Genomic DNA, 72,089 nt, shown 5'->3' with positions numbered 1-72,089 from the left:
GCAACTTGCTAACACACAGGCAGAATGGCTGGTGGACAGATCGCCACGATTTTGACTTGAAGGACAGTTCTACCTCCTAACTATTCCCCGGTATCAGTCAGGGCAGATTTGAAACCATTTATCTCATTTCATAGGAGCTGTATTGGCTCTCGACCTCCTACTTCAACATTACCATCGGAAGCTGCTTAGATGAAGGCATGTGTGGAGACATGTGCGGAGACAAAGGCATAGAGAAAGGCAGAGAGAAAGGCAGGGAGAAAGGCAGGGAGAGGCACAGAGAGAATCACATGGCGAGGCACAAGGAGAAAGGTTGCAAAATGTGGCCAGAGGGAGAAGGCCCAACAGGGCTGACCACAGGAGACCTTACCCTTCCAGGGTCATCATCATCACAGGCAGTCCCTCGGAATCGAGGAAGACTTGCTCCCAATCTAAAAATGAGTCCGTGGTGGCTGAACAGTCCAATACAAGAACCACAGTCTCTGTCACATGTAGTCGTTGAGGGAAGAGGTGGGTGGGACTGGTTTGCTGCACTCTTTTTCCGCTGCCTGCGCTTGATTTCTGCATGTTCTCGGCGATGAGACTCGAGGTGCTCAGCGCCCTCCCAGATGCACTTCCTCCACTTAGGGCGGTCTTTGGCCAAGGACTCCCAGGTGTCAGTGGGAATGTTGCACTTTGTCAGGGATGCTTTGAGGGTGTCCTTGTAACGTTCCCTCTGCCCACCTTTGGCTCGCTTGTTGTGAAGGAGTTCCGAGTAGAGCGCTTGCTTTTGGAGTCTCGTGTCTGTCATGTGAACTATGTGGCCCACCCAACGGAGCTGATTAAGTGTGGTCAGTGCTTCAATGCTGGGGATGTTGGCCTGGTCGAGGACGCTAATGTTGGTGCATCTGTCCTCCCAAGGGATTTGCAGGACCTTGCGGAGACATCGTTGGTAGTATTTCTCCAGTGACTTGAGAGTCTACTGTACATGCTCCCAGGCTATTCCAGTAGCAGATCTCCTACATCAGTTTCACTGAGGATCAGTGTGTTCGAAGGCTGCGCTTCAGCAAGGATGTGGTCACAGAGCTTTGCCATCTGCTGCGACCAGACCTCGAGCCTCAGACCAGGATGAGGACAGCTCTCTCAGTGGCAGTCAAGGTCACCATCGCTTAATTTCTACGCCAATTGGTCTTTCCAGGGTGAAACAGGAGACATCTCCAACATCTCCCAGTTTGCCGTCCATTGCTCCATCCTCTAGCTCACAGATGCTCTGTGCAGAAGAAGGAGGGACTACATCTCCATCCCCATGATCAGAGACAAGCAGCATGAGCGTACATGTGGCTTCGTCAGGGTAGTGGGCTTCCCCATGGTGCAGGGCGCCATTGACTGCTCCCACTTCCCTTTGCGAGCACCTGAGGTATTCTGTAACCGCGAGGGCTACCACTCACTGAATGTGCAGCTGGTCTGCGACCACACACGCAGAATCCTCACCGTCAATGCTCGCTATCCTGGCAGCAGCCACGATATTTCATCCTGCCAGCTCTGTTCCAGCCCCCAAAAGAAGCTCACAGTTGGTTGCTCGGAGACCAAGGGCTATCCGCTATCTACCTGGCTCATGACTCCCCTCCCCAACCCCACCACTCCTGCCCAGCACTCATACAATGAGAGCCATGCCACCACCAGGAACATCATTGAGCAGAACAGTGCTGTGCTGAAACAACTTGTCCTCTGCATTGACCGCTCAGGAGGAGTCCCGCAGTGATCGCCTGAACAGGTGTCCCTATTTGTCATCATCTGCTGCATGCTGCATAACCTGGCCATCATGAGGGCAGAGCCATGGCCACCAGGCATAGCCGAACCACCTAAGGATGAGGAAGGGGACGAAGAGGAGCAGGAGGAGGAGCAGGAGGAGGAGGAAAAGGAGCAGGAGGAGGAAGAGGAGGAGCAGGAGCAGGAGGAGGAGGAGCAGGAGGAGGAGGAGCAGGAGCAGCAACAACAGCGACGGAGGAGGCAGCGAGCCCATCCCGATTCTGCAAGGGCGATCTGCAACCGTCTCATCAGAGTTCAGTTCCAGTGAATTCCATCCCACTTCCTGGTTCCTCTGGATGTCTCCATGACCACATCCTTTTTCCCTTCTATTCCAAAGCCCCAAAACTGAAATGAGAGACAACAGCAAATAATAAACAGTCCAATCCAAAATTATATCACACCAACAAACGCTTACATAATGTATTTACTAATCACCCTTGTGTATTTCCTTATAATCCTCACTTTGCTTCAACTAATTAATGCTCCTCCGCAGTGTGGCCCCTGTAGCTGCAGTACGGCTGGTGGAAGGCTGCTGTGTGTCAGAGCCAGAGACTACACATGGCCTTGCAGGATGCCCTCGACCAGCTCTGGGCCTGGATGGCCCGGCTGTAGGCTGCACCACCTCAGGCTGGGCGGCGGCAGTCTGGGTTTGTTGGATAACAGACAGCAACAAGTGCAATGGCGGAGTGGCTGTTGTGGGCTCAGGAATGCTGTCATCCTGAGAGAGGACAGCAGGTTCCTGCTCCACTGACCCAGTGCTACTCCCCCGGGGCAGCACCTCATCATCCCCACCAATCTGAAGGAGCACAGATTTCTGGGCTGCTGCGATACCGTGAGATCCCCGGTGGACTGTGGTGGACCCAGCTCCGATGGCAGCAGTCAGAGCTTGCGTGGGATCCAACTAAGACTGCGCGAGAGCTGCAATGGAAGCTGCCACATCGCCCATGACACGCGTCATGAGGTGTGGATCCACACGGTCTGTCTGGGATTCCACCATCGTCTGCAGACTGGAAATGACGGGCTCCATGGTGTGCACAGAGCTCTCTGCAATACTGGATGCAGACTCCTCCATGCTCTGTACTACTGCCGAAAGGCTCTCAGGCACCCTTACCATTGCACTTATGTTGTCAGAGTGCTTGACCATCACCCTTTGTGTAAAGGCCTCCCCATTGTGGTCATCATCTGAGTCCTGTGCAGCAGAACTCGTGTGTGAACTCGCCCCCGGGGAGATTCCCTTCCCCCTTGGCCTTGCTGCAGACCACTAGGCCCTGGTGCATCACCCAGTGCAGACCCCCCTGGAATGCAGACCGCTAAGGAATGCACAGTACCAGTGTCTGAGCTGCTGCCTGCGGGTGAGAGAAGCAATGATACAGTGCTCGGCTCCTCCTCCAGGAATAAAGACAATATCAAGAGCGGGAAAGTGATAAAGCCTTCTGGTGAGATGGGGGGCAAGTGTGATGAGTGAAGGAGAGGAGGTACAGATACCCTTATCTCCGCCGGCCACGGTGCCCACCACCTGCGGACCAATGAGCCCCAGCACTCGGTCCTCAAGGTCTGAGAGGGGCCGCCGTTCAGGTTCCCCTCCTCCAGTCCTCTGCTGCTCCCATCTGTTATGTGCCATCTTGGCCTGCAAAAGAAAGGAACTCATGTGAGTAAGAGTCCAGCTATGTATTTTTTTTTATTTGTTCATGGGATGTGGGCATTGCTGGCAAGGTCAGCATCCCTAATTGCCCTTGAGAAGGTGGTGGTGAGCCGCCTTCTTGAACCGCTGCAATCCATGTGTGGAAGGTACTCCCACAGTGCTTTTTACGGGACGGAATTGCAGGATTTTGACCCAGCGACGATGAAGGAACAGCCGATATACTTCCAATGCAGGATGGTGTGTAACTTGGAGGGGAACATGGAGATGGTGGTGTTCCCATGCACCTGCTGTTCTTGTCCTTCTAGTTGGTGGAGATCGCAGGTTTTGGAAGTGCTGCTGAAGAAGCCTTGGCGAGTTGCTGCAGTGCAACTTATAGATGGTACACACTGCAGCCATGGTACGCCATTGATGGAGGGAGTGAATGTTTAAGGTGGTGGATGGGGTGCCAATCAAGTAGGCTGCTTTGTCCTGGATGATGTTGAGCTTCTTGAGTGTTGTTGGAGCTGCAGTCATCCAGGGAAGTGGAGAGAAGTCCATCACACTCCTGATTTGTGCCTTGTGGAAAGGCTCTGGGGAGTCAGGAGGTGAGACACTCGCACAGAATACGCAGCCTCTGATCTGTTCTTGTTGTCACTGTATCTATGTGGCTGGTCCAGTTAAGTTTCTGATCAATGGTAACTCCCAGGATGTTTTTGGTGGGGGATTTGGCGATGGCAATGCCATTAAGAGGAAGTGGTTAGATTTTCATTTGTTCGAGATAGTCATTGCCTGGCACTTGTGTGCCATGAATGTGACTTGCCACTTATCATCCCAGGCCTGAATTTCGTCCAGATCCTGTTGCACGTGGGCATGGACTGCTCCATTATCTGAGGAGTTGCGAATGGCATTGAACACTGCAGTCATCAGCAAACATCCCACAATTCTGAGCTTATGATGGAGGGAACGATATTGATGAAGCAGCTGAAGATGGTTGGGCTTAAGACGCTGCCCTGAGGAACTCCTGCAGCGATGTCCTGGGGCTGTGATGATTGACCTCCAACTACCACAACCATCTTTCATTGTGTTAGGCATGACTCCAATTAGTGGAGAGTTTTGTCCTGATTCCCATTAACTTCAGTTTTACTCGGGCTCCTTGATGTCACACTCGGTCAAATACTGCCTTCATGTCAAGGGCAGTCACTTTTCCCTCACCTCTTTTGTCCATGTTTGGACCAAGGATGTAATGCGGTCCGAAACCAAGTGGTCCTGGCAGAACCCAAATCGGGCATCAGTGAGCAGGTTATAGGTGAGTAAGTGCCGCTTGATAGTACTGCCAACGACATCTTCCATCACTTTGCTAATGATCGAGAGTAGATTGATGAGGGGCAATTGGCCAGATTGGATTTGTACTGCTTTTTGTGGATAGGACATATCTGGGCTGTTTTCCACATTGTAGGATAGATGCTAGTGTTGTAGCTGCACTGGAACAGCTTGGCTAGAGGCGCGGCTAGTTCTGGAGCACAAGTCCTCAGCACGACAGCTGGGATGCTGTCGGGGCCCATAGCCTTTGCTGTATCGAGTGCGCTCAGCCGTTTCTTGATATCAAGTGAATTGAATTGGCTGAACATTGGCTTTTGTGATGGTGGGGACCTCAGGAAGAGGCCGATATGAATCATCCACTCGGCACTTCTGGCTGAAGATGGTTGTAGACGCTTCAGCCTTGTCTTTTGCATTCATGTGCTGGGCTCTGCCATCATTGAGGATGGAGATATTCATGGAGCCTCCTCCTCCCGTTAGTTGTTTAATGGTCCACCACCATTCACGACTGGATGTGGCAGGACTGCGGAGCTTTGATCTGATCCGTGGGATCATTTAGGCCTGTTGATGGCATGCTGCTTACATGCATATAGTCCTGTGTTGCAGCTTCCCCAGGTTAGCACACCATGTGTGTATGTGGAAGATATGCCAGCTGTGGTTGAATAGCTGTGGATGTAGGCAAGGCGTGAGATGAGGATGTGAATGTGAGTATCTACAGATGCTTGGTGGGTGAGTGGTGTGGCAGTGCTGGTTTGCTCAGTGAGTGCAGACAGAGGTTGAGAGGCTGGTATGGAGCAGGTGTGGAAGCTTGTACTCACCTTCACCATCCGACTGAGGTCGTTGAATTTTCTGCGGCACTGGGTGAGGCTTCTCTGCACCACAGTGCTAGCCGACACCTCCTGGGCCACCTCGTGCCACATAGCACGCAAATCTTGCGGTGATGGCCTCCTTCTCAATGCAGGGAACAGGGACTCCCTCCTGGTCTCAAGTTCCTCCATCAGTGCCTCCAGAGCCACATCATTGAATCTTGTAGCCCTCGCCCTTGACGCTCAAACGGGGCGCTACTGAATTTCTCCCCCTTTTAATCTTAACACTGCCCACTCCTTGGCTATAACGAATTTTAAGCCCTTTCCTTTCCAGTTTTGTGTGGAATCAGTTGAGCTGAATGTTTTGGCAGAGATTTGTTTATTGGTGCCTTGAGGGGCCAAGTTCAGTGTGCAGATAAGCACAATATTTCATGCTACTAGTAAGAAGGAAACTTTAGCCGTGGCAGGAAGGTGAATCTGAATTTTACATGTAACACAACACTAGATGGTGCTCAGAGACAAAACATGGCTATAGTCTGCAGCGGGACTGAAAATAGCTCAATATAAATTGAAGTTTCTTTTCAATTTTTACGGGGAAGATTAACGTTTCCAGAAGGTAAGGGAGTGGGATATTTTAAAGATGGGCACAGAGGTTCATCAATAAATTGCTGACTTTCAATCTGGGCTGGTCAACCAAAGGGTTGATTTTCCAGCTGGTGAGACCTGCCACTGCCTCCTGCCCTGAACTCAGTTCTGCCCCTCACCCCGCCCAGCCCCCACCTTGCTGTAATCACGGATATGTGTTCCTCCCCTGCCCACCACATCCAATTTCAGAAGGAGTTGCAAGGCCCAAGTTCCTGACCTATTTCCCACGCGACCACCCAAGTTACTGAGGCTTTCCGGGATCACCATGTGAATGGTGGCGATAGGCCCATGGTAGCGAGAGGGAATGAAGTGACTCACTTATCTCACTTTAGATGGCTTACAACCGGCACCAGCACAGCCTAACTGACTGGGGACAGGCGCGCCTGCATAACCTGTCCCCCTTGGAGGAGATGGTGCCAGCCATTATTTGGAGGGGCATTGCTGAGCCGTGACCAGCGGTGGGACTGAAGGAATACAAGATGCCAATATCCTTATACGTAATCCTCCTTCTCGCTTCCCACTTCCCCTCATCCCACAATCTTTTCTAATTTACAAGCTACACATGGTGTAAGCCTGCACCTCTTGTTTCCCCCTGCCTCCCCTCACCACAACCTTACCCTTGTGCCTTTCTCCTTTCAGGTGGCCAAGAACTGCCACCTGGCCAGGTATGGATAGAGGAGCATGAGGCACTGATGATGAAAATACAGCACAGCTACTCGATTTCACACTCCCAGCCAGCAGCTCACCTCATCATCATAGGCAATCCCTCGGAATTGAGGAAGACTTGTTTCCATTCTTAACATGAGTTCTTAGGTGGCTGTACAGTCCAATATGAGAACCACAGTCTCTGTCACAGATGGGACAGATAGTCATTGAGGGAAGGGGTGGGTAGGACAGATTAGCTGCACGCTCTTTCCACTGCCTGTGCTTGATTTCTGCATCCTCTTGGCGCCGAGACTCGAGGTGCTCAGCGCCCTCCCAGATGCACTTCCTCCACTTCGGGCGGTCTTTGGCCAGAATCTCCCAGGTGTCAGTGGGGATGTTGCACTTTATCAGGGAGACTTTGAGGGTGACCTTGTAACGTTTCCGCTGCCCACCTTTGGCTCGTTTGTTGCGAAGGAGTTCCGAGTAGAGCACTTGGTTTGGGATAGTCATTGAAGGAAGGGGTGGGTGGGACAGGTTTGCTGCACGCTGGCATGTGAACAATGTGGCCTGTCCAGCGGAGCTAATCAAGGGTGGTCAGTGCTTCAATGCTGGGGATGTTGGCCTGGTCAAGGACACTAATGTTGGTGCGTCTGTCCTCCCAGGGGATTTGCAGGATCTTGCGGAGACATTGTTGGTGGTATTTCTCCAGCGACTTCAGGTGTCTACTGTACATGGTCCATATTTCTGAGCCATACAGGAGAGCAGAGGATTTCACACTCCCAGCCAGCAGCTCAATACTGACACTGCATGTAGTTTAGAAATAGGATCTTCATGTGGTAAGGCACCAGGCACGAGTGGCCTGCACTTGGGCAGGAGGAAAGGGTGGCGCAGGTGCCAGCTCACCGGAGGGCGAGGTCATACGTAAGTTCTGCCGCAGAAGACTCAGGTGTGGACTTCGACGGGCCACCTACAGAAGAACGCTGAGTATATGCACAATTAAATGCTTGGTGCATTGGCAGGCCTGCCAGAAAACCTGAGTCCAATATCAAGGAGCAAGGAGGAATCAGGCACCGACCTTGCACAGGGCTTTACGCAGAGCTTGCAGCCCACAATTTCCAGCATGGACGTGATGGGCAACTCCATTAGAGCACTTGTGGACTCAACCATCATGCAGCTTCGGATGGCTGATGCCTCAGCTTCTATTGTAGCACATGCAGAAGCCGCCCAAGGTCTGAGTGCTGCAGTGAAAGCTCAGACTTCTATCATACAAGCTCAGACTGCTCTCATGAAGGAGCAGCTTGCTGCCACACAAGCTCAGACTGCTGCCATCATGGCTGCGTTTATCAGCTTGGAAAGGGGCTTGCAGAGTGCCACAGCAGTCCAGCAATCTGACCTGCAACAGATAACTAGGAACACTAAGGCACCGCCCTGGGTAACCTTTGTGGTTGCGGGACATCTCAGCATTTAGATGCAGCGCTCGCAAAGCCAGGTGCATTTAGTTGTTGGGGCTCTAGACCATGGGGAAGCTGGTGATCCTGGTAAAGCCACGTGCACGCTCCGCCTCCTTATCTCCTTATCTCTGGTCAGAGAGAAGATAATGAACTCCTCCCTCCTGGTATAACGAGCGCCTGTCACCTCTCTTGTGCACGCCGAGCTAGGAGGTGTTACAGATGTCGCCTGCTGCAGCCTGCAAGGATCCCGACGTGAAGAAATTCCAGGCCACAGTCACCTTCACAGCCGCTAGCAGCGCTGTCCTTGTCCTGGTGTGGAGCTGCAGGTCAAGAGGTGGCAGAGTCCTGTGAGCATCTCCTTTGGAAATCGCAGGCACCTCACACACTGCCCCTGGCTCAGGCTGAAGTACGAGAATTTTTCTCTGAAGACCCTAGGTGGGTAAGGCCTCCTGCTGACAGCCCTTCTCCCCCTCCTCCTCCCTCTGCCAGCAGCTTGTCCTCTTCTTTGCTGCCTCTGCTCCATCTCCCTGTCATGCTGCAGACCAAGTGTGATGACTACTACAGCACCCATGACTAGGAGCAAGTGGTCTGATCAGATCCCTTGAAATCAGAAACAAGGCCGTCTCCACTTGCAGCACCACAACAATAGTTACCAAAACAATAAGTATCAAAACAAAGAGAGAGAACCGAAATGGTGACTCGAAGCTTATTCAAAGAGGTGAGTTTTAAGGAGGAGGGGCAGGAGGAGAGGTGGAAGGGTTAGCAAGAGAACTTGAGAATATGGGGCCTGGGTAGCTGAACTCGCCAGTGGTGGGGTGAAGGGAGGGGAGGATGCACAAGTGGCCAGAGGAACAGAGAGTTTGGGAGATTATAGAGCTGGAGGAGTTTATGGTAGGTCAGGGACAAGGCTATAAAGGAATTTGAACACAAGGATGAGAATTTTAAATTTATCGTGTTGTGGGATTGGGAGCCAGGAGTTGGCTGGGACAGGAGTAATGGCTGAAAAGCACTTGGGACAAAATAGGATGTGGGCAGCGGTTTTAGATGATTGAAGTGAACAGAGAGTGGAGGATGAAAGACCGGCCAGGAGAGGATTGGAATAGTTGAGTCTGGAAAAGGCAAAAGCACAGATGAAGGTTTCAGCAGAACAATAGATGCCAAAACAAAGATAGAGAGAACCAAAACGATCTGACACTTTGTGAAAACTGTCCGAAAAACCTTCCCTTCCCAGTGCTGACACTCTTTCACTTAATGATGTAAAATTCATCAAAAATATTAATAAAAAGCGGATCTAATGTAAGGATGACATTTTAGACCAATATTCCTGTATACTTTGGCCGATGTACCTACCTGTAGTGCAGAGCGTGAGCTGGTGCTGGGACCCTGGGTCAGCTCACTCACATTGTATCATGTTAATCCCGTCACACTGCACACGATGCATCAGGAAACACCAGGAAGGACATCAAGGACACCGAGGCAGGCAGGACTCGCTGGAAGGAACACTTCGAAGATCTCATTAATCGAAACTCTGCCGTTAACACGCGTGTCCTCGACTCCATCCTGCAGTATGCTACCCGCCACCATCTCAGCAAAGCCCCAGCCCCGCACAAGGTAGAAAAGGCCATCCATCAGCTCAAGCGCAACAAGACATTGGGAGCGGATGGAATCTCTGCTGAGGCACTAAAGTATGGTGGAGAGGCACTATTGGCATGAATGCATGATCTCATTGCTCTCATCTGGAAGGAGGAGAGCATGTCGGGAGATCTCAGCGATGCAGTAATCATGACCATCTTTAAAAAAGGTAACAAGTCCGACTGCAGCATCTATAGAGGAATCTCCCTGTTGTCAGCCACTGGGAAAGTCATCACTAGAATCCTCCTCAATCTTCTTCTCCCTGTGGCTGAGGAGCGCCTCCCGGGTGGTCCACTACGGGATACAACGGACATGATCGTTACGGCCGACAACTGCAAGAGTAATGCAGGGAGCAGCACCAACCCTTGTACATGGCCTTCTTTGACCTTACAAACGCCTTTGGCACTGTTAACTGTGAGGGACTATGGAGCGTCCTCCTCCATTTCAGCTGTCCCCAAAAGTTTTTCACCATCCTCCTCCTGCTCCATGATGACATGCAAGACATGATCCTGACCGATGGATCCACCACAGGCCCAATCAACGTCCGGACCGGGGTCAAGCAGGGCTGCATCATCACGCTAACCCTCTTCTCGATCTTCCTTGCTGCAATGCACCATCTCACACTCAACAAGCTCCTCACTAGAGTGGAACCAAACTATAAAACCAGTGGAAACCTGTTCAACCTTCGTCGTCTGCAGGCCAGATCCAAGACCGTCCCAACCTCTGTCGTCAAACTACAGTACGCGGATGACGCCTGCATCTGTGCACATTCAGAGACTGAACTCCAAGTCATAGTCAACATCTTCACTGAGGCGTACGAAAGCATGGGCCTTACACTAAACGTCTGTAAGACAAAGGTCCTCCACCAACCTGACCCCACCACACAGCACTGCCCCCCAGTCATCAAGATCCACGGCATGGCCCTGGATAACGTGGACCACTTTCCACACCTCGGAAGCTTATTATCAACAAGGGCAGACATCGACGACGAGGTTGAACAGTGCCTCCAGTGTGCCAGCGCAGCCTTCGGCCGCCTGAGGAAAAGAGTGTCGAAGATCAGGCCCTCAAATCTGCCACCAAGCTCATGGTCTACAGGGCTGTATGGCTCAGAGGCGTGGACCATATACAGTAGAGACCTCAAATCGCAAGAGAAATACTACCAACGATGTCTCCGCAAGATCCTGCAAATCCCCTGGGAGGACAGATGCACCAACGTTAGCGTCCTCGATCTGGCCAACATCCCCAGCATCGAAGCACTGACCACACTCGACCAGCTACGTTGGGCCACATTGTTCGTATGCCTGCCACAAGACTCCCAAAGCAAGCGCTCAACTCGGAACTCCTACACGGCAAGCGAGCCCAAGGAGGGCAGAGGAAACGTTTCAAGGACACCCTCAAAGACTCTCTGATAAAATGCAACATCCCCACTGACACCTGGGAGTCCCTGGCCAAAGACCGCCCTAAGTGGAGGAAGTGCATCCGGGAGGGCGCTGAGCATCACGAGTCTCGTCGCCAACAGCATGCAGAAAACAAACGCAGGCAGCGGAAGGAGCGTGCGGCAAATCAGTCCTACTCTTTACTTCAACGACTATCTGTCCCACCTGTGACAGAGACTGTAATTCTAGTGTTGGTCTGTTCAGTCACCTGAGAACTCACTTTTGGAGTGGAAGCAAGTCTTCCTTGATTTCGAGGGACTGCCTATGATGATGATGCATCAGGAGCACAGCAAGGTCAATAGACAGACTATCTGGCATCAATAGCTCTTAATGGCTCCAGCCACCCTTAACAATGTCCTGGACACCGAGTGCTGATGATAGCAAGTGGAACAAAAAAATTCAGAAAAGAAAAAAATTAATTAAAAAAGGAAGTAATGTGAATATTACATTTCAAAGCACTGTTTCTGTGTATCATTTTAAAAGGAATTTGATTCTGAAGCAACACTCTGAAATACAGAAATCAATTCCATTTAATTTGTTTATTACTTTCTTCCATTTCCCAATCAGTGATGTTGCTATAGGATTGAGGGGTGGATCCCGAAGGCTGTGTGTGTATATAAAGTGGGTGTATACCCGCTGTTTGATGGAGCTGTACTCAGAGGGCAAGATCACTCCAAGGTGAGTTTGCTAATGCAAGGCTTTTGTCTCATTCCCGCTGATATTCATTGATGGATGGATTGGGTGGGATGGATTGAGATGGGATGGGATGGAATCCAAGCACATTTTGTGTGTATGACCAGATGGAACACGTTACAAATTCCTCGGTTTCAGTGTTTTGGGGAAGTGGTTTAACCTGTTTTAAATCTCCAGGTTAATGAACTTCTCCTCTTCTGCTTTTTACTAATATTTGTTCTCAGGATGTGGGCCCCGCTGGCAAGGCCGGCATTTATCGCCCATCTCTAGCTGGTTGAAAAGGTGGTGGAGGACCTTTGATTTGAACTGCTGCTGTCCTTGTGGTAAAGATATACCACCTAATGGTGTTAGGTAGGGCTTTGCAAGATATTGACCCAATGACAGGGGAGCGGCGATATATATCCAGGTCAGGATAGAGTGTGACTTGGAGGGGAACTTGGAGGTGGTGGTGTAACAAGACAGTGCTGCTCTAGTCGTTCTTGGTGGTAGAAGGTGAAAGAATAACCATGGTAATTTTCTACAGCACATCCTGTAGATAGTACATACTACAGCCATAGGGCGGGGAAACTGAGTCTAGTAACAGGGGCACCAATGAAGTGCGGGCCCAGCTTGTGCTGTACCGATTGCTTTTCTCCATGTACGACTCATCATCGCAGCTACCCTTTGTTCCAAGGGTGTCAGTGGATGCAGTATGGGCACGCCTCCTCCTGTCCGAGTAGCCTTCAGTCCAGCTAAGACAGACTGGGGAAAAATTGCAGAAAGGAACAGAGGAGGTCCTGGAGTATGACGAGCGGTTTAGATGCACGTGGCTAGAACATTCGGGTATGAATAATACGGATGAGGAAATGGATGAACAAGCGTTTGGACCCCTGAAAGCAGCTTTCGTGGCAGGTCTAAAGCCAGAACTGTCCAAAATGCTTAAGGTAGTGTTACCGGGCTGGGAAGGTAGAGGAACTACCTTTGCAGCATTGGTGGATCGATGTAACCAATTAGATCGGGATATGGGAGCTAAAGTCCGAGCTATACAGGCTATGGGATGGAAATCCCAGGATTCTGATAAGCAGTCATTAGGAAAATTACCCGGAAAATGTCATTATTGTGGGAAAGAAGATCACTGGGCCAAGACGTGCAGGGCAAAACAGCAAGGTCGTGGCTGGGGAAGAGGATGCAGCCAGGGATACAATTCAGCCAACAAACCAGGCTTGTCACAAGATAATGACCTCATAGAAGCATTTAAGCGACTGACAATACAACAACAGAAGGAGTTACTTGGGATAGCAAAAAATGATTAGAGCCCACCCTGGCCCCCCTCCTCGCACTAATACAACAAAGGGGAGATGGGCTATATATAACTGTGAGGGTGGGCAATAAGGGTGTGGACTGTCTTTTAGACACAGGGGCGGAATTAACATGCTTACCCCTACAATATGAAGACTTTTTGCCGTTGGATGGTAGGGCACGTACAGCCTATGGAGTTGGGGGCCATAAAGTGGAAATTAAAAAGACAACACCGGTACTTATAGGGCTGGGTCCACATGAACTAATCACGCCGGTCTGGATAGGCCCAGTAGATCAACCCCTTTTGGGAATGGACGTTCTAATCCAAATAGATTCATCGTTGCATTTCGAGGATGGTCGGGTGACATGGTCAATTAGAACTTTGAAGAAAGAAGAATTGAAGGAACACCCGATATGGGCTAAAGATAAGAATGATTGTGGCCTACTCCAGATGGAGCCTGCGTCATTTACAGGGACCAAGCCTCCATGCACTAAACAGTATCCCATCAGTCCAACTGCCATCGCGGGAATCTTACCGGTTATTCAGCAATTGGAGAAACAAGGGGTGCTTATTAAAACGCATAGCTCCTCCAATAGCCCCGTGTGGCCGGTACAGAAATCTAATGAGACTTGGCGTTTGACTGTCGATTATGAAAGCTAACCAGTGTATTGATCAAAAAGCTCCTTTGGCCGCAGATCCCTCCACCATTTTTAATGCCCTCAAACCGGAACATAAATATTTCTCGATTATAGATATGGCCAACGGATTTTGGTCGGTGCCTCTGGCACCGGAGGTTCGACAGTGGTTTGCTTTCACTGTCCAAGGACAACAGTATACTTGGACCCGGTTACCGCAGGGTTTCCACAACAGCCCTACGGTATTCCACATGGCTTTACAAAGCCATTTGCGAGAATTACCTCCCCTGTCATCCACAGTCATCCAATATGTAGACGATATCCTGCTAGCTTCAAACACGGAAGAACAGCATGAACAAGATTTACGAGCTTTGCTGGATCACCTTCGGCTGAAAGGACATAAAGCCAGCATCGACAAAGCACAAATATCCCAAGAAGAGGTTGTATACCTGGGACAAAAGATTTCACAAGGAAAGAGAGAACTTACCCAGGATAGAACTGCAGCCATTCGGGCTGCTAAAAAACCCACCACTATTCAGGATTTAAGGTCTTTTTTGGGATTGTGTAACTTTAACAGAAATTGGATTGACTCCTTCACACAGCTTGCTCAGCCACTGAATGATATTTTAAAGGGGAAACGTGCCTCTAAAGAAGCCATCACCCTCACTAAAGAACAGCAAGAGGCCTTCCTGAGTTTGAAAAAGGCTTTGTGTTCGGCACTGGCTCTGGGAATCCCCGACAGTGGTAAGCCATTTACCCTGTTTGTCCATGAGAAAGAAGGATATATGACAGCTATACTGACACAAGAACATGGGGATCGGCAAAGACCTATTGGCTATTATTCGGCAAAACTGGATGCGGTAGCCCTCGGATGGGGAAGTTGCCTAAGGGCCATGGAAGCTACATGTCGAGCAGTAATGATCACTGCGGGTCTAGTCCTCGACCAAAAGCTGATTGTCAAGTGTCCCCACACCATACATGCTTTGCTGTCTATGAATAGAATGTCTCAGGTGACGGCAGCAAGATGGACCTGCTGGACAGCAGTTTTGGAAGCTCCTAATCTCCATATCGTCCGGGCCAGCCCGGTTAATCCCGCAACTATGCTCCCGATGTCAGAATCGAGGGAGCAAGAGGAGGGAGAATGTGAAGAGCATGACTGCGTGGAGATTTTAAAAGAAACAGAAGAAGCAGCCTTAGCAGCAGGGGAGCCTCTGCACAACCCAGACCTCATCCTGTTTACAGATGGTTCCTCCTTTGTTGACAATGGTACCAGAAAAGCAGGATGGGCAGTTACAACCTTATATGAGGTAGTGGCAAAAGGATGTTTACCCTCAGGAACGTCAGCACAACAGGCCGAGTTACGGGCTCTGTCAGAAGCATGTCGAATAGCAGAAGGACAGACAGCTAATGTCTACACAGATTCGCGTTATGCTTTTGGAGTCGCTCACGACTTTGGTATGTTATGGCGGAAAAGAGGATTCCTCACTGCTGCTGGTACACCTATCCGAAATGGAAAAGAAGTCCGAGACTTACTGGAGGCCATACAATTACCTCAGGAAGTGTCTATCCTGAAGTGTAAGGCCCATATCAAGGAAAATACCACAGAAGCACAGGGAAATGCCCTAGCCGACCAGGCAGCTAAAGATGCCGCCTCACAGGGCGTTCCTCCAGAAGAACCAACACAGATGTGCAGATTGAAAGCACTCAGGACTCTGACACGAGACCTTCAAACAATGCAAGGCGAGTGCTCCCGAGAGGAAAAATGGACATGGATTGAGGCAGGAATTAAGCTATGCGAAGATGGTGTCTGGAGACAAAGAGTTACCGACAAGCCAGTCGCGCCACAAGCGCTTATGCCTTTTTTAGCCCAACAGATCCACTCGTGGGGACACTTGGCCTCACAACAGATGACGGCACGGTTCCAGAAAAGCTGGTGGGTTCGGGGATTTAAAAAACATGCCCAGCTGGTAACAGACCGCTGTGTGGTCTGCCAGAAAAATAATTCTGGACCCATTACGGTAATGCCCCAACTGAGGCCCCCTGCCCGTCGGACTATTCCAGCATCTGCAGGTTGATTATATATCTCTTCCTTCATGCCAAGGATACACTAACATTCTTGTCATGGTCAACAGATTCTCTAGATGGGTAGAAGCTGTCCCAACTAAAAGAGCCACAACTAATCACACTGCGAAGGTCTTGTGTAAGGATTACATTCCCCGATGGGGAGTCCCGAGTAGCATTGACTCAGATCAGGGAACACACTTCACAGGTGCTGTCTGCCAAGAAGTCTGCAGGTTACTGAACATTACGTGGGATTTACACTGTCCTTATCACCCACAATCATCAGGACAAGTAGAGCGAATGAATCGAACTCTGAAACAACGGCTTGCCAAATATCACCAAGAAGGAACACCATGGCCCCAGGCACTACCAATAGTGCTATGTAGCATTAGGGCAACCCCGAACAGAACTACAGGTCTAAGCCCATTTGAAATTATAACAGGAAGACCTATGTCGCTGCCAGGAACTATCGATTTACGGAAAGCTGATGTTCACTTAATGAGTGACACTCTGTTATCATACTGTCAGAACCTAACCAATGCTATTAGTTCTGTTTCCCGACAGGTATTGGCAGCTTGGGGTAATCCACTCGAAGGAGGACACGACATCATCCCGGGAGTCTGGGTCTATGTGAAAAAGTTGCATAAAGAACCTTTGGGTGCCAAGTGGGAGGGACCTTATCAAGTGTTATTGACCACCCAGGCAGCAGTTAAAGTCCAAGGAAAGAAAGCCTGGATCCACGCTTCACACGTTAAACGAACACCCGTAACTGAAGCTGAAATCTAATAAGGACAATTACTTTTTGCGAAAATGTATAAATTTACTGTATTATTGATTGTAGGTATTATAGGCATAGGCCTACTTCTTACTAGCCGACCCTCTGCACCAAAGGGAAATAGTAGGGTAGCAAGGGAATTACATGTAAATACCTTTTTATATATGTCATACATTTATGCCAAACAAGGTAACATTTCTCGTTGTTGGGTGTGTGCGCATATTCCTATTCACTCAAAGGGAGGGATTCCCTTGAGGCCAGTTCCCTTGAATATCTCGGAAATGGCTGAGTGGATAATTAATCAAAATAAAACAGGCAATGCGTTTCAGGATACGGAAAACTGGGCACGTAAATGGAAGTCAGCAGGTTACAATCTGACTACCTTTGAAGGGGGAAACCAACCGTGCTACAATAATTCCAAACGGCCCCCATTTTTTGTTATCACTAATACAACGGGAATAGGAAGACCGGGGGAATCGGTCTGTCTGATTAGAAACATCAAAGGAGGCCAAAATATGGGGTATAGTAACTGCTCCCGGAATTATAATATAATCAAGCCATGGAACCGTCCAAACTGGGCCGATGTGGGAATTTTTAACGTAACGGGGATTCTGAATAAAACAGATGGAAAAGCCTGGACAGGCCCCGGAGTGTTGCTGACAAAGAAACAGCTGACATTGATTGCATATAATGGCACCTATTGGGTGTGTGGCCACAAGGCCTACCCTTGGCTGCCCCAGAATTGGATGGGATCCTGCTATTTAGCCTACATTGTGCCTTATATGTATCATATAAAGTCACTGTCAGAACATTTACTCCATCCTAAGAGAGCTATCACAGAAACAGAGAGGTTCTTTGCCATCCTGATCCCTGGGTATGGGACCGCCAAACTGGCAAGAGAATCCATTAACATGGCATCCGTTGTGGAACGGGTAGCCAATGATACCTCAGAGGCCCTAGTTAAAATCAATGCAGAAATGGTAGCAATCTGCACAGTAGCCCTACAGAATAGACTGGCCCTTGATTACATCCTGGCTGAAAAGGGAGGTACTTGCACCCTACTCGGAACTGAGTGTTGCACATATATCCCAGATAGCTCTGAAGAAATTACCCACTTAGCGGAGCATATCCAAAAGGAGGTAAAAAAACTTAAGCAACCCCCATCATTCACTTTGTTGAGTGGAACCACTGAATGGCTTGGTTCAATAGGAACTTCATTGGTGGAAGGTTTAATTCTATTTGTTGTAATTGTTTTACTTTTATATTGTTTGTTTATGTTGATTAAATGTTGTTGCGACCAGGCGGCTGTAGCTGCTGTCCCGCAGGTGAGACACCTTGCAGGTCCCAGCAGACCGTCTGTACGTGGCACAGGAGTATGTTATGCTTAAGAAAAGGTTGTTTACTGGTTGAATTAAGATATTGATTTGGATTAAATTGGAATAAGGTTAATTAACCTACTAAAACCAGACCTCCATTGTGGCCACGATGGAACTCGGGTTGGTGTAAATTTGTGTGGAAGCTACTCGTCCGGACATGTGGCGAAACACATCAACAAATTTTAGAAGGAAACTCTATTAACATGTATGAAATTATTTTGTAGAATGTTTAATCAGTGATACCTGATGTTTTCTGATTCAGTTTGTGAAAGAATCAAAGGGGGGATTGATAGAGTATTCAAACAGGCTCATTTGGACAGACTGTGAAAATTCACAGACCCCCAAGTCAAGGCTGCTACATGCAGTTTGGCATGTTGCATTAACTCATCAATCAACTTGACATTTTCGGACCTTGGGTAGCGAGCCAATTAAAACGTTAAAAGAATATTGATTGAGCCAATAAGGTCAAAGAAGGCGAGTTCTTTTCTGTAATTTGAACCCGGTATAAAATACAGCCATTTTGACCATGTGTCTCAGTAAGACAAAGGAACTGGCAATCAGCCAGCAGTTTGTTGCTCTTTGCCAAGATTAAAAAGTTAAAACTTCAATCGGAGTTCGTATTTCATTGGAAATTAAGAGATCTAACAGTTGTATCAAACTATACTTTTTAATATGACTCTTGCAGATCACTTAAAAACTTTAAGATCACTTATAAACTTGTAAAGTTACAAAAGTTACAAAACACTTTCTATGTGAAAAATTTTACACTCTAAGATCACTTACACTTCAAGATCACTTTTTAGATGCAAAATTAAATAATTTACAGAATGTGAGAGCATTTACACTATAAGATCACTTAAAAACCATAAGATCCCTTATAAGTTGTAAAGTTACAAAACTTACAAAGCAGTTTCATTGTGAAAAATCTTACACTCTGAAGAACACTTAAACTTCAGGATCACTTTTTAGGTGCAAAATTAAATAAGATACAAAAAAATGTGAAAGCATTTACAGTATAAGATCACGTAAAAACCATAAGATCCCTTATAAGTTGTAAAGTTACAAAACAATTTCAATTTGAAAAACGCTACTACAGCTACATCAAGAACAAGAACAAAAGCAGCAAAGAAAGGCTGCAACCATGTCTCATCCATATCTCAGTGAATTTTCACTTCCTCATGGGGGTGTCATTTGATTGGCTGGGCTGTGTGCCCTTATTGCAGCAGCTACCTCAACCAGGCCCATCCTGACGGCCTGTGCCGACACTTGCATGCCCTCCCTGATGGCCTGTGCCGTCATTTGCATGCCCTCCCTGAGGGCCTGTGCCGACACTTGCATGCCCTCCCTGACGGCCTGTGCCGACACTTGCATGCCCTCCCTGATGGCCTGTGCCGACACTTGCATGCCCTCCCTGATGGCCTGTGCCGACACTTGCATGCCCTCCCTGATGGCCTGTGCCGTCATTTGCATGCCCTCCCTGACGGCCTGTGCCGTCGATTGCACTCCCTTGGACATTCCCTCCCTAAGTTCCCGTGTCATTACTGCTATTTCTCCCGTCAGGACCGTCAACTCTTCACCTACTGCATTGACGCCACCGATGAGTGATCGGGTAAGCTCATTGGTCTCCATACCCGATGCCACAACCTGAGTCGCATCTGTTGCACGCTGCATCTCAGGAGAGCGTGTCTCCAATCTCCTTCTCCTCTGTCTGGGTCTGCCTTGTGGCACCACTACACTGGGAGGCGTGGGCACGGATGGTGGGATGCTCGGTGTTGCAAGCGGCACTACTACACAGGGTGGCTCGGGCTGGAATGGTGGGATGCTCTGTGTTGCAGACGGCAGAACTAGAGGGAGAGGCTCGGGCTGGAATGGTGGGATGCTCTGTGTTGCAGACGGCAGAACTAGAGGGAGAGGCTCGGGCTGGAACGGTAGGACGCTCGGTGTTCCAGACAACAGCACTCGAGTGCGAGCCATGGGCTGGGATGTTGGACGAATGGGTGAAAACTGCTCCATGATATCAGCAGCAACACTGGGACCCGAAGCATCGGAATCAAAACCATAGTAGGTGGAACCAGAACCTATGCGAGAGGGAGGCGCAGGCTCGGACGGTAGTGCACTGACTGTAGAATGCTGCATTATACCAGCAGCACCACTGGCACCCGCAACATCGGAAGCAAAACCATGGAAGGTGGAACCAAGACCTATGCTAGGGGTTGAAACTCTGATGCCCCTTGATGGGGGCTCATAAACATTAAATTGGAAGCTCTCCCCTGCAGACATTTCAGTCATCGCTGCCATCATCCAGTCTGGATCGTCCGCAGCTGGTTGTACTGGTTCTTGTTCTGTACCCTCAGGATCCTCAGGGTTGGCAGCAGCAGCATCGTCATCATCATCATCATCATCATGTTCTGCAAAATACATCAGAACAGTCAAATGCTTAACAGCAAGGGAGGGGGCCGGGTGGGTGGCATGAGTACTCTCACACATAGCAGGCCAGGCAGCAGGTTGATTTAAAGGGCCATGATGCATTTTCAGGACTTACCCTCTTCCTCGCGTGCGGGCCCAGCTTGTGCTGTACCGATTGCTTTTCTCCATGTACGACTCATCATTGCAGCTACCCTTTGTTCCAAGGGTGTCAGTGGATGCAGATTGGGCACGCCTCCTCCTGTCTGAGTTGCCTCCCTTTTGTTGTGGGCCAATTTCTTCTGCAAAGAGTAAAATATTACTTTTTACAGAATGTGTCAGTCTGCAAGGTGGCCAGGTTGCAATTACGATTAAATTAAAAATGGGAAATATTACTTACACTAACTACTTGACCAAGGTCGTGCCATTTCTTTTTGCACTGACTTCCAGATCTGCTGGTATGCACCACTGCACAGTAATCTTCTGCAACTTGGTTCCAGCGTTTCTTCATTTCTTTTGGTGGCACTTTTATGCGACCTCTGTTGCTGGTATCTAGCTCCTGCCATCTCTGCTCAATTACGTTGACTAATATCTCCACTTCCTCATGCAAGAAATTCTTTGTTCTTGGTGGACGTTGATCCATTGCAAAGTTGAATTGGCACTCTTATTTCTCCAAACACACAGTCCTTAATTTGCATGCACCAATGCAGCACCGGTTCTGCAAGTTTAGCAGTGAAAAGCTGAACTCACTGATTTCAGCAGGTGATTTATTCAGCAGTTCTGCTAAAAGCACTCCCTCACACACAGAAATATCAAAAAAAATTAAATTACAAGCCTTTGCAGGGGTTCAAGAAACAAATCTTCACTTTTTCTGCAGTATTTTTAAAAATGGCCGAGTGCCAATGTTTGTGTGAGACTGTGCGCTCGCTCCAACGCGCACGCGCAGGGTTGCCGGCACCACGAAGGCTAATTTAAATTGTACCCGCCCCCTGCTACTTAGAAAATCGGCGCGAGTGTTAGGCTCCGCACCCTGCTGCGAAGAGCGCGCCGCGCCAAGCAGACATCAAGCTCCAAGGAGCTCGAGAATATCGGACTTTTTTTTAGGCGCAGTTTTTGGCGCGAAAAACAGGCGCCCAGCTCGGAGGTGCGGCGTTTTCGCCGAGGGACGAAACTTGGGGCCATCTTCTCTACGTTTACCCTATCAAACTCCTTTATAAACAAAGATATTTATCAGTTCACCCTCTCAGTTTTCTCTTTTCTAGAGAAAAGAACCCCAGTCCTGACAGTTTTAACCTCTCAGTTCTCGTCTCATTCTAGTAAATCATTTTTGCACCTTCTCCAGTTCCTCTATCTTTTTTATAATATGGTGATCAGAACTGTTCACAATACTCCGTGTGATATAACCAAGTTTTAAAATAACCTCTGCTTTTCAATTCTATCCCTCTATAAATGAACCCTAGTGCTTTGTTTGCTTTTTACAAGGCCTTATTAAATTGCATCATTACTTTTAGTGATCAGTGTATCGGTACCCCCAGATCCCTCGGTTCCTCTACTGCCTGCATTCAGACACTTATTTTCTAAGGAGTATTTGGCTCCTTATTCTTCCCACCAGAATGTATTACCTCACACTTATCTATATTGGAATTCACCAGCCTCCTCTGTATTAACTATACCCCCCAATTTGGTGTTAACCACAAATTTTGAAATTGTATATCTGATTCCTGAATCAAAACCATTTATGTAAATAGTGAACAACAGTGGTCCCAGCACCGATCCTTGTGGAACACCACTTTGCACCATTTGCTAATCTGAGTAACTACCTATAACCCCTACTCTCTGTTTCTGTTTTGTGTTGGTTAGACTATCCTGCAGATTGTCGGGGGAAGGAAGGCCTGAGGGAGGTAAGGAGTCCCACAGTTTTGGGACACTAAAAAATGAGCTGGAGGAGGAGATGGTGATGAGTCCTAAGGGTAGAAACAGCCATTGCTGATGTTATTGTACAAACATTTAATAAGCTCACAGCAAATTTCTGACTCCACTATATTAGAAAACACATTAAGCCATTTATTACAAAGCAGCAGATAAAAGGATTTGATATCAGTGCATTCGGCATCCATGCAATAACATGGCAATCATTACTTTCTACCCATTGACTTCAGACTGTAAGGGCGAAGGGAGAGAGGGGGAGCTGTGTGTAGAGTAGTGCACTTGGAGCTTAGCAGGAGCCTAGCTTGAACAGGAAGAAAAATGTCATGAACAGGTGCAGAAAGTAATCGAAGACTAATGGAATGCTATTCGTTATATCGAGAGGATTAGAATACAAGGGGGTAGAAGTTATGCTGCAGCTACACAAAGCCCTGGTTAGACCACACCTGGAGCACTGTGAGCAGCTCTGGGCACCACACCTTACGTAGGATATATTGGCCTTGGAGGGAGTGCAGCATAGGTTTACCAGACTGATACCCGGACTCCAGAGGTTAAATTACGAGGAGAGATCACACAAACTAACGTATTTTCTGAAACTTAGATGGTTAAGGGGTGATTTGATCAAAGTTTTCAAGATATTAAGGAGAATGGATAGGGTAGATTGGGAGAAAATATTCCCGCTGGTTGGGGATTCTAGGACTAGGTGGCACAAAGAGCCAGACCTTTCAGGAGTGAAATTAGGAAACACTTCTACACACAAAAGGTGGTAGAAGTTTGGAACTCTCTTCCGCAAATGGCAATCGATGCTAAATCCGTTGTTAATTTTAACTCTGGGGTTGATAGAGTTTTGTTAACCAAAGGTATTAAAGGATATGAGACAAAGATGGGTTTGTGGAGTTAGGTCGCAGATCAGCCATGATCTCATTGAATGGCGGAACAGGTTCAAGCAGCTAAATGTTCCGATGTTCCAAGGTGGGGAAGGTCCAGGAGAAACTGACCATAATGCTACATGTCAGTATGTCAGTGCATATATATATATATATATCTGATAATAATCAGTACAGTCTAATTGTAATATATTCATGGTGAAATATCACGATCTAGTATGCAGTGGCTGGTGTTCTGTTTTGCTGCTCACTGGGGTAATATTAGGGATGGGTGGGTGCAGGGTGGGGAAGGGAGGACTGTGTTTCCAGCGATTGCAAGTATCCCTTTGGATGTTAACCCAATATTCAGAGAACACAATTCTTGTCTTTGCTCTTGACTGGTGTGGGGATTTTAAAATTCATTCTCGGCATCAGAGCATTTCTGGCAAGGCTGGCATTTATTGCACATCCCCAGATTACCTGATATAGCGGAATAGCTTGCCAGGCCACTTCAGAGGGCAGTTAATAGCGAAGCACATTGGTGTGGGACTGGAGTCATATCTAGTCTAGACCAGGTAAGGATGGTCATTCAGCAAAGTAAAGGGGTTTAGGGAAGAAAGAGAACCAGTGGATTTTTATAATAATCCAACAAGCTTCATGGTCACTTTTATGGATGCATATAGTGTCACAACTGTTCCCGGCCAGAATGGAGTTAATCGGGTAATTCCCCCATCAATTGCACCCACAGACCACACTTTTATTGATATCAATTTATTTTATTTGAAGATTTTTGAATAATGCGTGGGACTTGAACGCAACAGACTACGGCCGTGAAGTATTTTTCTGTTCAGTGAAGCTAAGATCCAAAAATGTGAAAGCAATTGATAGATGATTGAAGAGAATCTATCTGCATATATTGCTCTCCATGCAGAGTAACTTTATAAATCAACTATTTGCAAAGTAATCTATGAATATTGTCCACTCCATGTCTAATGCCATTGGTTTTGCTCCATTAGATTGTCCATCATGAAGTTTTCTCTGTTGCTGGGCTGTGTGCTGCTGTCTATTCTGGCTGCAGCCTCAGGCCACACATTTGATTCAACACTGGATGAAGATTGGAAGAACTGGAAATCACAGCATGAGAAGCAGTACATGGAGGTAAAAGGGAAAAAAAGGGAATTTGTTCTAGTGCAGACCCTACTCCAAACATTCAGCTCACCTAGAAGGGGGAAGAGATTCCATGCATTTGCTAAATGATTGAGAATTCCCATTTGGAGTTAAGGCAGGAGAGGTGAGTTCCCCATTGGATGGAATGGCTGGGAAGTGAAATTGAAAACATATTGGCCCTGAAATTCCCTGGCCATTCTCCCAGACTCTGTAACTCCAGAACTGACTGACAGAACTGGCAGGGAAACAGCAAAGACCTGGTGTAACTCAGATCACTGAGGATTCAACTGGTCTCCTGCTGAATTACCGCAGAAACCATAAATAACCCTTGGGAAGCTTCAGGCCCATTAATTTAAAATACATTGACATTGGTACCACACACGGTAATCAGAACATATATCCCCTGCTAATGGAGTGCAGGTGACAAAATATAATCCGTGAAACACATGACCTGAATCTTTCCCCTATTATCCAATTTCTATGTTGCTCCTCCAAAATATTATGTACAGGAATAAAGATGTTGATCTTGCTCAGTTGTTTATTCCACGTGTACTTTTAGTGTTGATCTCTCAAGAGTAAGGGCTCAATCTGGTTTAGGTTTGTGTGTGAATGGGAGGGTAATGAGTGCACCCTATCTGATATGGATAGAAACCTGAATGCTAAATATTATTTCAGCTTTTGCACAGGGATTTTAAAACTATTGTATAATTACACTGATGAAAGATGCTAGAGCTTGACTGGCTAAATGTCTTTTTTCAGGAAGAGGAGACCTATAAGAGACTGATCTGGGAGGACAACTTGAGATTCATTGAACAGCACAACCTGGAGCACTCAATGGGGAAGCACACATTTACTGTGGGAATGAACCAGTTTGGAGATCTGGTGTGTACAAGATGTGTAACATGGGAGGCTATTAGATGACAGTTATTGAGGTGCTATTACTGAATGAGGTGTGATATGGTCAGTGATGTCACAGCACCTAATTTTAACAAAGACTCCTACCTCCCTTATCAATGTCTGTTTATGTCAAAATAGATTCTCCTCGCTATTGTACATCTCATTACATCCTTGTTGTTCTTGTTAAACAGCGAGGACCATGGGCTGGGGCACTGCCCATATATCTGCTGTACTTTTTGTTATTGCCAGTGTGAGTAAAAAGATAGGGATGATCCCACCTGCACCAAGCTAACTGGCACCATAGAAATGATCGGATAGTGTTGGTAGTGCTCAACACACCAGCTGCATCAATCTCTCCTTGGCCCCAACCTCCCTGCAGTCATGGACCAAAACCCAACATTGGGATCAATGGGAATTTAGACTCATTGTTATTATATTTTATCATAAATATTGATTTAACCGCTGGAAAATTGGTGTGAAACAAGGGCAATGACTCATGGGAGACAGGTCCATTAGCAGCCTCTGTTTTCTCAGTCCTGATGTGTGAGCTTCAACAGTTAGTGTGGGCAGAGTATTTGACCAGGGCAGCATCAAAACCCAACCCGATTCTTGTGCAACAGCTGTTCTCCAGTGCACTGACTTGTGATCAGAAATGGAAATCCTGCCTGACTTTCTCCTCTAAATCCAAGGACACGAAGGCCAATTGTAGACCCAACTGCAGCCCCAGTTGAGATCAGTTCATTATGCACAGGCCGGTGATGGAACCTGAGACCCTCCTGATCAGTATGGCTCAGTTATACGCCAATAAACTCAGCCACCATGGGGAATGGCAGCTTTTAGCCTTTCTCCTCATGGACACGATGGGCCAAATGGCCTCCTGGGGGAATAGAAGCTTTTACCCTGGCTCCTCACTGGTGAAAGTCCTCTGTAAGATTATAATTACCATAGAAGATTATCGAATGTTTTCACAGAAAATAGGGTACAATAACTGCCGCCATTTTGATCACTGTACCATAGACCAGAGAGATGCTATAGCGCCTTCAGGCTTTGTTACCCCCACTTTATACTGGAAGAAATAGATTGAATCATGTTTTCCTGCAGTTCCTTATTTTAGTCAAAGATTAGACATGAGTATGGAATGTGAGCATTGCTTGATAATCTCACCTCCCTTTGTCGCTAGACTCAGAGAATGGATGAAAATGTAATCCTGGGAGGCTATCTACCCGCCTCCTGCACATTTTTCATTAATAAACATCCGTGTACTTAAATTTCTAGACCACTGAAGAGTTCAATAAACTCATGAATGGATTCCTCCAAGCCGAAGCTGATAACTCGACTGAAGAAGCAGTTGATGAAGATGATGAAAGTAATGATGTTGAAATGGGTCCAATTGTCGACTGCCGCAAAAAAGGCTATGTTACTCGAGTAAAGAACCAAGTAAAAATCAGAAGGAATCCTCCTAGTGATTTTTAATTTTGAAGTTCTGAAGAAAAGTTAAAGTTATGCACCTTGGTCTCACGCTTAATAAGAAATGGGTTGAGACTATCCAATTTCACACATGACTCTTATAGCCTGCAGTGAGATTATCAACCCATAGGGCTAGAAATTCCCCTGCTGTGCGCCTCACGTTAGTGCCTCCGGGGGGTGCTAACAGAGTGCCTGTTTTCATGTGGTGGTGGGGGGTTGCGTGGGGCCGCAACTGTCTGCTGCGAAATTGCGTGGAAAGCGGGGGAGCGAAACCCGTCGTACCGTGCCCCGCTGGCAGCACCCCGGGCTGCTGCACCTCCGTCGATTACGTCCTCGGCGTGCGCCCCGACCCCTTTTCGCTCCGCGGCAGAACTTGGGCAGCGCCCCGTGAGGCTGGCACAGGCAATGTCAGCGTCAGCCTCGCGGGTCGTGAGATTTAAAGGGTTGGTGCGCGGTGCCATTTTACGCTGCCCTCCGACTCACCGGTCCAGCCTCGGTGTCAATTTTCACGGGGTCCGTGCCGCAATCGTGCAACCCGGCATTCCGTTTCGGTGCCGGGCGGCGGCCACTGCACCCCGCATCACCCGGTGGCCTAGTGTAAGCCCTGAAAACCCTTACAGCACATCAGCACTATGCGGAGAGGCCGCGTTGCGTCCGTGTTTCACCCGGGTAGCGCCCCCGTGCCGACCCCGACAGGACGTGGAGTGCCTGACATTGCGCTGACTTACGAGTGTTAACTTCCTGTGCCCCTGGCTCCAGCCCAAATCTGTCTGTTTAAAACTATTCTGCAGTGAACCATGTCTCCGCTCTAATAAGCAAGAGCACAAGCACTGCCCTCCCAACCCTGGTACACAGACACTCATTGAGCCATATGTTTCCTATCAACCTCACTATAGAAGATGAACTAACGATAGTGTCAATCGAGAAAACTTTGGCCTATACATTTGTTAGCCTCTGAAAACGGGCTCGGGGAGCGGGCGTGATCAGCCCGAGCCGTGCTGTCTGCTGATTCGCCTGATTGCGGGGTCCAGCCCCAGCTGAACCCACTGCTGAGTGGGGGGCGGGGCAAGTTCAGGTGAGGCTAGCACCATTTTAAGCTAGCCTGCATTTGTAAAGGCAGTCTGCACCTCTTAATGGGGAGCTGCAATCAGCACTGTCCTTGCCCTGGTGTGAGGCTCTAGGTCCTGCTGCAGCAGGTGGCAGAGTTCTGTGAGCACCTTCTTCATAAAGCGCATTTGCCTCACACACTGCCCCTGGTTCAGGCTGAGGTAAAAGATTTTCACTCGGAAGATCCCAGGTGGGTAAGGCCTCCCGCTGACAGCTCTTCTCACTCTCCTCCTCCTCCCTCTGCGAGCTGGTTGTCCTCTTCGATGCTGCCTCTGCTCCATCTCCCTGTCATGCTGCAGACCAAAGGGAATGGTAACTACATCACCCTTGACAGGGATCAAGTGGTCTGACCAGAACTCTCAAAGTCAGAACAAAGGCTTTCTCCACGTGCTGCATCACTTCCTCTCACCTCATCAACGTTAAACAACTCTGAACGCACCAAAGACTTATACAGACTTAAACAGCGCCAGTAGAAATTAATCAGCAACTGACTGAGAGTGGTTGCTGATTCCTTTCACTATCGCTGGTGGGGAGGGTCCTTGCTGCTGCTGAGCGCCTGTCCAGCTGTGCGAGGTTAACACAGGACGTTAGCTCCAGCGATGACGCCGAAAATGGCAGCGCTGGCGTCAAATCAGCATTGCACGCTGAGTGACGTCACAATTTGCCCAATCGACATACTTCCTGCGCGCACCTAACCGCCGCCCGACCACTCTAACCAAAATGATGCCCAGCGGCCCCACACCACAAGTGTGCACGCACGGCGCAGACGTAATTTTTGTCACAAAATGGCACCCGTAGCGCTGAAAAAAATCAGGCATTACGGAGCTGAATTTCTAGCCCAATTCATCAGTGATTGTATTTCTGTAATTACCAGGGACAATGTGGCTCGTGCTGGGCTTTCAGTGCGAATGGTGCCCTTGAAGGACAGTGGTATAAGACTAAAGGACAACTGGTTCCTCTGAGCGAACAGAATCTGGTCGATTGTAACCGAGGGAATGGAAACTATGGATGTCGAGGTGGATGGATGGCGAATGCCTATAGATATGTGATAAAAAATAAAGGCATCAACTCTGAAGCAACTTATCCGTACACTGGAAGGGTAAATCTCTTTTAAACGTGTTTTCAAATTCACCAGCCACAATATATTTACAGCATTCATGGCATTAGACAGCAGAGCTCAGTCCAAATAGAATGTAGGATGACGCTACATTGGACGAATTCTTCCCTGGGAATCTGCTCCCTGGCTTCTGCCAATGTCACCGTACAACCAGCGCTCCGTAGGATGCGAGAATGAGGCCTTTCAGGAAGGGTCTAGGCTTCCTCTCACTTCCCCCCTTATTTTGTAATGATCTGTCAAATCCCCTCTCAACACCTCCTGTTGTCATACAATTTGGATGAGAAGTTCAGGGTATTTAAGTTTGTATCTATTACCTGACTGCTCGCCATTCCGTGACCCAGAGTGTCGGTGTGCCAGTGTCAGCTGAGTCAACACATCATCTGCCATGCTCTGTGCTTGATCTGTGGAACTTACAGCATCACTCAGTACAACAGTTACCATGGCAACACACTGATGTACAGGACTGGAAAAACAGGACTAGGAAAGATTATTTTGATCCATCTGGCTCTCCCTTACAGTCCATCTGGCTGGTCAGTTACTCAAATATAAGCTGTGTTTTTAAGCACAAAATAAGCAGTTAAAGTTTGGTGTGAGGCCTATACGCAAGTTATTAATATTTGGTGGGGGGCTCAAATTTGTGGTGTAAACTATTTGAAAGAGCAGCCTATGTGTAAATGTAGCCATTTGATGAGAGGCATTTACCTTCAGGAATGCAATTTAAGCCACAACTTGATGAGTTCAAAGTTTTGAATATTGTTTTGTAATTAAGAACCAACTTGTTGTAAAACCATTCTTAGGTGAATATTTGTGTAAATTGCCTTCAGTGCTGATGATGTTTTTACAGCAGCCGCTGTTCTTACTGCGGACAACACTTTGTGTCACAATTGTCCCTCTGTTGTAGTATTGAATGCCGTCCTGGTCAGTCTGCTGCAAGCATCTCCCAGCTGTTTCTATCAATGCCACACAGCTTCAGCCTGTTCTTCAGTGTATCCTTAAAATCTTTCCTCCATCTACTCTATACACTCATGAAAAGATAGAAACAGAGAAACCTAGAAATTTACAGCACAGAAGGAGGCCATTTTGGCCCATTGTGTCCGCGCCGGCCGACAAAGAGCCGCACGGTCCTTGGTCAGTAGCCCTAAAGGTTACATATAAACCTATGAACAATGACGGAAAGGCAAAGAGCACCCAGCCCAACCAATCCACCTCACACAACTGTGACACCTCTTATACTGAAACATTCTACACTCCACCCCAACCGGAGCCATGTGATCTCCTGGGAGAGACATGTTTGAGCTCCTTGTAGAAGATATATTTTGTGTCTGTTTTCATCCAGCAGAGTTGTAATTTTATTGGTACTGTCTCAATTCTGTTTGATTTTCTCTGTTTCAGCCCCTCACACTGGGTAACGAGGCCCTGTCTTTCTATGCGGAATGGGTCTGAGGTGCTGTGAAACGCTGAAGCTCTTTGATGTGAGGGCCGGTTTCACAACCATAGAGTAACCTGAGACCACAACTACAAGACAGACTTTGAGATCAGTGTTACCTCGCATTGTGCTCTCCCAGACTCTTTACATATTACACACATCAATAATCTGTTGATTGTGCGTCTCTTTGCTCTGAATAGAAACATAGAAACATAGAAACATAGAAAATAGGTGCAGGAGCAGGCCATTCAGCCCTTCTAGCCTGCACCGCCATTCAACGAGTTCATGGCTGAACATGAAACTTCAGTACCCACTTCCTGCTTTCACGCCATACCCCTTGATCCCCCGAGTAGTAAGGACTTCATCTAACTCCCTTTTGAATATATTTAGTGAATTGGCCTCAACTACTTCCTGTGGTAGAGAATTCCACAGGTTCACCACTCTCTGGGTGAAGAAGTTTCTCCTTATCTCGGTCCTAAATGGCTTACCCCTTATCCTTAGACTGTGACCCCTGGTTCTGGACTTCCCCAACATTGGGAACATTCTTCCTGCATCCAACCTGTCCAAACCCGTCAGAATTTTAAACGTTTCTATGAGGTCCCCTCTCACTCTTCTGAACTCCAGTGAATACAAGCCCAGTTGATTCAGTCTTTCTTGATAGGTCAGTCCCACCATCCCGGGAATCAGTCTGGTGAATCTTCGCTGCACTCCCTCAACAGCAAGTATGTCCTTCCTCAAGTTAGGAGACCAAAACTGTACACAATACTCCAGGTGTGGCCTCACCAAGGCCCTGTACAACTGTAGCAACACCTCCCTGCCCCTGTACTCAAATCCCCTCGCTATGAAGGCCAACATGCCATTTGCTTTCTTAACCGCCTGCTGTACCTGCATGCCAACCTTCAATGACTGATGTACCATGACACCCAGGTCTCGTTGCACCTTCCCTTTTCCTAATCTGTCACCATTCAGATAATAGTCTGTCTCTCTGTTTTTACCACCAAAGTGGATAACCTCACATTTATCCACATTATACTTCATCTGCCACGCATTTGCCCACTCACCTAACCTATCCAAGTCACTCTGTAGCCTCATAGCATCCTCCTCGCAGCTCACACTGCCACCCAACTTAGTGTCATCCGCAAATTTGGAGATACTACATTTAATCCCTTCGTCTAAATCATTAATGTATAATGTAAACAGCTGGGGCCCCAGCACAGAACCCTGCGGTACCCCACTAGTCACTGCCTGCCATTCCGAAAAGTACCCATTTACTCCTACTCTTTGCTTCCTGTCTGACAACCAGTTCTCAATCCACGTCAGCACACTACCCCCAATCCCATGTGCTTTAACTTTGCACATTAATCTCCTGTGTGGGACCTTGTCGAAAGCCTTCTGAAAGTCCAAATATACCACATCAACTGGTACTCATTTGTCCACTTTATTGGAAACATCCTCAAAAAATTCCAGAAGATTTGTCAAGCATGATCTCCCTTTTACAAATCCATGCTGACTTGGACCTATCATATCACCATTTTCCAAATGCGCTGCTATGACATCCTTAATAATTGATTCCATCATTTTACCCACTACTGAGGTCAGGCTGACCGGTCTATAATTCCCTGCTTTCTCTCTCCCTCCTTTTTTAAAAAGTGGGGTTACATTGGCTACCCTCCACTCGATAGGAACTGATCCAGAGTCAATGGAATGTTGGAAAATGACTGTCAATGCATCCGCTATTTCCAAGGCCACCTCCTTAAGTACTCTGGGATGCAGTCCATCAGGCCCTGGGGATTTATCGGCCTTCAATCCCATCAATTTCCCCAACACAATTTCCCGACTAATAAAGATTTCGCTCAGTTCCTCCTCCTTAATAGACCATCTGACCCCTTTTATATCCGGAAGGTTGTTTGTGTCCTCCTTAGTGAATACTGAACCAAAGTACTTGTTCAATTGGTCTGCCATTTCTTTGTTCCCCGTTATGACTTCCCCTGATTCTGACTGCAGGGGACCTACGTTTGTCTTTACTAACCTCTTTCTCTTTACATACCTATAGAAACTTTTGCAATCCGCCTTAATGTTCCCTGCAAGCTTCTTCTCGTACTCCATTTTCCCTACCCTAATCAAACCCTTTGTCCTCCTCTGCTGAGTTCTAAATTTCTCCCAGTCCCCAGGTTCGCTGCTATTTCTGGCCAATTTGTATGCCACTTCCTTGGCTTTAATACTATCCCTGATTTCCCTAGATAGCCACGGTTGAGCCACCTTCCCTTTTTTATTTTTACGCCAGACAGGAATGTACAATTGTTGTAATTCATCCATGCGTTCTCTAAATGTCTGCCATTGCCCATCCACAGTCAACCCCTTAAGTATCATTAGCCAATCTATCTTAGCCAATTCATGCCTCATACCTTCAAAGTTACCCTTCTTTAAGTTCTGGACCATGGTCTCTGAATTAACTGTTTCATTCTCCATCCTAATGCAGAATTCCACCATATTATGGTCACTCTTCCCCAAGGGGCCTCGCACAATGAGATTGCTAATTAATCCTCTCTCATTACACAACACCCAGTCTAAGATGGCCTCCCCCCTAGTTGGTTCCTCGACATATTGGTCTAGAAAACCATCCCTTATGCATTCCAGGAAATCCTCCTCCACCGTATTGCTTCCAGTTTGGCTAGCCCAATCTATGTGCATATTAAAGTCACCCATTATAACTGCTGCACCTTTATTGCATGCACTCCTAATTTCCTGTTTGATGCCCTCCCCAACATCACTACTACTGTTTGGAGGTCTGTACACAACTCCCACTAACGATTTTTGCCCTTTAGTGTTCTGCAGCTCTACCCATATAGATTCCACATCATCCAAGCTAATGTCTTTCCTAACTATTGCATTAATCTCCTCTTTAACCAGCAATGCTACCCCACCTCCTTTTCCTTTTATTCTATCCTTCCTGAATGTTGAATACCCCTGGATGTTGAGTTCCCAGCCCTGATCATCCTGGAGCCACGTCTCCGTAATCCCAATCACATCATATTTGTTAACATCTATTTGCACAATTAATTCATCCACCTTATTGCGGATACTCCTTGCATTAAGACACAAAGCCTTCAGGTTTGTTTTTTTAACACCCTTTGTCCTTTTAGAATTTTGCTGTACAGTGGCCCTTTTTGTTCTTTGCCTTGGGTTTCTCTGCCCTCCACTTTTCCTCATCTCCTTTCTGTCTTTTGCTTTTGCCTCCTTTTTGTCTCCCTCTGTCTCCCTGTATAGGTTCCCATCCCCCTGCAATATTAGTTTAACTCCTCCCCAACAGCACTAGCAAACACTCCCCCTAGGACATTGGTTCCGGACCTGCCCAGGTGCAGACCGTCCGGTTTGTACTGGTCCCACCTCCCCCAGAACCGGTTCCAATGCCCCAAGAATTTGAATCCCTCCCTGCTGCACCACTGCTCAAGCCATGTATTCATCTGCGCTATCCTGCGATTCCTACTCTGACTAGCACGTGGCACTGGTAGCAATCCCGAGATTACTACTTTTGAGGTCCTACTTTTTAATTTAGCTCCTAGCTCCTTAAATTCTTTTCGTAGGACCTCATCCCTTTTTTTACCTATGTCGTTGGTACCAATGTGCACCACGACAACTGGCTGTTCTCCCTCCCATTTCAGAATGTCCTGCACCCGCTCCGAGACATCCTTGACCCTTGCACCAGGGAGGCAACATACCATCCTGGATTCTCGGTTGCGTCCGCAGAAACGCCTATCTATTCCCCTCACCATCGAATCCCCTATCACTATCGCGCTCCCACTCTTTTTCCTGCCCTCCTTTGCAGCAGAGCCACCTACGGTGCCATGAACTTGGCTGCTGCTGCCCTCCCCTGATGAGTCATCCTCCCCAACAGTACTCAAAGCAGTGTATCTGTTTTGCAGGGGGATGACCACAGGGGACTCCTGCACTATCTTTCTTGCACTGCTCTTCCTGTTGGTCTTCCATTCCCTATCTGGCTGTGGACCCTTCTCCTGCGGTAAGACCAACTCACTACACGTGATACTCACGTCATTCTCAGCATCGTGGATGCTCCAGAGTGAATCCACCTTCAGCTCCAATTCCGCAACGCGGACCGTCAAGAGCTCGAGGCGGATACACTTCCCACACACGTAGTCGTCAGGGACACCGGAAGTGTCCCCGAGTTCCCACATGGTACAGGAGGAGCATATCACATGACCGAGCTCTCCTGCCATGTCTTAACCTTAGATACCCTTAAATTGGTAATAACAATGTTATAGTTCACTTACTGATATAAAAAATAAAAGAAAAGCTACTCACCAATCACCAGCCAATCACTTACCCCATTGGCTGTGACGTCACTTTTTGATTACTTTCTACTTCTATTTTGCTTTCTCTCCCGCTGTAGCTGCACCAGTACGCTAGCTCTCGATCTCCCGCTGGGCCTTTGACAGGTCGCTCCCCTCTCACCAACTGCCGCTGGCTCTCGATCTCCCGCTGGGCCTTTTATAGGCCGCTCCCGCCTCTCACCAACTGCCGCTGGCTCTCGATCTCCCGCTGGGCTTTTGACAGGTCGCTCCCCTCTCACCAACTGCCGCTGGCTCTCGATCTCCCGCTGGGCTTTTGACAGGTCGCTCCCCTCTCACCAACTGCCGCTGGCTCTCGATCTCCCGCTGGGCTTTTGACAGGTCGCTCCCCTCTCACCAATTCTGTGGCCCCAAGTTTCGTCCCGCGGAGAAAACGGCGCACCTCCGTTCTGGGCGCCTGTTTCTCGCGCCGAAAACTGTGCCTAAAAAAAAGTCCGATATTCGGAGCTCGATGTCTGCTTGGCGCGGCGCGCTCTTCGCAGCAGGGGACGGAGCCTAACACTCGCGCCGATTTTCTAAGTAGCAGGGGGCGGGTACAATTTAAATTAGCCTTCGTGGTGCCGGTAACCCTGCGCGTGCGCGTTAGAGCGTGCGCGCACACGCAGTCTCACACAAACATTGGCACTCAGCCATTTTTAAAAATACTGCAGAAAAAGTGAAGATTTGTTTCTTGAACCCCCGTAAAGGCTTGTAATTTAATTTTTTTTGATATTTCTGTGTGTGAGGGAGTGCTTTTAGCAGCACTGCTGAATAAATCACCTGCTGAAATCAGTGAGTTCAGCTTTTCACTGCTAAACTTGCTGCATTGGTGAATGCAAATTAAGGACTGTGCGTTTGGAGAAATAAGAGTGCCAATTCAACTTTGCAATGGATCAACGTCCACCAAGAACAAAGATGGCAAACCATTGCATAATACGTGGTGTTGACAATGCAAATTTAAATATAAAACTGTCGATGTGGCTGCCTCTCCCTGTCCAAATGGCCTCAGTCCCCCTCACAGTTCGAAGGCTGCTGCTGCATCTTCGGCTGCCGTCGAGCCACTGACGCCGCCCCTAAAGCGCGGCCGAATGGCCTCAAGCACCATAAAGAGCTGCGTGTGTCCTGTGTTGATTCTTCAGCTGCCGGCCAGCCACTGACGCCGCTGCTATCTCATGGCCGAATGGCCTCAAGTCCGTCCGGTGCTGCTTCTTCGCGGCCAGCCACGAAGAGAATGAAGGCCTGTCTCAAGCACTGCAGCTCAGCTCGAAGCTTGCTGCCGCTGCCGTCGGGACACTGACGCCACACCCCTGCCTGTCTCCAACATGAAAAGCCTGCCTGAAGCACAGCAGCTCGAAGGCTGATGCTATTTCACACAGGTAGGAACATGGTTTATTTAATCTTTTCTTTGCTTATAAATTTTTATTCAGGTTGGATTTATTTGTATGATATTTGTATAAATATAACTAAGGATTGATTGTAGAATTTAATGACTTCCCTTCCCCCCGCTCCCCCCCCCACCTCGTTCCCTACGCCTAATTTGTAACCTATGCCTGATTTTCTAAAGTGTAGACAAGGTTTTTTCGAGCGTACAAAAATCTTCACTTACTCCATTCTAAGTTAGTTTGGAGTAAGTTTTCACTCACGAAACTTTGAAATCAGGTGTAAGTGGCCGGACACGCCCCCTTTTGAAAAAAAAATTCTGTTCCAAAGTGAAACTGTTCTAACTGACTAGAACTGGAGCAAACTAAATGATGAGAATTCCGATTTCTAAGATACTCCGTTCTATACCAGTTGCTCCTAAAAATCAGGAGCAAATCATGTGGAAACTTGGGGCCTGTGTTTCTGGAGCTACACTAATTGCAACAATGGTGACCAGATGACTGAGGAGCACGCTGGCCAAAATCTTCCCGCCAATAGACAAGAGGATTCTTCAATATTTGCCACATTCATAGTTGTTCCCTTTTCATCTTGACATGGCAACAATGGTTGAGTCTCCAATTTCCGAAGCACTGCACCCTGTTTAATGTCCAAGGGGCTGTTAAAGATCCTGTAACGATATTGCTGGTACTTTGAAAAGCATTACACGGTATTAATGAACTTTAACCTCTCACATTTTCTTTATCACTTAGGACGAATCCTGCAAATTTCAGAGTAATGACATGCTGCCACTGTCAGTAGATGTCGTTCCGTTACAGGCCATGAAAGATCTTTAGCAAATGCAGTGAAAAACACTGGACCCATAGCTGTTGCTGTTGATGCCGGTCAACAGAGCTTCCAGTATTATAAAACAGATAAGAAACAGAAACTATGGATAATATGCATCAACAGGCCTGTCAAACTATTCTATATAATATATTAAAATCATACATATGCACACACTTCCTCGGTCGATTTGTTTCAATATTTATACAAGAAACTACCGTAGCCCTACATTCCCTTCAAGTTTACCAACCCCTGGAATGTGCTTTCCAGTGCTGTCAAACACAGCCTTCTCCCAGTGTTCCCATATGCCACAACCTCCCCATAGGTGTCAGCACTTCCACACCATGCCATCCCCCTCCCGGGTACTCCTATACTGAATGACACGCTCTCGATACCCTCATACCTTGACTGCCCAGTGTGATCACACTCCAGGCCCAGCACCCTGATGGCAACATGACAACCCTGCGCCATCTTCCCAGTACTGCCACCGCACAGAAACTCCACTCTACTCCTAAACAAACCACTGCCACCTCACTACTACCATAGTTCAAGACCCTCCTGTCACCATTGTCTTACCCTGCCCTATTGCCATTCCTCCCACACCTCGATCTCCACCAATGGTGCTATGCCCAGGACCTGTAATCTACCTGCACCCTGGAAAATATTCCTACCATCTTCTGTATTCCAGCTTTTGAAGAAGGTAAGCGATAACATAATAACATAAGGACATAGGAAATAGGAGCAGGAGTGGGCGTTAGGCCCTCAAGCCTGTTCCACCATTTAATAAGATCATGGCTGCTCTGATTTTGGGCTCAGCTCCCTTTCCCTGCTCGCTCCCCATAACCCTTCACTCCCTCATCACTCAGAAATCTGTCTATCTCCACCTTAAATATATTCAAAGATCCAGCTTCCACTGCTCTCTGGGGCAGAGAATTTCACAGATTTACGACTCTCTGAGAGAAGAAATTCCTCCTCATCTCAGTTTTAAATGGGCGACCCCTTATTCTTAAATTATGCCCCCTAGTTCTAGATTCCCACACGAGTGGAAACATCCTCTCTGCATCTACCTTATCGAGCCCCCTCAGTATCTTATATGTTTCAGTAAGATCACCTCTCATTCTTCTAAGCTCCAAGGAGTATTGTCCCAACCTGCTCATCCGTTCTTCATAAGTCAACCCCCTCATCTCTGGAATCAACCTAGTAAACCTTTTCTGAACTGCTTCCAATGCAAGTATATCCTTCCTTAAATACGAAGACCAAAACTATACGCAGTACTCCAGGTGTGGCCTCACCAATACCCTGTACAGTTGTAGCAGGACTTCCCTGCTTTTATACTCCATCCCCCTTGCAATAAAGGCCAACATTCCATTTGCCTTCCTGATCACTTGCTGTACCTGCATACTAACTTTTTGTGTTACATGCACAAGGACCCCCAGGTTTCTCTGTACTGCAGCATTTTGTAGTTTCTCTCAATTTAAAGAATAATTTGTTTTTTTATTTTTCCTGCCAAAATGGATAACCTCACACTTTCCCACATTATACTCCATCTGCCAAATGTTCGCCCACTCACTTATCCCGTCTATATCTCTTTGCACATATCTTGAGTCCTCCTCACAAATTGCTTTCCCACCCATCTTTGTATCATCAGCAAACTTGGCTACATTACACTCGGTCCCTTCATCCAAATCATTAATATAGATTGTAAATAGTTGAGACCCCAGCACCGATCCCTGCGGCATCCCATTAGTTACTGTTTGCCAACCAGAAAATTACCTATTTATCCCCCCTCTCTGTTTTCTGTTAGTTAGTCAATCCGTTATCCATGCTAATATATTACTGCCAATCCTGTGAACTCTTATCCTGTGCAGTAACCTCTTATGTGCACCTCATTGAATGCCTTCTGGAAATCCAAATACACATCCACTGGTTTCCCCTTATCCACCCTAATCGTTGCATCCTCAAAGAATTCCAGAAAATTTGTCAATCATGATTTCCCTTTCATAAAACCATGCTGACTCTGCTTGATTGAATTATGCTTGGGATCAAGCTCAGTCTCCCTGGTGCCTTCTAACACCAGAACTGACTTTTGAGGTACTGTCAGTCTCACATTCGACATCCTTTTGAAGATGTACTGAACAAGGGGCATTAGGAAACGATATCTCTACTAATTAATTAGATAAACAACTATTCACAGATTACCAATCACACAGACTGTTTACAAAAATATATCTGCCATTACAGGAAAGTTCAAAGGCTTCTCTCAGCCTGTATGTCTGTACTTGCCCAACACGTCAGGCTGACCAAAGCAGGAAAGTGTTAAGAAATTTTTATTGAACAATATACTGAGTGGCCCTTTTGCATTCCAGAGTGTGATGTAGCTGGCAGAAACCAATATTGAGCAAAGAATGCAAAACATAATTAAAAAATATAAATGTTTGTTTACTATCACATGAATTTACAGGAACTGCATACAATGTGCAAGACTTTTAACAGATTTTCAATAAATTGACCCTGGGGCTGCCTATGGTCAGTTGATGAATAGAAGTTTTTTATATATGTTAAATGCGACGGAGCTGAGATTGAGACAATTGGTCCACAGCACCACCTAGTGACCAAAACCCGCAATTACATTGTGATGGGTGACAACAAAACTGAATGAGAAAACATGTGGGCAATGGTAAACATTGACACAAAAACATGACCAGAAATCATGACAACAGGAAGTGTGAAACCTAGAATTACATCATCATCATCATAGGCAGTCCCTCGAAACGAGGATGACTTACTTCCACGCCAAAAAAGGATGAGTTCACAGGTGTTTCAATGAATAACCTAATATTCCAGGTCCGGAACTACATCCTGAAGGGTGGAAGATGCCTGTGTGTGGATTTTTTTTAACGTGTGGTGGCCGTTGCACACCAGCCACCACATGGGCTTGACAGAGCTAGGTCTTGGTCCAGTAGCAAGGATTAACCAAGACGACTGGAGGCCAGCTCTGCTGCACAGACCTAGTGCGCACACATATCGCAGTGTGGGCTGGGCCCGTGCTGCCCCTGTGCCTATGCCTCTTCTGGGCCCCGAACTCACGCCTCTCCTGGGCCCCAATCACGTCCCTCTAAAATCTCTCACCACTCCTTCTCCCCGACCTCGCCGCTCCTGCTGTACCTGCCCACGCTCCAATCACCGACCTGGACTTTGATGACATCCCTCTTCGCTGCTGTTGCCCTCCTGCACCAGCTCGCACTGTAGCTTGCAGTGGTATGCCTCCATGCTGCCCATAGCTGCCGCTTGCCGCTTGCCGCTCACTCCATGGACCCGACTCGCTGCTGATGGTCTCTCGCAGGTCGGGGCCACAAAAGGAGCGGCAAGTGGTGGCCAAGGGCAATCCAGTCTATACCAGTTGATGCACATGGTGGATTCAGTTGAAGTGGGGTTAAAGTTGTATATGCTGTCCTTAATTTTGTATAATGCTTTGTTTTCATGTTATAATTTGCAGTTAATTAGCAAAGTTTGCAGCAATTTGGGAATTAGAGTTGGTTGGAGAGCAGGAGTTTCTCTGCAGTACAGACTCAGGGGCTGGGAGATGCAAATCTGAGGAGCTGCAACACCACATAAGAAAATAAGTGTAATATATATATAGCTCCACCCAGTGGGCTACTGTGGCATTGCAGCCATTGCTGTTTACAACAATAAAAAGTGATTAAGGCACCTGAAAGGTTCCTGAAGTTATCAGCCATCTTACAGCCTGTGTGTTTGTGAGGTCGTACCGAAAACATAACAATAAGAAAATAAGAATTAGGAGCAGGAGTAGGCCATACGGCCCCTCGAGCCTGCTCTGCCATTCAATAAGATCATGGCTGATCTACAATCTCAACACCACTTCCATGCCTTATCCCCATATCCCTCGATTCCCCTAAAGTCCTGGTTGCAGGTTTTAATTACGTGATAAGTTTACATCATTATTTTTCATTAAAAATGTGGAAATTGGATTTATAATAGAAAATGTCGACAGAAGTGACAGAAATGTGACAGCAGGAAGTCAGGTTTTGTAAACAGGATGATAGACTGTAAGATAACTAAAGAGCTAATGATGACAAAGAGCAAATATCTGTGGGAAGGAGAAATGGAGAAGTTAATGATACATTTTACAGTTATATCGCGTTGAGGATAAGTGTATGCTTACAGGAGTGTACTATGATCCCACATGCAGTAAGACGGTAAACCATGCAGTGCTGGTGGTTGGATATGGAACTGAAAGTGGAAAACAGTATTGGATTGTTAAAAACAGGTACGTACTTTACAAAATGCCATACAACTGATGATAACTGGGGCAGTGGCAGAGCACAGCATTTGGTCTCAGTATTCCTGGGGTAGGGAGGGAAACATCAGCCAAAGTTCCCTCTGCTGATTACTGCTCAGAGGCACTGGAGATTCACAAGCATGATACCCGACTGGTATACTGATACACTTATCAGGAAAGGCCGAACAGGCTGGGGCTCCTTTCTCTAGAAAATAGAAAGCTGAGGAGTGATCTGATAAAGATCTTTAAGATAATGAAAGGGTTTGATAGGGTAGACATAGAGAAAATGTGTCCAAAACTATGAGTCATAAATATAAGATAGTCACTCATAAATCCAATAGGGAATTCAGGATAAATGTCTTACCTAAAGAGTGGTAAGAATGTGGAACAAGCTAACGCAAGGAGTAGTTGAGCCAAATAGCACAGATGTATTTATAGGAAGCTCAATAAGCACATGAGAGAGAAAGGAATAGGAGGATATGTTAATAGGGTTAGATGAAGAGGGGTGGGAGAAGACTCATGCAGAGCATAAACACTGGCACAGATCACTTGAGCCGAATGGCCCGTTTCTGTGCTGTAGTCTATAGGCTCGATTTTCCGGGAGGTCAGCGGGCGCGATTGGTGGCGGGAAAGTGTTTTTTCCCCCAGTGGGTGGGACCCTGCTGTGAACACATTGCCACACACCTTTCCCCAATATCGGGTCTGTGAGTGCTGAGCATACCTGGGACACAGCAGCGGGTTCACAGCGGGGGACCCAATTCAGGTCATTACTGGCTTGTTTACAGCCACTTATGAATAAATTTGAGCTCACCTTCTGCTTTTGACAGTTCACCCCGGGGTCCAGGCTGGTCGTGAACCACAACAGTCAAGCTGAGGCGCGAGTTCAGTGGCCATTCAATCACCTGTTGACAGCTTCAAATGTACAGTAAAAGCTCCCACCTGAGAGATATCTTCCCTCAGCCACAAACTCTTCCTCACTGCATTTCCACAACAGATTTCTCATGCTGCAGGTCTTTACACAAGTGTCCAATCAGTTTTCCCTCATTACCTCTCTATCCATTGACAGGTCGCTTCTGTCATCTCTACTTCACCTGCCATCTCTTCCATCAGCATGGGTGCCCTTTATGCTCTCACACCTTGGTCCTCAGAATCCCAGCACAATCAGCCCCAACACCAGCAGCATCGGGCACACCAGCAGCACCAACAACAACACCACCAACCTTCTCCGCAATCACCTGATGCTGCACAGGACAGAGGGCATCAGCACTCGACCACATTGCTGTCCAGGAGGCCAGTGATGGTCTCACCATGGCCAGATTTACTTCACTTGATGCTATTCCCCTGGATGCCACATGATGCACCAGGTTGGCACAACCCCACGCCAACATCATAAAGCGTCCCTACAATGACCAAGCCGCTCCTTTCACACTCACCACCATTGCAGGGGGTTTCGTATGTCTCACCAGTCATCAGTATCTGTTCTTATCAGTTTAATATTCCCTATGGGGACATGATATTGAATTGATTTTTGGACAGGGAGCTGGATCAGGGGCATGGCCCGTCCACTCCATGCACCGACCTGGTATTGCAATATTTCCAGGAACGGTGCAAATTCGCCTCTCGGCCTTTAGGCCTAAGATCAAACACATTGGCGCAAAGTGATCTTTGGCGTTAGAGTTGATCTGGAACGAAATTGGATTTAAAAAAAATAAAATAAAAAAAAAACTCACTAAGACACTTCCAAAGGTGCACACAAATCTGTCCAAGAATGCAAAGTGTTGAAAATAAAGGTTTCAATGTTTGACACCACATTAACAGAAACTTTACATGAACATTGCATAAAACAATGAAGTGCCTACCCTTGTGTGTTGTTAGTTGCTATGATTGCACTAGGATGAGGGTGAATGTAAGGGATGGCTAGTGAGATGAGGATGTGATAATGTAGATAGAGCGGGATGGGTGGAGGTGCAAGGTAAGTTGCTGTGAGTAAGGATGTGCAGGAGTAGGGTAGGGAAGGCAGAGTGATGAGGATGTGATGAGAGACAAAGAGGGTGAGGTTGCGTGTGGCTTTGTACTAATGTTTCGTTATCGACTGAGATCATTGAAATATTTGCGACACTGCACCCAGGTCCTCCTGACCACATCCCTTCTTGTGCCCTCCTCTGCAATGTGCAACTAGGCTGTGTTGATCTCCTAAGGAGGTCTCTTCCGCCCATGGGAAGGGAAGAGGACCTTCCTGTGTGCTGTGTCTCCCTCTAGGAGCATATGAAGGAAGTCATGGGAGTGCCTTGGTTCAGCCCTGTGCCTTTGTGCAGTCATTGTCAGTCTCTGCAGCACCTCAATGCTGTAGAATACTGACAGTACAAATGTCAAAAGAAAATTGGCCATGGACCCGTTAAAGGAACCAACTGATGACGCGTCATAAATGGCAACACCAGACCAGCTTCCTCTAATTGGCCGGCAAACGCGCTGGGTGGGCTTAACACGCCCAATCAGGGGAAATCCAATGCAGAGGCCGGGATGGAGACAGCAGCAGGGTCGGGACTCACCACCGACATCGCCCGACACAGTCCCACCGAGGTCAGCAAAATCGTGGCCTATGTATTTATGTAACCAATACTGGAAAATGTGTTTGTTTAGATGTGAAGGTTTGATGACAGAGTTGAGTGGGATGATATCATGGTTGGATAGGGTGGTGGCAGCGTTGGGAGAGGTGGATTCTATCAGGGTTGGATGGGTTGGTAGAATGGTTGGGTGCGGTGGATATTATCAGCGTTGGATGATGTTTTAGAATGATTGAGTGAGGTGTATGGTATCAGAATTGTATAAGCTGGTAGAATGGTTGGATGAGGTGAATGGTGTCAGAGTTGGCTAGGGTGGTAGAATGGTTGGGTAAGATGGATAGTATCAGGATTTGATGGGGTAGTAGAATGGTTGGGTGAGGTAGATGGTATGAGGGTTGAATGGGGTGACAATATTTGGAAGCAAATCGTTAGGATATACTATCTTTGGAGGGCAAAATACATGCATACAAATAAGGACAAAATAAGACCATCTGGTCCATCAAACCTGCACCATCCTGACAAGGTGCAAGCTACATGCACCATCAACTCTCCCTCCGCAGTCACACAATCTCCTGTGAGTGGCAATCTTAGGACAATGCAGGTAAAAACTCTGGGAAATTCTTCTCCCCATAAAGTAATCAGGCAAGCTCCAGGGCACCATGGTGACTGATATCGCCCGTCCTCACTGACCCACCTACCTTCTATAGCTTGAGATGTCTTCAACTCGCAGGATCTCGCCTAACTCCCTTTTGAAGGCTTGTACTGAATCCACACTCACCGCATGGACTGGCAACTTATGTCAGAGGTCACAAAGAAAATAATTACTTCCTGGCACCTAACCTAACTTTAAGTTTTCACAGCTCATACTGATGTGATCTAATTCTGCCCGGCTATCTAGCTCTAATAACTTATGCACTTGGATAGAATCCTTTCCCTCCATTATTTTAAAGATCTCCATCATATCTCCTCAGAATCTTTGCTTTTTCATAGTAAAAAGCCCCAGTTCTCCAAGCCTGTCACTTGAACACAACTGTGATGTTAATGTCATTCTTTTTTCTTATTTTCCAGTTGGGGAACAGGATGGGGTGACCAAGGTTACATCAAAATGGCTAAGGACAGGAATAATCAATGTGGAATTGCCAGCTATGCAATCTTTCCAGTAGTGTAAGGGCTCATGTGTTCAACCAGAGCTCCGTAGAACTCCATCTGAAAGAATGGTGGAAACGCTTCTGCTGACGCTTACTCATCCTACACTATTGCTTTAACTGTCTGCTGCAATTGAAAAAAGTGTGTGTTCAGTGGATCAATAACAGCTTCCACACACTTCTATAGTTTAGTATAAAATCTAATCCCATTGTGTATTTGATAAATGTAGTCACAGCAATGTACTAATGTTCTGAGAGACTACATTGACCAACTTGTGTAGAGACAATGGGCTGCATGTACTAGTAGTGTCGAGCAATGCAATAAACGCTGCCAGCAATCACTTCGAGAGTCTTTTTATTGCAAAGGAACTTAATGAATTATTTTGTCTTATTTTCTCCCTGAATTGTCTAGTTTAATTTGCAATGACAAATAATGTACACAATTCTATAGGGCTAAACTTTCCGATCATTTTCAGCGGTTTCTCGGTGATTTTCTTGGCGATACAGCTCTTTTTGCGCCCGGCAAAAGTTTCCCCATTATTTTTTTAGTGGTAACGCCCAAGTCTGAAAACGCCTGCCGGGACCAAACCGCCGATGTGCAACGCTGAGAAAATCGCCAGGGCGTAAGTTTGACCTCAACGGAAGCCCGTCCAGATCGCCAAGGGAATCACTCTGTAAAAGCTGCTTAAACGGGCGGTAGGTGAGTACTTTGCAAAGCAAGGTAAGTTAAAGATTCTTTTTTTTAATTTTAAAACGGCGATTAGGTGTCTTGGGAATGATTTTTCTGTTTTTTTTTAGTGACATTTTTTTTTAAATGTTTCCCCCCCCTCTCTCGGCCCAATCGCAGCCTAGGACTAAATTTTAAAAAAAACGCCCGTTTTCCTTAGTTTCTCCTTAACCGCCGAAAAAATCGCCGAGAATAAAGGTGCAAGGTCCATTTTCTCGCCGGGCGATTAGTTTGAATTAGTTTTAACATCAAAGTGTAACTTTTCGCCAGCGTTACTTACCAAACGTTATCAGTTTTTCTGAACGAGCAATCGGGTGTTGAGGGGCGCTCCGGAAAGTCTAGCCCATAGTGTAAGAATCCTGAGAAATCTCCATTTCAGATTCCCTCTAGTTAACATGGACAAAATGAAATAAGTATTATTAGTTGTAGGTTTAAGTTTGTATTATGTAACTATTAGTCAATGTATGCTAATTCTCCAATAATCATGCTTTTAAACTAGTGTAATGTGCCTTGGGTAGACCCAGCTGGATTGGAAGAAAGAGGCCTGCTTGACCCAATATAAAAAATGCAGATTCCAACAAGCCTTGTTAGCAAAGCGACAGTCAGTCTGTGAGAAAAGCTGAGAGAATTAATAAATGCAATGGAAACTACCACATCGCCCATGGCATACATCATGAGGTCTGGATCCACACAGTCTCTTTGGGAGACCACCATTGTCTGCAGACTGACAATGATGGGCTCCATGATGTGCACAGAACTCTATGCAATGCTGGAGGCTGACTCCTCCATGCTCCATACCACTGCCGAGAAGCTCTCGGCCACCCTTGCCATTACACCTATGTCAGAGTGCATGGCCATCACCCTTTGTGTGAATGCCTCCCCATCGAGGTCCGAGGTCCTCATCTGAGTCCTATAGAGCAGAACTCATGCGCGAACTTGCCCTCCGGGTGATGGCTCCAGAGGCTTCCTTTCTTCTTGGCCTTGCTGCAGCCCACTAGGCCCCGGTGCGTCACCCAGTGCAGATCCCTCTACTAGTCCATCCTCTAAGGAATGCGTAGTGCCAATGTCTGAGCTGGTGCCTGCGGGTGAGAGAAGCAATGATGCAGTGGTCGGCTCCTCCTTCTCCTGCTCTTCCTCCTCTTCCTCTCCCTCCAGAATGTCTTGCAGGGGCTCAGGTGCAGGATGGACATCTTCTGCCTGGTTATCTGAAAGCTTGCTGTAATCACGGATAGCTGTCCCTTCCCCGCCCGCCACATCCAATTTCAGGAGGAGTTGCAGGGCCCAGGTTCCTGGCCTATTTGCAGGGCCCAGGTTCCTGGCCTAGTTCCCTCCCGACCACCCAAGTTACTGCAGCTTCCCGGGATCGTCGTGTGAATGGTGGTGGTAGGCCCGTGGTATTGCGAGGAGATCCTCTGACGTCAGGGAATGAAGTGACTCACTTACCTCACTTTAGGTGGCTTACAACCGGCGCCAGCATGTCCTAGCCGACTGGCGACAGGCACGCCTGCATAACATGTCCCCCTTGGAGGAGACGGTGCCAGCCATTATTGGGAGGGGCATTGCTGAGCTGTGACCAGCGGTGGGACTAAGGAATTCAAGATGCCGGTATCCTTATACGTAATCCTTCTTCTCACTTCCCATTTCCCCTCATCCCACAATCTTTTCTGATTTACAAGCTACACATGGTGTAAGCCTGCACCTCTTGTTTCCCCCTGCCTCCCCTCACCACAACCTTACCCTTGTGCCTTTCTCCTTTCAGGTGGCCAAGAACTGCCACCTGGCCAGGTATGGATAGAGGAGCATGAGGCACTGATGATGAAAATAGAGTACAGCCACTCGATTTCACACTCCCAGCCAGCAGCTCAATACTGACACTGCATGTAATTTCTGTTATGTATGTAAACTTTACTAAGGTGTAAGACTTGCCACCAGGGGGCGCACCTGTTGGAGACCCAAGGGTCACCTGCACAGCCTGGGCAAGCAGGTATAAAAGGCAGTCTACTATGCTGCTTCCTCACTTTGGAGTTACATTAAAGAGATCAAGGTCACAACAGTTTGAACTTACAGTATACAGCCATGTGGAGTTATTCTGAACATAACAATTGGCGACAAGTAACAGATCACAAACTTTCACGCGGTTATGGCTGCTGTTGGTATTCTTGAGAGATTTGTTGAGGGTGATGATTGGGAAGCCTTCGTTGAGTGTCTTGACCAGTACTTTATGGCCAACGAGCTGGATACGGAAGAGACCACGATCAAGCGCAGGGCGATTCTCCTCACCGTTTGTGGGTCCACGATATATGGCCTCATCAAAAATCTGCTAGCACCGACGAAACCAACTGAGAAGACATATGCAGAATTGTGCACGCTGGTTTGGGAACACCTCAAGCCGAAGGAGAGCATTTTAATGGCCAGGTATCGCTTTTACATGCACCACCGCTCCGAGGGCCAGAACGTAGCGAGCTATGTCGCTGACCTAAGACGCCTTGCAGGACCGTGCGTATTTGATGGATTTTGGGGGGAAATGTTACGGGACTTTTTCGTGCTTGGAATCGGCCACGTGGTCATTCTTCGCAAACTGCTATCTGCTGAATCCCTAGATCTGAGCAAGGCCATCACGAGAGCCTAGGCTTTCATGTCCATGCACGATAACACTAAATAGATATCTTTGCAGCATCGAAGCTCACTGGCAAGTATTGTGCATAAAATAATGCCTTCAGCAGGCAGAACTGTAAATGGCAGGGCAGACAGGCCTGCAGAGGCCAGACCTAGAGTCCGCTGCGGGGCGTGAATGCGAATCCAGTAATACCATATTGGCGCTGCAGGGGTAATCATCGGGCCCATCAATGTCGATTCAAGCACTACGTTTGCAAGGGTTGTGGAACAATGGGGCACCTCCAGTGAATGTGCAAACGTACTGCGACTCACCATGTGGCAGAGTCGGCAGAAAATGACCGATCCGGCGTGGATCATGCTGAACGAATAAGAGAGACAACTCAACCCGAGGCTGAAGAGGATACACACCTTCACCACCAATGCTGAAAGTCAAATTAAACGGCATTCCAGTTTCCATGGAATTAGACACAGGGGCGAGTCAGTCAATTATGAGACAGAAGGCTTTTGAAAAACTGTGGGGCAACAAGGCACAAAGGCCAAAACTAAGCCCGATTCACACCAAGCTGCGCACTTACACCAAAGAGCTCATACCAGTCATTGGCAGTGCAGCAGTGAAGGTATCGTACGATGGAACCGTGCATGATTTATCACTATGGATTGTACCAGGCAATGGCCCAATGCTGTTCGGCAGAAGCTGGCTAGGAAAGATCTGATGGAACTGGGACGACATCAAAGCGCTATCTTCAGTGGATGGCGCCTCGTGCACCCAAGTGATAAACAAATTCCCATCGTTATTTGAGCCAGGCATCGGCAACTTCACAGGTGCAAAAGCGCAGATCCATCTAGTCCCTGATGCACAACCCATTCATCACAAGGTCCGAGCGGTTCCATATATGATGCGAGAGAAAATCGAGATCGAGCTGGACAGACTTCAACGAGAGGGGATCATCTCAACAGTTGAGTTCAACGAGTGGGCCAGTCCAATTGTTCCGGTGTTGAAAAGCGATGGGATGGTCAGAATCTGCGGAGACTACAAGGTAACGATCATCCGAATCCCGTTACAGGACCAGTACCCACTACCCAAAGCAGATGACCTGTTCACAATACTAGCAGGGGGGAAGTCGTTCACCAAGCTGGAACTAACCTCTGCTTACATGACACAGGAACTAGCTGAACCTTCGAAAGAATTGACGTGCATTAACATGCACAAGGTACTGTTCATATACCGCAGATGCCCTTTTGCATTTTGCTCGGCTGCGGCCATCTTCCAGAGGAACATGCAGAGTCTGCTGAAATCGGTTACGCGCACCGTCATGTTTCAAAACGACATCCTGATCACCACCGAACACTTGCACAACCTGGAAGAGGTTCTAAAGCGACAGGACAGAGTGGGACTCAGGCTGGAATGCTCCAAGTGTGTTTTCCTGGCGCCAGAGGTCGAATTTCTGGGGAGAAAGATTGCGGCGGACGGCATCAGACCCACTAACTCCAAGATGGAGGCCATCAAGAATGCACCCAGACCACAGAATGTGATGGAGCTGCGTTCATTCTTGGGACTCCTCAACTATTTTGGTAACTTTCTTCTGGGGTTGAGCACTTTGCTGGAACCGTTGCATTTATTGCTGCGCAAGAGTGACGACTGGGTTTGGGTAAAGCTCAAGAGACAGCCATTAATAAGGCCAGAAACCTGCTATGTTCTAACAAGTTACTTATATTGTATGACCCATGTAAACATTTAGTACGAGCTTGTGATGCATCTTCGTACGGGGTCGGTTGTGTGTTACAGCAAGCCAATGTGTCGGGCAAACTGCAACCGGTTGCATATGCACCCAGAAGTTTATCTAAGGCTGAAAGAGCCTACAGTATGGTTGAGAAAGAAGCTTTAGCATGCATATACGGGGTTAAGAAAATGCACCAATACCTATTTGTTCTCTGGTTCGAGCTCGAAACCGACCACAAACCGCTCATTTCGCTGTTCTCAGAAAGCAAAGGTATTAACACCAATGCTTCGTCCCGCATCCAAAGATGGGCACTGTGGTGTATGTAGCACACAAATCACTGACTCCACATGGTCTGGTGTTAATCTAACTGCTGTGATCTTTGTCCTTTATTGTTCAGCTCCAGAGTGCCTCTCAGATGTGGTGGTCAGCCTTTTATATTGTCTGTTGCAGGTACTTCCAGGTTTCCCACCACAGCGCCCTCTGTGGTGTACCATTGTGCTTATATTACATTTAAGGTACCAGGACGATACGTACATCAATACATAACATCTCACTTCCCCCCTCACCAGGACGCAGGACGACGATACACACATCAATACATAACATCACACTTGTCCAACGGAAGGCAGGTAGGCATAGACAGTGCGTTAGTATGGTACATGTTATCTGGTACATTAACTATTATTGACTGGTAACGGATCCCTGATTTCCTTGTTAGCTCTTATCATTAATTGTACTTCATATCCATTATTTTACACAAATACAGTGGCCATTCAGCATTAAAATGTTAGTTCTTATTATAAATTCGCCATCTCACATTAACATAGCTAATTTTAGACTCGCTCTGCCTTACGGAAGTCCTTTGTGGTAAGGCCCTTTTAAGACTCCCGGGTGCATTTCATTTTTAAGGCGCCACCTTTGATGCAGGAGGATTCCACGAGGCTTCTCCTTGGGCGCCGGCATCGTTGATGCTCTGCTGCTCTGGACCGAGGCCGCCACCATCTTGCTCTCCGCCGCTCCGGATGCCCTCCGCTGCCGCAGCCTCCGCTCCCCTCCACTGCCACCTGACTTGCCGCCTCTCCTGAGGCCGTCATCGTCGCTTCTCCGGCGGCCACCGTAGCCACCTCCCCTGCTGCCGTCGTGGCCTCTCCAGCGGCCGCACTTGCCGCCTCCCCCGCGGCCTCCGTATTGGCCTCCCCTGCGGCCGCCATGGCCGCCGACCTCCAGCTGCTGCCGCCGCCCGACTCTCCCTCTGCGTGGGCCGCTTCGATCCGCTGGCCATCCTGGATCCCTCGCACCCCACCCGCAGTGCCCCGCCGGCTCACCCCCGCCCCCCGACTAGGCCCCTCTCTGCAGGGCTGCTTGCCTGTGGGGGCTGAGGCTGCAGGATCTCTGTGTGAGGTCCAGGCCTGGGGCTTGCTCTGCTTGCCTATGGGTGGATTGAGGCTGCAGCTCCAGCTCGGTCGGCGCTGCTCTCTGGGGACCCGGGGCATGGCAGCACCCCGGGGAGCAGCAGCCTGTGGAGTGGTGAAGTCTTCCCAGTTCCCACGGACCGTCCCCATCCACCTCCGGCCGAGGAGTGTCGGCCCATCGCCTGCAATGACCCACAAAGGTAAACCGTGCGTTTTGTCCCCGTGGGATACCTGCACCATCGCTCTGCCAATAACAGGTATTAGTTCCCTGGTGTAGGTACCGGGACCAGGTACCGGGACCAGCTTGGGTCGTGCAGCTGGGTTAATCCACAGTTTATCAAAAGTTCTCCGACTCATCAACGACGGACCCAAGCCCGTGTCCACTTCCATACTCACAGGGACTCCGTTGATTTTTACTTCCCTTATCACTGGGGGCGAATCGTCGGTACAGGTATACAGTCCAAGCACCTCATCATCTTCTGCCTGCTCCTCGCTGGATGGTGGATCATCCCCCATTTCCTCAGCCACATGGTGAATCCGATTTCTTTTACACATACGCTGAAGGTGGCCTTTCGTGTGGCAGGTATTGCACGTGTACTCCGCAAATCTGCACCGGTGAGCCCCATGGCTTCCTCCACAGCGCCAGCATGGTGCTGCTTGATTGGCCCCCCTCAGCGGACTCTGAGTTCCAGGACCCCGAGGTCCATGCTCTCTGCCCCGGGCAGAGCCACGTTCTGCAGTTTTGTCTGTGGTGGGCGCTATCCTGTGGACAGTGCCTGCCGGGTTCGAGACTGTGTGGATTAGTTGCTTGGTGCTGCAAGTTGAGGTCATATGTTCCCGGCTGATGGCGTTGGCCTTTGTCAGAGTGACTGTGGGTTCCGTGGCTAACAACTTGTGAAGGAGGCCCTTGTGGCCAATCCCCATAATGATACGTCCCGTAATGCCTCGTCGAGGTGTGCGCCAAAATCACACGGCGCCGCGAGTCTCTTGAGGTCCGCAGCATATTTGGTGACATCCTGGCCCTCAGGTCTGCAGTGATGGTAAATTTGTATCTGGCCATGAGGATGCTCTCCTTCGGTTTCAACTGGTCACGAATGAGTTCAGTCAGCTCCTCGTATGACTTGTCCCTGGTGCTCCCGGATGCCAGCAAATCCCTGACGAGACAGTAAACCTCATCTCCACAACTGGAGAGCAATATCGCCTTACACTTATCTCTCATTGCGTCCGTGTCCTCCGTCAGGTCATTTGCTGTGAAGTAGTACTCGAGCCTTTCCATAAAGGCCTCCCAATCATTGCCCATGGTAAAATCCTTTAACGAGCCCAGAGTAACCATGGTTGCGTGGAGTTCGTCCGCTTCCTTGTCGCCAATGTGGTGTATGTAGCACACAAATCACTGACTCCACACGGTCTGGTGTTAATCTAACTGCTGTGACCTTCATCCTTTATTGTTCAGCACCAGAGTGCCTCTCAGGTGTGTTGCCTGTTGCAGGTACTTCCAGGTTTCCCACCACAGCACCCTATGTGGTGTACCATTGTGCTTATATTACATTTAAGGTACCAGGATGATACACACATCAATACATAATAGGCACTAACATTATCTGTGTATGACTATGTAATCCGCCACTCAAAGTTACAGGTGCGGGCTCATTGCTGGGGTGCGGGCCGGCGGGGCGCTGTGGGCGAGAAGCGGGAGGCCCATCGATGGCCGGCGGACTTACGCAGCGGAACAGTCAGGAGGTGGCAGCGGCCCCGATGCACAATGAAATCCTTGGTGCATTGGCAGGCCTGCCAAAAAGCCTGAGTCCAATGTCAAGGAGCATGGAGGAATCAGGCACCGACCTTGCACAGGGCTTTACGCAGAGCTTGCAGCCCACAATTTCCAGCATGGACGTGATGGGCAACTCCATTAGAGCACGTGGACTCAACCATCATGCAGCTTCGGATGGCTGATGCCTCAGCTTCTATTGTAGCACATGCAGAAGCCGCCCAAGGTCTGAGTGTTGCAGTGAAAGCTCAGACTTCTATCATACAAGCTCAGACTGCTCTCATGAAGGATCAGCTTGCTTCCACACAAGCTCAGACTGCTGCCATCATGGCTGCGTTTATCAGTGTGGAAAGGGGTTTGCAGAGTGTCACATCAGTCCAGCAATCTGTCCTGCAACAAGTAACTAGGAATGCTGAGGTGCTGCCCTGGGTAACCTTTGCAGTTGTGGGACATCTCAGCATTTAGATGCGGCACCCGCAAAGCCAGGTGCATTTAGTTATTGGGGCTCTGGACCATGGGGAAGCTGGTGATCCTGGTAAAGCCACGTGCACGCTCCGCCTCCTTATCTGTGGTCAGTGAGAAGATAATGAACTCCTCCCTCCTGGTATAACGAGCGCCTGTCACCTCTCTTATGCAGCAGTGCACGGCGAGCTAGGAGGTGTTACAGATGTCGCCTGCTGCAGCCTGCAAGGATCCCGATGTGAAGAAATTCCGGGCCACGGTCACCTTCACAGCCCCTAGCAGCGCTGTCCTTGCCCTGGTGTGGAGCTGCAGGTCAAGAGGTGGCAGAGTCCTGTGAGCATTTCCTTTGGAAATCACAGGCGCTTCACACACTGCCCCTGGCTCAGGCTAAAGTACGAGAATTACTCTTGGAAGACCCTAGGTGGGTAAGGCCTCCTGCTGACAGCCCTTCTCCCCCTCCTCCTCCCTCTGCCAGCAGCTTGTCCTCTTCTTTGCTGCCTCTGCTCCATTTCCCTGTCATGCTGCAGACCAAGTGTGATGACTACTACAGCACCCATGACTAGGAGCAAGTGGTCTGATCAGATCCCTTGAAATCAGAAACAAGGCCGTCTCCACTTGCAGCACCACTCCCTGTCGCCTCACAAACTTTAAACAGCTCTAGAAAGCTCCAAACACTTTCACAAACTTACGCAGAGCCAGTAAAAATTAATCAGCAACTAACCTGAGAATGGTTGCTGCAATCTTTGAATATCCCTGATGGGAGGTCCTTGCTGCTGCTGAATGTATGTTCAGCTGTGCGAAGGTAAGACAGGACGTTAGCTTCAGTGTTGAGGATGAAAATAGCAGCGCTGGCGTCAAATCAGCGTTGTTCGCTGATTGACGTCACCATCTTCCTACCCTACAAACTTCTGGCCTATGCTCCTAACACCCGGCGTACCACCCTCACCAAGATGGCGTCCGGCTCAGCCCACCCCAGAAGTGTGCGCGCACGGCACGGGCTCCATTTTCATCACAAAGCGGCATCTGTCAAGCTGAGAAATTGGGCACTTCGGAGACGAATTTCTAGCTCTCTAAAGTATTTCATTGGTTGTAAAGTGCTTTGGGACATCCTGAGGTCATGAAAGGCTCTTATTTCTTCTTTCTAGTTTTATATGTATGTTGACTTACATTGACAACTGGCACTTACATAGCAGCTTTATAGCAGAAAAATGTTCCAAACTGCTTCGCGGAGGTGCAGCCAAAACAATAGGTACCAAAACAAAGAAAGAGAACCAAAACGGTGACCCAAAGCTTAGTCAAAAAGGTGAGTTTTAAGGAGGAGGGGTAGGAGGAGAGGTGGAGGAGTTAGCAAGAGAACTCGAGAGTATGGGGCCTGGGTAGCTGATCTCGCCAGTGGTGGGGTGAAGGGAGGGGAGGATGCACAAGGGGCCAGAGCAACAGAGAGTTTGGGGGATTATAGAGCTGGAGAAGTTTACGGTCGGTCAGGGGCAAGGCTATAAAGGAATTTGAACACAAGGATGAGAATTTTAAATTTGTCGTGTTGTGGGATTGGGAGCCAGGAGTTGGCTGGGACAGGAGTAATGGGTGGACAGACTTGGGACAAAATAGGATGTGGGCAGCGGCTTTAGATGATTGAAGTGAACAGAGGCTGGAGGATAAAAGACCGGCCAGGAGAGCATTGGAATAGTTGAGTCTGGAAAAGGCAAAAGCACGGATGAAGGTTTCAGCAGAAGATGAGCTGAGATAGGAGTGGAGGCAGGCGATGTGTAGAGGTGGAAGTAGTGTAAGATTTGGATCACAGGTCACACACAGATTGCCCAAAGGGTCTTAAGAGTTGCAAGGCGTTGTATTAAAGAGTTAGGCTGGATTTTCGCTTGTCTAATGCCTCAGTTAGCGGCCAGAGGACATGGAATTTGAGCGTAATAGGTTATCAACCAAGTGCACAGCTTTTAGCGCCCTGACAAGAAATTTATTAGCAGTTGACCGGGGGCGCAAACCACTAGCGCCTGGCTGCTGATGATCAGTGCCACCATGACATCAGTCCTGGTGCAACACCCGCGCTTGTGCCCAGTTCGGTAAATCAGGTGCGGCTGCCTCAATTAGCGAGCACCAAAAATCACGTCTGAAAAAGCGGCCAGTAGAGAATCCAGCTTTATTAATTAGTGGGTACTTAAAGGGATGAGGAAGCGCTTCCCTCGGAGGTCACAGTCAGTGCAACGTTTACACACAGCATGGTGCGTGAGCCTCGAATTTACAGCGGCAGACAGACATAACAGTTCAGCTTCAGATAAAGTAATTTGCAAAACTTTCATAGGTGCATTACTAAGCCGCCAATGTCGCATTCTACATGCGTTACCAAGGCGGCATCAACAGAGAAGGGCTGTTGGCCAAGTGGACGGCCAAAGGAGGAGAATCCCTAGATGTCGGGGCAGGAGGCCTTACCCCCCACAGCTTTACCGGCGGCAACGCTCCTACCTGGACTTGTCCGAAGAGCAGTGTGTCAGAAGGCTGCGCTTCCGAAAGGAGGTAGTTACAGAGATATGCCATCTCCTGTGAGTAGACTTACAGCCTCACATCGGCATCTTGAACGTGCTGCCCGTCACGGTGAAGGTTACCATGGCACTCACCTTTTATGCCTCCAGCTCCTTCCAGGCTGCATCAGGGGACATATGAGACATCTCACACTTTGCTGCACATTGCAACATCCGCGATTTCACACCAGCACTGTACACATGTAAAATGGACTGCATTAACTTCCCGATGACCAGGGAGAAACAGGATGAGTGCGCATGTGGGTTTGCCAGGATAGCGGGCTTCACCAGGGTGCAAGGAGCAATTGACTGCATGCACGTGGCCTTGCGAGCACCATTCCAGAACGCAGAGGTATTCAGAAACAGAAAGGGATACCACTCCCTAAATGTGCAGCTGGTGTACGACCTCAGGCAACGCATCCTCGTAGTCAATGCTCGCTATCCTGCAAGTGCACATGATGCATTTATCCTGCGGGAGAGCACTGTGCCTCGACTGTTTCAGCCACCACAGGAAGGCCGAGGCTGGCTGCTCGGGGACAAGGGATATGACCTGGTCACCGGACTAATGACCCCCCTCTGCAACCCCACCACAGAACCGGAGGAACGCTACAATGAGAACCATGCCACCACCTGCAACATCATCGAGCAGACTATCGGGGAGCGATTCCGATGCCTGGACCGCTCTGGAGGCAGCCTTCAATACTCCGCTCAACAGGCCTCACTATTCATTGTGTGGTGCTGCATGATGCACAAATTGGCCATCATGAGGGCTCAGGTCTTGCCAGTGGGGATCGCAGGCCTACCTCAGGAGGACGAGGAGGAGGGGGAGGAGGAAGAGGGGGAGGAACAGGAGCCTGGCGACGCCCTGAATGTCCAGCAGCACGATAAGGACCAGCAGCAGCCACGGAGACGGCAGCGTGCCAATGTTGGCGGTGCCAGGGCTATTTGGTGGAGGCTCATAAGGGAGCGGTTCACTTAAATGGAATGAGCTGAGGGATGCAGCTAATAATGATCGTGCAATGATGCCACATCTCCATAACAAGTCAACAGTCAGGCAGTAGAGGCTGAAGGAAATGGTTAAAGTAACATTTTATTTTGCAAACATTCCTCAAACAACCCCAAAAACCCCACACCCTCAAAGAAAACAAAATGGAACACCCATCCCCTTCAAATAACACAAAAGATGATTAAAATTGACACCATATGTACAGAGCTCCCATGGGGATATCCTTCCTTAGTGAGTCTTATGTAAGCATTTCCCACTCCTCTGCCTCAACCCCTCCATCATCTACTCCTCCTCCTCCTCAATAAGGCCTCAGTGCCTGCAGCAAGGCTGCTTGAGGGCTGCTGTGTGTCTGAAGGAGGCAGGACAGATGGCCAAGCAGGATGCCCTGGACCAGTTGTTGGCACTGAAGGCCCGACTGCTGACTGCACCACCTCAGGATAGGCGGCAGTGTGGGATGGTTGTGGTGCAGGCCGTGGTAAGTGCAGAGGTGGGAGCCGGAATGCTGTCATCATGAGGAAGGGCAGCACCTTCCATTTTCCTCAGCACACTGCCAGTCCTCCGGGGCGGTGCCAGAGCACCAGGAGCAATATATGCCCCCACAGATTGTTGACCTGTTGCGACACTATCTGCTGCCCGTCTGATTGTGGTGATGACAGAGAGGATAGCAGCAGACACTGCTTGCATGGTCTCACGCTAAGACTGCATAAGTGCAGCCTACACAGCCTGAGCTTGCATGCCAGCAACCGGTGTCTGCATGACATCTCGAGGACCTTGCGTGGCTTCGGCCTGTGATGTCATGGCTGCTGCCACGTCAACCATGGCATGCGCTGTCACTGCTCCGACTGGTGCGCCCATGAGGGCCGACAATCGCTCCTCGATAGCGGTGAGGTCCTGGAGGTCTGGCTCCCCTCCTCCCGTCCACTCCTGCTCTCGCCTGTTGTGAGCGAGCTTAACCTGCAATGAGCAAAACAAGAAGTTTTCAGTGGGTCTGTACCTACTGGTGTGCAGCATTTGCCTGCAGTAAGTGACTCGCTACTGATGTTGCGAGGTGTGGAGTTCTGCATCTCAGCCTGCGTGGCAGCTCACAGTGGATGTGTAAAGGGGGGGTCTGGACACAAGGAGGTACGAGTATGTATGAGGCTGAAGGCCTGTGACCGCATATGAAGCGTTAAAAGGTGTTGGTGGGTGTCTTCAGGCTGAGTTGAGAGCTAGAAGGTGAGAGATGCTGCATGGGCTGGGCATGTCTGGGGAGGCTATCGGGAGCTTTTAGGGTGTCTCCAGCAATGAAGGGCATGGCCTGGTACACATAGAGAGGTGATGGCCTTCATCCCCCTCCAGGAAGCAGGGTATTTTGACAACTTTCCACGGCCTCCAGCAAGGCCTCAAGGGCCATGGCCGAGAAGTGGTGTGCTCGTTGTCTGGCTGCCTGCGCATCCATCTTACCGCTGTCGGGTCAGTGAGGAGGTGGAATTGCACGTGCGCATACTGCCTTGCCGCACCTTTAAGAGTCGGCTTTTCCCAGGATTTGAATCGGAGTTCGGCGCATGCGCAATGTATCCGTAAATTTACTGACCAAACCTTCGTTAGCGCCCCCCACAAATCAGTTAAGGCTGATTTAGTGCCTCTGTCAGCTCTTTGTCCGATTCCGACCAATTTCTTGGCGGGAGGCACAAACTTTTTCAAGGCGCTAAAATTACCGCTCCGCCTGGATTAACGCCATAACAAAAGTGCAACCGAATTTCCACCCCTTAAGCATAACCAGATACTATATGCGATTGAGATAGATATAGTAGACATTCAACCTGTGATTGCTGAGAATGATCTACAGCCTGGGAATGGAATGGAACGACCGGACAGATGGTTGGAGGGACGGTGAGGCAAAACGGTGGTCTCGGATTGGGTGGATCTGTCCAGCCTGCAGCAATGGTTACTTCTGTTGGCTTATCCCTCGAGCTGTTGGAAGTATTAGTCCATAGGCCAGCATTGAAACATTCCAGAGGCTAAACTTGACCATGGTGTTAGGCCGTAGCCATCATACGTCCTCCTCAGGGAAGCTGTCACCACTAACACCCTCCCGTTTATATACCTTATTTCGGAGGGACAGTGGATACCATGCATCAATCATTTGTTAACCATTCAAGTGTCCGATTACGGGGGGAATAAGTACCTACAGCAAACCCCTCCTGTCCCCATGAGATCATCCTTCCGCCTATCTCTTGTTTGGATTTCTGGGTACCTGGTCTTGGATAGTGTGTTGAAAAGGCTCCTCACTTGAAATCTTATCAGGCCTAGTAATGCCTATATGCAGGCCTGTTCCAGCATTATGTCCTTGTGACAACCTTTGATATTTGAACACTCCTTATCTGATTATGAATGGAATTCTCCTGTCATCAGTTCATCCTGGCTGCCGAGCTAGTTAAATCCATTATTTTTTTTTATAAAACCTTTGTTTCTTTTACAATTTACAATTTCTTCCAATACAAGATTTCTTACAACTGTGATTGGCCAAAAAGCATAACATGCAGAGTACCTTAGGGACAGTGATTGGTCAAACATTTTAAAGGGAAGAGTACATTAGGGACAGTGATCGGCCAAACAGCCTCTCTCTCAGAGTCTCTCGGCGTCGAGGATGACTTGCTTTCACACTAATATAAGTTCAAAGGTGACTGAAGAGTCCAATGCGGGACCTACAGTCTCTGTCACAGGTGGGGCAGACAGTGGTTGGAGGGACGGGTGGGTGGGGTGCTTGGGTTGTTGTGCGCTCCTTCCGCAGTTTGTGCTTGGCTTCCGTGTGCTCCCGACAAAGAGACTCGAGGTGTTTGGTGCCTTCTCGGATGCTTCTCATCCCTGTTAAGCGGTTTTGGGCCAGGGATTCCCAAGTGTTTGGTGCCTTCTCGGATGCTTCTCATCCCTGTTAAGCGGTTTTGGGCCAGGGATTCCCAAGTGTCAGTGGGAATGCTGCACTTTTCCAAGGAGGTTTTGATGATGTCCTTGAAGCGTTTCCTCTGCCCACCTGGGGCTTGCTTGCCATGTCAGAGCTCTGAGTAGAGTACTTGTTTTGGGAGTCTAGTATCGGGCATGCAGACAATGTGGCCCGTCCATTGAAGCTGATCGAGTGTGGTCGATGCTTCAATGCTGGGGATGTTGGCCTGAGCGAGAACACTGACTTTGGTGCGCCTATCCTGCCAGTGGATTTGCAGGATCTTACGGGGCAGCATTGATGGTACTTCTGCAGTGCTTTGAAGTGCCTGCTGTGCATAGTCCATGTCTCTGAAGCATGTAGGAGGCCGGATTTCACTACTTTTCTGTAGACCATGAGCTTGGTGGTGTGTTTGAGGTCCTGGTCTTCAAACATCCTCTTCCTCAGGCAACCGAAGGCTGCACTGGCACACTGAAGGCGGTGTTGGACTTCATCATTGACATCTGCCTTTGTTGACAGTAGTTCCCGAGGTATGGCAAATGGTCCATGTTATCCAAGGCCGCGCCGTGGATTTTGATGACCGGGGGGCAGTGCTGTGTGTCGGGGGCAGGTTGGCAGAGGGCCTTTGTCTTATGGATGTTTGGTATAAGACCCATGCTCTCGTACGCTTCGGTGAAGGTGTTGATAATGGTTTGGAGTTTGACCTCTGAGTGTGCGCAGATGCAAGTACCGTCTGCATACTGTAATTCAACGACAGAGGATGGGACGACCTTGGATCTGGACTGGAGGTGATGGAGGTTGAACAGTTTCCCGTTTGTTCTGTAGATTAGCTCCAGCGGGGAGCTTACTGAGGGTGAGATGGAGCATTGCAGCAAGGAAGATCGAGAAGAGCGTTGGTGCGATGACACAGCCTTGGTGACCCTGGTCCATATGTGTATTGGGTCTGTGGTGGATCTGTTCGTCAGGATCACAGCTTGCATGTCATCGTGAAGCAGGTGGAGGATCATGACAAACTTTTGAGGGCAGCTGGATTTGAGCAGGATACTCCATAATCCCTCCCGGTTGACAGTGTCGAAGGCCTTTGTGAGGTCAAAGAAGGCCATGTACTGAGGCTGGTGCTGCTTCCTGCATTCTCTTGAATTTGACGCGCGGTGAAGATCTTGTCCATTGTGCCCCTCAGTGGGCGGAATCCGCATTGCAACTCTGGGAGGAGCTCTTCAGCCACTGGGAGAAGGCGATTGAGGAGGATTCTTGCGATAACTTTTCCTGTAGCAGACAGCAGGGAAACTCCTCTGTAATTACCGCAATCGGACTTCTACTTTTCTTGTAGATGGTCACGATTAAGCATCTCTGAGATCTCCTGTCATGCTCTCCTCCTTCCAAATAAGAGAAATTAGGTCATGTATTTGCACCAATAGTGCTTCTCCGCCATGCTTTAGTGCTTCAGCGGGGATTCCATCTGCTCCTGAGGCCTTGTTGTTCTTCAGTTGTTGGATGGCCTTTTCAACCTCATGCCGGGCTGGGGTTGTACTGAGATGGTGGCGGGTAGCACGCTGCAGGATGGAGTTGAGGACACTCACGTCGAAGACAAAGTCTCGGTTAAGGAGATCTTCGAAGTGCTCCTTCCAACGGGCACTGACTGCCTCTCTGTCCTTGATGAGTACCTCTCCGTTCTTGGCCCTCAGTGGGGTAGGACTTTGGGTGCTTGGGCCGTAGGTGGTCTTGACCTATGGCCACCGCACGTTAAAAGAACTCACGCCCAGGCATCTTCCTCACTTTACAATGAAGTTCTGGACCTGGAACATCAGGACCCTCATGGACAACCCCAACAGCGACAGACCGGAACGCCGTATTGCTATCGTTGCCCGGGAATTCAGACGATTCAATGCAAACATCGCCACCCTAAGCAAGACTTGACGGGCAGGGTAAGGCCAGCTCAATGAACAGGGTGATGGTTATACCTTCTTCTGGAAAGGTAAACCAGAACGCCGCCTTCATGGGGTAGGCTACACCATAACAAATGAGCTAGTGGGCTGTCATGTATTCAACTATCATTGTAACCCATGTATAAGCTGACCTAAGTTGTACACCTTGAGAACATTGACCACAAGGGGGTGAACTTATGGGAGACACTCCTAACCTGGACTTTCAGGTATAAAAGGGGAAGCTCCACCTACCTTCATCACTTGAGGTCTTGGTAATAAAGGTAACTGATCACAGAGTGACCTTCTCTCAAGTATGAGCCTCGTGTGCATTTATACTGTATAGTAAGGACATATCATTGGCGACGAGAAACTGAGATTTAAACCACGCGAGCATGGCCACTAGCAGCACAGAAGAGAGGTACTGTGTTGATGATGATTGGGATGACTTTATTGAGAGACTACAGCAAAGTTTTGTCACTAAGGAATGGTTGGGACAGGATTCGGCCGACAAACGCAGGGCTCATCTCCTGACGGTTTGTGGATCCAGAACTTACTCCCTGATGAAAGACCTTCGAGCGCCAGAGAAGCCGGCGGATAAGACGTTCGAAGAGCTCAGTAAGTTGATCGGGGAACACCTTAAACTGGCGAGCAGCAGGCACATGGCGAGGCACAGGTTTTACACGCACCGGCGGCGAGAAGGGCATAGCATTCCAGACTTCGTGGCAGATTTCCGGTGACTGGTGAGCCTATGTAAGTTCCCAGATGCATGCAGAGCGGAGATGCTGCGAGACTTTTTTATTGAAGGCATTGGGCACACTGAGGTTTTCAGGAAACTGATTGAGACCAAAGACTTGACCTTGGAAGCGGCGGCTCTGATAGCCCAGACATTTATCTTAGGGGAGGAAGAGACCAGAATGATGTATGACAAAAATCTTGGCTCAAATGTGGCAAACGACCAGGAAGTCAATATTGTTAACGCGGCACACAGTTCTCCAGGCAGACAAGGGAAATTGGACATGCCTCAGCATGTAGTCAAACTCAAAGGGGGAATTCAACAGAGACAATGGCTAGCTGAACGGCGATTCATGCCATCGCAAGGGACAATGCGGCCAGTAATGGGGCCATCAACACCTGTTAATGGTGCACTTAAGGACAGTTACAGAGACAGTCAGAGACGATCGACTGGTAATGGACCTTTTGTTTCCAAAAACGGGGTCTCCAGCTCAGGCTGGAGGTACCTCCTGAAACTGCAACGTCAGGATCACTTGGCGCGTATGTGCAGGAACCCTGCAGCCAAGTTGATGTATGAGGAGGACGGGCCCAATGTAAGCCCTACTGGGGGAAATCGCTGGAAACTGAAGTTCAGCGCGTTCATGTGGAGCACATATACAGTTCATATACCAGGACCCCACTGATAATGATGAAAGTGCTCCCTCAAGGCAAAGTGCGTCTTCTTAGCTCCAGAGGTAGAATTTCTGGGGAGGAAGGTAGCAGCAGACGGGATCAGACCTACTGCGTCCAAAACGGAAGCAATCCAGAGAGCACCCAGACCCTGTAACACGACGGAGCTGCGTTCGTTCCCGGGGCTCCTGAACTATTTTGGTAACTTTCTTCCCAAATTGAGCATGCTGTTAGATCTGCTACACGTGCTCCTACGCAAAGGTCCTGATTGAGTCTGGGGGGACAGCCAGGAAAGGGCTTTTGATAGAGCATGCAATTTGTTATGCTCCAACAAACTGTTAACGTTATAAGAAACTTGTTTTAACGTGCGATGCGTCGCCCTATGAGGTCGGGTGTGGATTGCAGCATGTGAATGCCAATGGTCAGTTACAGCCGGTAGCTTATGCCTCCAGAAGTCTGTCCCAGGCAGAACGGGGTTACGGGATAGTAGAAAAGAAAGCGCTAGCATGTGTATATGCAGTAAAAAAAATGCACCGGTACCTGTTTGGCAGGAAATTTGAGCTGGAGACAAATCACAAACCTCTAACGTCCCTTTTGGCCGACAACAAGGCCATGAATGCGAATGCATCGGCCCGCATACAGAGGTGGGCACTCAGGTTAGCTGCCTATAACTACACACTTCAGCACAGACCGGGCACTGAAAACTGCGCCGATGCACTCAGCAGGCTCCCACTAGCCACTACTGAGGGGGCAATTGAGCATGATGCTGAGATGGTCATGGCTATTGAAGCTTTCGAAAGCGAAAGCTCACCTGTGACAGCCCGTCAGATTAAAGTCTGGACAAATAAAGACCCGCTACTGTCTTTAGTTAAGAAATGTGTCCTGAATGGGGACTTGGCAGCCACGTACGGGGCATGCCCTGAGGAATTTAAACCATTTCACAGGCGCAAGGATGAACTCTCGATTCAGGCCGATTGCCTACTGTGGGGAAACAGAGTAGTCATGCCCCAGATGGGCAGAGAAGTGTTTATCAGAGAACTTCACAATGAGCACCCGGGCATTGTCATGATGAAGGCAATTGCCAGGTCACACGTTTGGTGACCAGGGATAGATGCAGACCTGGAACTTTGTGTTCGCAGGTGCAACACGTGTGCTCAGCTGGTCAATGCACCCAGGGAAGCCCCACTCAGCCACTGGTCCTGGCCCGCCAAGCCATGGTCACGCATCCATGTGGACGATGCAGGTCCTTTCATGGGAAAAATGTTTTTGGTTGTAGTAGACGCCGACTTCAAATGGATTGAGTGTGCCATTTTAAATTCAAACACATCCTCTGCTACGGTAGAAAGTCTACGGGCAATGTTCGCCGCCCATGGTCTACCGGATGTCTTGGTCAGCGACAATGGCCCGTGCTTCACAAGCACTGAATTCCACTGAATCGCATCAACCATGTCAGAACGGTACTGTTCAAGCCGCCTCAAACGACCAGGCGGAACGAGCAGTGCAGATAATCAAACAGGGGATGCTCAGAATCCAAGGGGGTTCCCTACAAAGCCGCTTATCACGCCTCCTGTTGGCCAATAGATCCCAACCACACTTGCTCACAGGGGTTTCACCCACAGAGCTGCTAATGAAAAGGATGCTCAAAACCAGGTTATCCCTTATAAACCCCACTATGAAAGAAATTGTTGAGAGCAGGCGTCAGTCACAATGTGACTACCATGACAGGAATGCGAGAGCGCGATGTATTGATGTCAATGACCCTGTTTTTGTCCTTAATTACACTGCAGGGCCCAAATGGCTTGCAGGCACTGTGATTGCCAAAGAGGGGAATAGGGTTTTGGTAGTTAAACTTACCAATGGACAAATCTGCCGCAAACACGTGGATCAAACTAAAAGAAGGTTCAGCAACCCCATAGAAGAAGCAGAGTAAGAACACGACATAGAGTTTACTCCAGCACAGGTGACCGAACACCGGAACCAAGTGGAGGAGAGTCTAGTCACTGTGGGCAGTCCGGACAGGCCTGAGGCACTGCATACAGCAGACACTCAGGCCAGCGCCCAACAACCGGAGCCCCAACTCAGGCGCTCTACAAGGGAGCGTAAACCATCAGAAAGACTTAACTTGTGATCCCAATAAGACTTTGGGGGGGGGGGGGGGTGGTGATGTCATGTATTCAACTATCATTGTAACCCATGTATAAGCTGACCTAAGTTGTGCACCTTGAGAACATTGACCACAAGGGGGTGAACTTGTGGGAGACACTCCTAATCTGGACTTTCAGGTATCAAAGGGGAAGCTCCACCCACCTTTATCACTTGAGGTCTTGGTAATAAAGGAACTGGTCACAGAGTGACCTTCTCTCAAGTATGGGCCTCGTGTGCATTTATACTGTATAGTAAGGACATATCATGGGCCATCTCAAAGACTCCCCTTGAGGGGTAAACGAACGCTTCATGACACTTCGGCTCTCCCTAGCACGGAACCAGTGCACAATGGTCTTCAGCGCATACGGCCCAACACTGGAAGCTACAGACAAGACCAAAGAGGAAGTCTAGACCAGCCTCGAACAATCCCTGTTCCGAGTCACAACAGGCGACAAGCTGATCCTCCTCAGTGACTGTAACGCCAGAGCTGGAAAGACACAGACCTCTGGGGAGGTGTGATCGGCAGAGAGGGGGTAGGGAAAGCCAACTCCAACGGTACCCTCCTCCTGACGAAATGCCTAGAAATTGGCCTTGTCATAACCAGTACATTGTTTCATCAGAGAGACAGGTACAAGGCTTCATGACAGCACCCTTGCTCCGAGCACTGGCATCTGCTAGACTACGTCCGAGCGAGAGTCCGCAAGGACATGTGCATCACCCGCGCCATGACAGGAGCTGACGACTGCTGGATGGACCACCTCCTAATCCGTTCTGTCATTTCCATCAATGTAGCCCCAAAACAGCGAAGGCAACAGAAACTCTGCCGCAGGGAAATCAGCGCTGGAGCACTCAAAGACCCTGCTAAGAAATTCAACCAGTGCCTCACAACCAACCTGGCGACTCCCAATGAACTGAAGACACAAAGTGTCCACAGTGCCTGTTCTGCCCTCAAGGCCTCCATAATTAACACCTGTGAAGAGAGGTTCGGTCACTCGACGAGGAAACATCAAGACTGGTTCGATGAGAATGAGCAGGAGATCCCGGAGCTAATAAGCCGCAAGCGCAAGGCATTCTTGAACGGGAAACAGTTCTTTGCTGGCTTTAAAAGTTTCCAATCCTTTTGCCACTTTGTATGCCCCAGTTTTCAATTTGATACCATCCATTATTTCCCTAGTTAGCCACGGATGGTTAACCCGTCCCTTGCAGTCTTTCTTTCTCATTGGGATATATTTTTGTTGTGAGTTATGAAACATCTTCTTAAATGTCTGCCACTGTTCATCAACCGTCCCACACGTTAATCTATTTTCCCAGTCCACTTTAGCCAACTCTGCCCTCATACCTTTGTAGGCTCCTTTGTTTAAGCTTAGGACACTGGTTTCTCACTCTCAAACTGAATTTGAAATTCAACCATGCTCTGGTCACTCATTCCTAGAGGATCCTTTACTTGGAGATCGTTTATTAATCCTGTCTCATTACACAGTGCCAGATCTAAGATAGCCTGCTCCCTAGTTAGTTCCGCAATGTACTGTTCAAGGAAATTACCCCAAATACAGACTATGAACTCTTTATCAAGGCTGCCCTGGCCAATTTGCATTGTCCAATCAATATGAAGGTTAAAGTCGTCCATGATTATTGCCATTCCTTTATTACAAGCCTTCATTATTTCTTGATTTATTCTCCGTCCAACAGTGTAGCTACTATTAGGGGGCCTATAGACTACACCCATCAATGACTATTTCCTCTTATTATTCCTTATCTCCACCCAGAATGATTCAATATCTTGATCTTCTGAGCCAATATCATTTCTCACTAACATACTGATCTCATCCTTTATTAACAGTGCTACCCCACCTCCTTTTCCTTTCTGTCTGTCCTTCCAAATTGTCAAAAACCCCGGAATATTTAGTTCCCAGTCCTGGTCACCTTGCAACCACGTCTCTATAATGGCTGTCAGATCATACCCATTTGTATCTATTTGTGCCGTCAACTCATCTATTTTGTTATGAATGCTGCGTGCATTCAGATAAAGAGCTTTTAAATTTGTTTTTACCATTTTTTCCTGCTTTGACCCCACTTTCTGATACACTTTTATGTTTATACATTCTGTCCCTTCCTGTCACGCTCTGGTTTTTATTTCCCCCAGTGCCACCCTGCTCTATTGCCATCTCCTTATTCTTTGATTTTTAAAATTTCTGCTCACCCGAACCCTCCCCCCCACTAATTAGTTTAAAGCCCTCTCTAAAGCCCTAGTTATTCGATTCGCCAGGACCCTAGTCCCAGCACGGTCCAAGTGGAGCCCGTCCCGTCGATAGGGCTGGATGAAGAGGGGTGGGTGGAGGCTCGTATATTTTACTTTTGTTGTCATTTATGGAGCAGTACTGTCCTCTGCTGGTAGACCCTACACCATGCAGATTATGACATTATAGAGCAGCACTGCCCTCTGTTGGTGGATGCTTCACCTTGCAGAATATGACGTTATGGAGCAGTATTGCCCTCTGTTGGTAGACTCTTCACCATGCATGTAGTTTGATGTAGTATTTGGATTTTAGCAAGGTTTCTGATGAGGACCCACATGGCAGACTGGTCACGATCCATGGAAAAGTGGCAAGTTGGATCCAAAATTGGCTCAGAGGCAGGAAGCAAAGGGTAATGGTTGATGGGTGTTTTTGTGACTGGAAGGTTGTTTCCAGTGGGGTTCCACAGGGCTCAGTACTGGGTCCCTTGCTTTTTGTGGTATATATCAATGACTTAGACTTGAATGTAGTGGGTATGATTAAGAAGTTTGCAGATGATACTAAAATCGGCTGTGTGGTTGATTCTGAAGAAGAAAGCTGTAGACTGCAGGAAGATATCAATGAATGGATATCGGTATGGGTGGAGCTATGGAATACCAAGGGGCAGAAAACGCTAGTGGGAGTTGTATACAGACCACCAAACAGTAGTAGTAAGGTTGGGGATAGCATCAAACAAGAAATTAGGGATGCATGCAATAAAGGTACAGCAGTTATCATGGGTGACTTTAATCTACATATTGATTGGGCGAACCAAACTGGTAGCAATACGGTGGAGGAGGATTTCCTGTAGTGTATTAGGGATGGTTTTCTAGATCAATATGTCGAGGAACCAACTAGGGAGCTGGCCATCCTAGACTGGGTGATGTTTAATAAGAAAGGACTAATTAGAAATCTTGTGCTAGACCCCTTGGGGAAGAGTGACCATAACATGATAGAATTCTTTACTAAGATGGAGAGTGACACAGTTAATTCAGAAACTAGGGTCCTGAACTTAAGGAAAGGTAACTTCAATGATTTGAGGCGTGAATTGGCTAGGATAGACTGGCAAATGATACTTAAAGGGTTAGCGGTGGATAGGCAATGGCAAACATTTAAAGATCACATGGATGAACTTCAACAATTGTACATCCCTGTCTGGAGTAAAAATAAAACTGGGAAGGTGGCTCAACTGTGGCAAACAAGAGAAATTAAGGATAGTGTTAAATCCAAGGAAGAGGCATATAAATTGTCCAGAAAAAGCAGCAAACCTGAGGACTGGGAGAAATTTAGAATTCAGCAGAGGAGGACAAAGGGTTTAATTAAGAGGGGGAAAATAGAGTACGAGAAGAAGCTTGCCAGGAACATAAAAACTGACTGCAAAAGCTTCTATAGATATGTGAAGAGAAAAAGAGTAGTGAAGACAAATGTAGGTCTCTTGCAGTCGGATTTAGGTGAATTTATAATGGGGAACAAAGAAATGGCAGACCAATTGAACAAATACTTTGGTTCTGTCTTCACAAAGGAAGAGACAAATAACTTTCCAGAAGTACTAGGGGACCGAGGGTCTAGTAAGAAGGCGGAACTGAAGGATATCCTTATTAGGCGGGAAATTGTGTTAGGAAAATTGATGGGCTCGAAGGCAAATAAATCCGCAGGGCCTGATAGTCTGCATCCCAGAGTACTTAAGGAAGTGGCCCTAGAAATAGTGGATACATTGGTGATCATTTTCCAACAGTCTATCGACTCTGGATCAGTTCCAATGGACTGGAGGGTAGCTAATGTAACACACTTTTTAAAAAGGGAGGGAGAGAGAAAGCGGGTAATTATAGACCGGTTAGCCTGACATCAATATTGGGGAAAATGTTGGAATCAATTATTAAGGATGAAATAGCAATGCATTTGGAAAGCAGTGACAGGATGGGTCCAAGCCAGCATGGATTTATGAAGGGGAAATAATGCTTGACAAATCTTCTGGAATTTTTTGATGATGAAACTAGGAGAGTGGACAAGGGAGAACCCATGGATGTGGTGCATTTGGACTTTCAAAAGGCTTTTGACAAGGTCACACACAAGAGATTGGTGTGCAAAATCAAAGCACATGGTATTGGGGGTAATATACTGACGTGGATAGAGAACTGGTTGGCAGATAGGAAGCAGAGAGTCGGAATAAACGGGTCCTTTTCAGAATGGCAGGCAGTGACGCAGGGCTCAGTGCTGGGACCCCAGCTCTTTACAATATACATCAATGATTTAGATGAAGGAATTGAGTGTAATATCTCCAAGTTTGCAGATGACATTAAACTGGGTGGTGGTATGAGCTGTGAGGGGGACGCTAAGAGGCTGCAGGTTGATTTGGACAGGTTAGGTGAGTGGGCAAATGCATGGCAGATGCAGTATAATGTGGATAAATGTGAGGTTATGCACTTTGAGGGCAAAAACACGAAGACAGAATATTATCTGAATGGCGGCAGATTAGGAAAAGGGGAGGTGCAACGAGACCTGGGTGACATGGTTCATCAGTCATTGAAAGTTGGCATACAGGTACAGCAGGCGGTGAAGAAGGCAAATGGTATGTTGGCCTTCATAGCTAGGGGATTTGAGTATAGGAGCAGGGAGGTCTTACTGCAGTTGTACAGGGTCTTGGTGAGGCCTCACCTGGAATATTGTGTTCAGTTTTGGTCTCCTAATCTGAGGAAGGACATTCTTGCTTTTGAGGGAGTGCAGCGAAGGTTCACCAGACTGATTCCCGGGATGGCTGGACTGACATATAAGGAGAGACTGGATCAACTGGGCCTTTATACATTAGAGTTTAGAAGGATGAGAGGGGATCTCATAGAAATATACAAGATTCTGATGGGACGGGACAGGTTAGATGCAGGCAGAATGTTCCCGATGTTGGGGAAGTCCAGAACCAGGGGACACAGTCTTAGGATAAGGGGTAGGCCATTTCGGACTGAGATGAGGAGAAACTTCTTCACTCAGAGAGTTGTTAACCTGTGGAATTCCCTGCCGCAGAGAGTTGTTGATGCCAGTTCATTGGATATGTTCCAGAGGGAGTTAGATATGGCCCTTATGGCTAAGGGGATCAAGGGATATAGAGAGAAAGCAGGAAAGGGATACTGAGGGAATGATCAGCCATGATCTTATAAGAACATAAGAATTAGGAACAGGAGTAGGCCATCTAGCCCCTCGAGCCTGCTCCACCATTCAATAAGATCATGGCTGATCTGGCCGTGGACTCAGCTCCACTTACCCGCCCGCTCCACGTAACCTTGATTCCCTTATTGGTTAAAAATCTATCTATCTGTGACTTGTATACATTCAATGAGCCAGCCTCAACTGCCTCCTTGGGCAGAGAATTCCACAGATTCACAACCCTCTGGGAGAAGAAATTCCTTCTCAACTCGGTTTTAAATTGGCTCCCCCGTATTTTGAGGCTGTGCCCCCTAGTTCTAGTCTCCCCGACCAATGGAAACAACCTCTCCGCCTCTATCTTGTTTATCCCTTTCATTATTTTAAATGTTTCTATAAGATCACCCCTCATCCTTCTGAACTCCAACGAGTAAAGTCCCAGTCTACTCAATCTATCATCATAAGGTAACCCCCTCATCTCCGGAATCAGCCTTGTAAATCGGCTCTGTACCCCCTCCAAAGCCAGTATATCCTTCCTTAAGTAAGGTGACCAAAACTGCACGCAGTACTCCAGGTGCGGCCTTACCAATACCCTATACAGTTGCAGCAGGACCTCCCTGCTTTTGTACTCCATCCCTCTCGCAATGAAGGCCAACATTCCATTCGCCTTCCTGATTACCTGCTGCACCTGTAAACTAACCTTTTGGGATTCATGCACAAGGATCCCCAGGTCCCTCTGCACCTCAGCATGTTGTAATTTCTCCCCATTCAAATAATATTCCCTTTTACTGTTTTTTTTCCCAAGGTGGATGACCTCACACTTTCCGACATTGTATTCCATCTGACAAACCTTAGCCCATTCGCTTAACCTATCTAAATCTCCTTGCAGCCTCTCTGTGTCCTCTACACAACCTGCTTTCCCACTAATCTTTGTGCCATCTGCAAATTTTGTTACACTAC

General features: G+C 48.1%; 1 protein-coding gene and 1 pseudogene across 1 annotated transcript; both read left to right on the top strand.

The window, feature by feature from the left end:
- Positions 1 to 28,852: 28,852 nt before the first annotated feature.
- LOC139229033 (procathepsin L-like) lies at positions 28,853 to 45,431 on the top strand (the record flags this gene model as incomplete). Its single annotated transcript, XM_070860694.1, has 4 exons — positions 28,853 to 29,089; positions 37,009 to 37,074; positions 41,254 to 41,369; positions 45,014 to 45,431. Coding segments are annotated over 4 exons (519 nt in total), but the record flags the coding sequence as incomplete, so codon positions are not given.
- Positions 42,836 to 42,997, top strand: LOC139229439 (U2 spliceosomal RNA; annotated as a pseudogene).
- Positions 45,432 to 72,089: the final 26,658 nt, after the last annotated feature.

The sequence above is a fragment of the Pristiophorus japonicus genome, chromosome 18 (assembly GCF_044704955.1).
Source record: "Pristiophorus japonicus isolate sPriJap1 chromosome 18, sPriJap1.hap1, whole genome shotgun sequence".
Taxonomy (NCBI): Eukaryota; Metazoa; Chordata; class Chondrichthyes; family Pristiophoridae; genus Pristiophorus; species Pristiophorus japonicus.
Note: the sequence above shows the minus strand (reverse complement) of the source record. Positions and strands in the feature narration are given on the sequence as shown.